This window comes from Parasteatoda tepidariorum, chromosome 9, assembly GCF_982258835.1.
Source record: "Parasteatoda tepidariorum strain Cologne lab strain chromosome 9, Ptep-v5.0, whole genome shotgun sequence".
NCBI lineage: Eukaryota > Metazoa > Arthropoda > Arachnida > Araneae > Theridiidae > Parasteatoda > Parasteatoda tepidariorum.
In genome coordinates, this window is record NC_141763.1 from 42943158 (window position 1) to 43006423 (window position 63266).

Below are 63266 nucleotides of genomic sequence, written 5' to 3' on the forward strand. Positions count from 1 at the left end.
TAATAAATCGTACTTTATTATGAGCACACAAGCCTGCTAATGCATGTGCAACAATAAATAAATGCTTCGAATACTAATGCTTTTTTTTAATTGATTCGCTGTTCGTTCCACATTGGACTGATCGTTAGACACAGTTTCCAATAGATCACTGAAATCAAGCATAACTGTCTGTGATCAGTGAGCTTATGGGTAACTGCAACTGCGATGGGTTTATATTCTATTACTGTTTTATTTAAATATGTATATAGAAGTATATCGTAAAATATCAAAATATTTTGCTTAACTGTCATTATTCGTTTGCTAATTATTTCCTTACGAAAGTGAATGGTTCATAAACAGAAAATATAGGAAACAGTTACTAGTAAACTAAACTCAGCAGCGCGACAGCTCATAGAGGGCCGAGGCCTACTGTGCCCATCTCAGTTTTCTTGACATTGGGGTCTGGGGTGCAGGAGCAGATGTTCCGGTCAAGGTGGTTAACCGAACGCGGAACCCCCAGTGTTTAGTTCCCAAGCATGCTTGGTACTCATTTATCGACCCACTGAAGGGATGAAAGGCTGAGTCAACCTTGCCCGGCCTGAGGATCGAACCAGGGACCTGTGGCACGACAGCGCGAAGCGCTACCGGTCAGCCACCGGGCGTCAAACAGTTACTAGTAGTTGAATCAAAATTTATAAAAAAAAAACATTTCATTTTCAATTTTCTATCAATATTTTTTAAAGTGTTTTTTTTTCAATGTTGTTTATTTGAATAACATAATTTATCAAGCATTTTAACCACAGGTATAGTTTTATCGCATTTTTTTCAACCGCAAAGATATTATTTTATTTGCATAAAAATATTCTTTTGCATCCTTAAGATTATGCATTCAAGTATCATGCAGCCAATCGTTTTTGTCTGTTTCTTTCTCTCCTGATAAGGGAAGGTGCTGATAAAAATACAAAGGAAATAAATACTCCCCATTTAGTCCTGCACATGATAAATAACCTGAATATTCATTATTTGATTAAACTTAGCATTCAAATCAAAATGAGTGATCGTTTTCTAATTTGGTCTTGCAATAGAAGAAAATTTATGAAAGTAATTTCATCTGAAGGCCGATATAAAGAACGTCTTGGTTCTAAACTAAATTCTGTATGGTACATAAGCATTAATGTCTCCCGAGATTCAGTTGAGAGTCCATTAACCATGTATGATGATCGCAGCTATTCCACGAGCTGGGAATTTGAAATCCGGAGAGAACAAGGATTGGACGCTGTATGCTTAAGAGTCAAGTTGGTGTCAAGTACCACAATCATTGTGGATAAAGATATATATTTCGGTGGAGGCACCATGGGATCGGAATCACTTCGTTGCAACACACGGAAGTTGACTGGTTACAACCTAGATTGCATCCTCAGGTTCCCACAAACTGATTCCACAGGAAATGTATTTGAGGAACAGACAATTATATCAAAGCTCAAATATTTGGCGGATGATTTCCAAGCCATGTTTGATAAAGGTCACTTAACAGATGTGACTCTACAATGTGGAAATGATGTCCTGCAGGCACACAAGTTTGTCCTAAGCGCTAGATCACCAGTTTTTGAAGCCATGTTTGCTAGTCCAATGCAAGAGAGTAGGAATGACACTGTTGTTGTGAAGGACATCGACTTTTGCGTGTTCCGAGCAGCCATCAGTTTTCTCTATAGTGGCCAAGTTAAAATCGCCTCTATGACGATGGCTTTTGATTTATTATACGTTAGCGAGAAATACCAAATTAAAGAGCTGAAAGGAGGGTGCGTTGATTACTTGAAATCCAAGTTGTCGCAGGAAAATGCGGTTAAAATTCTTGAGGTGTCCAATTTGTATGATTCTAGCTTAAAGTTAGATGCATTAAATTGTGTTAAAGAAAATTTTGATGTATTAAAAAATACACAAGAATGGGATGATCTTAAATCAAAGAATTCTAAGCTTGCATTGGAAGTTTGTAGTGCTGCTGAGTGATATAAAGGTAAATTTTATTTACCATCTTCATAAGTTGCTGACTATTAGAAAAACATTCTGTGTGAGTTTTCAATCATGTTTGGTTTAAAAACTTAAATACGTTTGTCTTTATTTGAAAAAATTTTGGCACTTCTATGTTACTATGTTGTTTATTTTGTTATAGTTTGTAAAAGTTATAGTTTTCTTTTGATATAAAAAATTAAAGTTTATCTTAGAAGAGAAGCATTTTTTGAAGTTTACTATTTTTGATTCATAAACTAATTTAGATATTTTTATAATTTCTCTTAAAAGTTGATATAAAGTCAACACTTTACGATTTTTATTAAGTTTTTGGTAAGAGAATTAATCACATTTATCTTTAAGATTTGATAGCATTTCTTTGCAATTTTTTTAAAGTTTTAAATTATTTGTATATAAATAAATGTAATTTTTTAATAAATTAATTTGTGTACAAAAATATATTTAATAATTAATTAATTAATTTGTATGCAAAAAATATCTCTTGTTCAATAACATATTTTTTGTCTTTGAAGCAAAACATGATTATAAATTTACTATTTTTTAACACATTAATTTGGATTGTTTTTATTCTAATTTAAACATGCTCATATGAACTCAACTAGAACAAAACTTACTGCATTAATAAATTTTGCAGATCTTGCGTTTATTTACAAGTTACTTAAAATTAATTCTGATACATAAAAGAAAAATAGTTACTTTTTTATTTGAGTTTTTTCACATCATTAACTTATAAATTTTTTATATCATTACATAATATTAAGAAACCAAAACTGATTCACTTTAAAACATTCCATTAAGTGAATAGTGCACTTACAATACACTGTTATAGTGACCCTTTATTTTAAAATAATATTTATATAATTTTGAGTAAGATTTGAATAGGAATTTGAATATTTACTTTATGATTAAAGTTTAAGCTTCTTATACCTTCATTTTCTTATTAAAGATATTGTTGATTTCCGTGAGTGCAGATATCAAGCGCAATTTTTCAATAATTTTTTAACTGCGCAAATGATGTTGAGAGTGTTAAATGCCTTTAATGAGGTCAATTTTTTGCATTATAAATAAATGTAAAAAAATTATCACTGTATAACTTATGGCATAACCTATAACCAAAATGTAAATTTAAAAAGATATTAACTTGAATTATTTCTCTATCTATCTTATAATTGTAATCTTGCCATCTCATACAATGTTATTTAACAGAAAAATTGCCTGATATTATTCTTAGCAAAGTAAGAAACTTCAGGTATCTTACGCGGTCGTCAGCATAAAATAAACAAACGTTTTCAAAGATTACAAACGTCATTAAACTGCATGATTCTATGGTATGCTCTAATGGTATTTACTGGTAATATTTATTTACTATCCCTTCTTGATATTAACCTTTACTATTACGTTTGTGATTTTGATAGTTCTTTTTTTTTCAAATTTAAATCTAGAAATGTTTAAAATTTAAACGGGATACTAAGTGATGCACCTTTATTTAAAAGTAACAGTAGCATATTACCTAATTATATTACATTCTTTAGTTGCAGCTATACAATTATTGAACGCTAAATCTACAATTGCAACTTATTTACTTACTTTTATAAGTTTGTTTTAATAAAACTAACTGCTTTATGTTTTACGTAACAATAGAAGTTAAAGCATTGATTCAAAATAAGCAGAAAATCAGCGTTTTCTAAAAGTTTTTTTTCGGTGGTGATCAGAACTGTTATAGAAATTCAGAGATGCCAACTTGCTCCGGACAGCAAATAAATATTTTAAAGTTGTAGTTTATCAATTGTGATTCTCGGTTTAATAAATTCAATTTAGTATATTTTTATCCACCACTATTTCTAAATAATTCGTAGGCTAACATAATTCACCACTTTATAGTAGTTATGTCATGCTATACCTTTTAAAAAGCAAGCAAAAATCGTAAAATATTTGCAAAATTTAGTTTGTAGTTATTTACCGTTTTTGTAATTATTTTGGCGTGTCCGGAGCAGTTGGAATCTCTGTAGAATGCATGTTATGAAATAGCATGTAAAATTCAATTCTCTAATAAACTGCTATGAAAATATTAGAAATAAGGAAATTCTGAGTTGATATTGGAACCTGTAACGCATTTTTTTTCTCGTTAATTCTTATTTTACTCTTTCAAGTAGAAAGACAAGATTAACACTAGAGAGACGGAAATTTAGGATATACCTATATTGCCTAAAAGCAGTCAAAATGACAGGATTGTGAATGCGTAAATAAATTTGTTTAAAATTAATTTTTTAGCATTTTTTATATTATTTACAGTTACTTAACAAGTTTTTAGTAAATATTAACAATAAAAAAAATTATATGTTGTACAAAAAGTCGCAAAATTCTAAGAAATTGTGTCATTATAGACATCATTGTTTTTCTAATTGAAATTAAAAGCTGTCAAAATGACTTCCTTAAGGCAATCTAGTGTTAAAAAACTTACTCCGATCCCGTTGTTTACTGTAGAAGGCTATGAAGTAAGCGATAAGCTTACTAACTTCCTTACGTACATTCATCTTCTATTAAATGCAAAACCTAGTTGTATTTAAATTCTTTTTGCAGTTAATTAAAAAGTGTGGCAAAATAAACTTTATTTAGCAAATTTAAACTTAAAAACTCTTCATCAAATTAGGTCTTATTTAAGATAGAGTATTTTTTTTGTGTAAAAAATAAAAACTTACTTATTTGTGAAAAACCTGTGGTGAGCTTAACATTGTGGAGCTTATGAGGAATGCGTCTAGTGCACTCCTGTGTGAATAAATTTCACTTCTGTAGCTTTGTATATTGAACCAAACCATTTGAAAAACTTTTGAGAATAGTAACAGTTTTGTTTGACGAGTTTTGCATTAAACTAATATGCATTTACCATTCAGAGGAAATTTTAGCCTAACAACTATTTTCTTCTCTATGAAGGATTTTCGTGGTAGTTATTCCGAATATGTGTTGTTTCTGGTATTTATTTATTTATTTTTTTGTCATAATTGAGAACTGGCTACCTTCACTTCATTGATAAAATCCCCTTTATCTAAAGTTTGGTAAGTTTCATCAGTAGTAGTACTTTATTTACGTTGTACCAAAGCTGCACAATGGGCAATCAGGATTGAAGAATGAATAGATGGGCTAACTCACATGAAGTAATGTACAATTATAGAAAATTTATTTTATGAAAATTCTGCGCCAAAGGGTTAAACAAAAAGAAAACTTGACGAGATAAAAGTTTACGCAATAAAAGAAATATGCTTATTAGGGACAAAAAAGAATGATAATGTCACAAGATCATTGTTTAATAAACATCAAACAAAATAACAATCTTATCAACTAACTTGACATGCAATACTCGCTGATAATAACATTTGATAAGACGAATGTATATTGAAATTGTAGATGGTTGCATAAAAGTAAAATCAAATTCTTCCTAGAAAGATAAAGCCATTTAATTCAGTCTCTCAAAACAAATCAGTTTTTTCTTTCTAAACAAGATGGAAAAGAAAGTATTAACGTGGTACTATAGAAAAAGCAATATGAGGCGTGTAATAGTCTTAGGGGATGTCCTCAATAACACATGGGAATTGAGAATCGTTAGGAATTGCAAATATAACTGCACAGCATGGAACTTCTATTTAAGGAGGTATTCAGAAAACAAAGAAGTTGAGGACGAAGTTAAGTTGTTAGTCAAAGTGGTTTCTTATGGACTTGTGCTGCAAACTAAAAATGTTATCTTTCTCCCTGGTATGAGAAAAAGAAAAGTTGCGACAATGGAAGATTACAAGTTGGATTTCTTTTTCATATTTGAAAGCAAGGCGGCAAAGAATAAGGATGTTGCAGAAGAATTTCAAATTGTGAAATTGAACAATTTATCCGCAAGCTTTCAAGAAATGTTTGAGAAAGAATACATGACAGATACAATTTTAGTATGCGATTCCATAACTCTGAAAGCTCACAAATGTGTTCTCAGTTCCCAGTCTCCAGTTTTTGAAGCCATTTATGCAAATAATAACCTTACTAGTAAACTGGACAGGGTAGTCATCGAAGATATAAATCCATCTATTTTTCGGGCAATGGTCAGTTTCATGTATTCTGGTCGATTGAAAATGGAATCTGAAGCAATGGCTTACGATCTTCTGCACGCGGCAGCGAAATATCAAATCGAAGGGTTGAAAGAGGGATGTATAGAATATTTAAAGTCAATTTTATCTTGTGCAAATGCAATTAAAATTCTTGAAATAGCTCATGTATCTGACAAGCAAATGAAGTTACATTGTTTGAGTTACATTAAAGAACAGTATGAACAAATAAAATTAACAGAAAACTGGAGAGATCTCAAACTGAAAAATCCTACTTTGGCATTAGAAGTTTACTCCTATAATGAAAGTTCCAATGTGAATTAAATATGAAAAAAATAGCCCAAAAGGTAAATAAAAGAAATTTTTTGAATATTTTTTATATAAGTAATAAGCTTAATCATTTTCTTTTATACATTTAAATGTGACTGCTGCTAATCGCTTAGGAATATTTTGATAAAAAAAATTTCTGAAAAGAAAAACTTGCAGGATTTAATCTATACATTTTATTCGGTATTCGAACTGATACAATGAATTAAAATCTTACGAATGAATAAGATTTAGTTAATATATATTTATTAGTTTTTACTGTTACAAGCATTTCATCAAAGTTTTACTCACTTTCACATAGAAATATGTTTCGCTATTACTAGTTTTTGAATTGTTTTTAACAAAGTTGAAAATGTGTAAAAAGGCAAAAGAGTAGACAGACAGTAAAGATATAAGAGCATGTTTTTGAGAACCCACACTTAAACTTTATATAGATAGCACTAGAATTATTAAGTAGAATGCAAACCTGCTCAGTTTGCTTGAAGAGAAGGTTTTTTTACCTGACCACTCATCTACAGTATCAAAACTTGTCAGACAGACATGTATCAACAACTTTTACACATTTTTTATTTGATCCTTATTAATTTCTATGCATCTCAAATTGTCTCAATCCAAAAAAGCATTAAAAACATCCGTATTGTATCACTCGACAAGAGCTCGAAAAATGTCAAAAAAGAAATCTCTTTTAATATTATTTAATTTTTAACCAATTTTTAAACCAATTAACTCGCGTCTGCCGAGTTGTTAATTACGAAACTTACGGTCAGTCTCTTTGGATTTAAAGCATTTTAATTAGTCAAGAAACTAATGATGGCCAAATCAAAATTTGTGCAAAAAATTGGTGAAACTCAATTTTAATTCAGTTTAATAACCATAAATATGCCAAGAGTTTATTATTTATTTATTTTACAATAGATGAAAAAATATGCATTTTTTAGGAGATCCAAAACCCAAAAATGTTGGAAATCATGATCAAATCAATTTCTTTATTTCTTGAAAAAATTGCAGTTGATGGTCGATCAAAAAGAAAGAAAAAAATTTTCTTTAAAATTGGTTTTGTGTTTTTCCGTATTGAATGATTGTACTTAATTAGTAAAGCTTAAAATTTGATAGCACTTTTCTCCTGGATTAAAATTTAAAATTTTTTTCCTTTGAAATTTAAAAATATTTCTCTAAATTTAAAAAAAAAAAAAATACTGCTTTAAACTTCGAAAATACATATTTCAGTTATTTTACTTTAATTTATTTTCAGAAAATTTTTTAAAAAATATAATTTATTTCATAATTTAGAAAAAGGAAAATTTTAATTTCAGAAAATTTTTTAAATTCTTATAAAGGCTAAGAGCTCTGAATACTGAAAATAAATTAAAGTTTGGTCATTTTTATTCAAAACAACCTTAAAAATATTAAGATCAATGAGTTTCGCTATTTTGCTATAAATTTTGGTAAATTGGTAAGGCTTTTTTGTTATAATTTTTACATAAAGCTGCATGATAACTCACTTAATTTGTTAAATAATCTTTTATTGTGAAAAAGCAAATTTTAATTTGTTTTTCATCTAATTTATTTTTTAAGTGTATTTTTATTTATCCTTTTTAATAATGGAATTTATATATATAATTTCAAATTTATGTTATTCTGTTGACAAAACAAATTTTCTATGCAAATATCTTTTGTTTCACTTAAAAAAAAACTATCAGGATATACTCAAAAAAGGAAACTAATATTAAGTTATCCAAACTCACGAAAGCTCTCGTTATCTAACTATGAAGATCATATTTTCCAGATTCCAATTACCCCCATATTTTAGGGGTCAGAAATTCGAATCCGTCAAAGGAACGGTATGTTAATTCAGAGAAAGAACGCTTAGATCTCTGATTAAATAATCGTCTGCAGTAATTATTAAGCATATTTTTTGTCTGCTCCCTCAAACTGTTAGCATTTAGTTGACGGGCAGTTTTAACCAAGAAACTTTGTCTCATCAGCGGCTATTATTTTGTAATTAAACGTGAAAGTAAAGTAAAATATTCTAAATAAACTGTAATAACTTTTATTTATGCTGAATGAAATATTAAACTTTTGAATCTATGTTGCCCTGGGTTTCAACAGTTGAAATAAGATAATGAGTATAACCTAAATTGCATAACCTAAACTCTTCTCTCAGAACAAAAATATAGGATTACACAAGTATATCTTTAATGAAACCTAAACTGCTATTCTTGATATCATACAAACAATTTATCTGAGAATTCTAGATAAATCTTGGTTATCAATTCAAATGAATTAATATCTATTGGTGATAAAAACAGACCTTTAAATGTTCTTTAAACGGTAGAATAAAAAGGTGTTATGAGCTCAAATTCAATATACTGTATGTAAAATCTTATGTATATCGATCCTCTTATAATTCTGCATTTTTGATACTAACTCATGTAATGAAACATACGATAGAATGAATAAGCTTTGTGAATTTATACTAAACTTAATGAATGAATTGTACTTAAGCCTAAATTTTTATTTACTTCAACTTCGTTTTCAAATATTGATTTTTCAATTAAATTTGGAAAAAATATTCAGAGAAATGAAAAATTATCTAGTTAATGCTGCGATAATTTCATTGTGCCTCCTTATGGCTTTTTCTGCGGTATTGCTTGCAACAATAAACGCCAAAAATTACATGTCTCATAATTCCTTGAAGGGGAAGCAACCAGAAGCTAAAATAACTTCAGTAGAACAATCTGTTGGACAGAAAGTATGGGCTGATAGTGAAACATCATCTGGTTCTGAAGCATCTACTAATCAGAAAATATTGGCTGGTAGTGAAGTATCGTCTGGTTCTGAAGCATCCACCAATCAGAATGTAAGGACTGATGGTAAAGCATCTTCTGCTCTTGACGGATCTACTAATCAGCAAGTACCTACATATCAGAAAACATCTGCTGATAGCGAGAATGAACTGTCTCAATTAGAGTATGATAGTATGAGGCGTTCAGTAACTAAATACAAACAGAATTTGCAAGAAATAGAAGGTGGCACAAAAATTCGTGATCTTGGCATATTATCTGATTCTTCAAACATTTTATCCAATGATTTGATGTCTGCTATGAAAACGGGGGCTTTCTCTGATGTCACTTTGAAATGTGGCAATGTCACTGTACCGGCACATAAGTTTATTCTCTCTGCCAGATCTTCAGTTTTCGAAGCTATGTTTTCTACAATAGAATCCAAAATTGTTCTTATAGAGGATTTAGATGCTGTGATATTAGGTGATCTCCTTTCCTTCATCTATGCTGCTCAGGTAGAAAATCTAACTCTGTCTAAAGCTTGTGATTTAATGTATGCAGCAAGAGCTTATCAAATCAAGGGACTAAGGGATATTTGCACAAACTATTTAAGGTTGAATCTTTCATTTGAAACTGCACTACAGATCTTAAAGTGTGCTGATTTATACGATAAGGACTTGAAAGCAGATACCATGAACTACATTTGTTCGAACTTTTTAGTTCTGAAGGAAACGGATGAATGGAAAATACTGCAATTGGAAAAGCCAGCTTTAGCTATCGAAATTTATTCGATGGTTGTTAGTGCTTGGAAGGAAATTTAATTTCTGGGCGATTGCGAAAGTAAAACTGGTATAATATGCAATGCTTATCATTGAATAAAAATGCATGACGATTTATCATTTTTTTGTCGATGCAGTCAATTTGTAATTATTAAATGTGTAGATTTATCATTAAGAAATTAGGAAAAAATTACGTTTTTAGTTTAGTTTTACGTTAAATTATAAATTTACGTGTTTTACATTTATTATTAAAATCAGCTTAAGCCTGTTTCAGAATTATGGCATATTTTTTGAACATTGCGAATGTTTTTCTCCTTTTTTTTAAAATTTTGTAAGTTATTTCCTCTTTCTACGTTAAATATTTAATGTGCAATTTTAAAACTTTTATATTACCTTACCTTTTTATATTTATATAGCATGTTATTATAGAAGCAGCATCATTTTAAAATGTTTCTATTTTTAATTTCAAAGGAAACAGAAGCAGATAAAATACGAAAAAGAAAGAAAATGAAACTGAAGTATCTGCTTAAAACTTAGAAACTGAAAAATAAATGTTTCTTTGCAGTTTTAAGAGTTGTTTTGTACTTTTTTCTTTACATTTGCATTACCATATTCAAATTAAACCATCTCATATTGGTTATTCCTTGATAGTTTAAACGTATTTATTTGTTTTTCAGTTTTGCTTAAATCAGTTCTCAGATATGTATTGAATTCAGAAAACTACGTGAAACGTACATAAGTTATATCGTAAGGTTTTGATTCTTAAAAGAGATAGATTAGCTATTCATTGAAAAATTTAATATTGAGAAAACTTCTTTCTTCTAGGCTTAAAAAAACTTCATCTAGAAGTTTTTTACTAACAGACATTCTATTTAATTGCCTATGAAACGTGTCTCAAGTACTTAAATTGTTTTTAATTTTGAAATAAAGGCTATTTTGATTTTGCTATAATTTTTTTGAAAATATAAAAATAAGCAGTTAAAAATCTGCATAATACCCAAGACCCAAAATCTTATGTACCCAAAATCTTATGTATGGACTTATTCCTAAAATCCTTTTGAGGCATAATCAGGTTGCAAATCTTAAAATTATTACTTATAAAGACTTACTACATGGTCAAATATCTCTTTTTTACATGATCTTTTTATATGGTGCTATTTTATTTATTTATTTACACATTTATTTATTTTTTTTATTATTTTTTATTTTTTTGGTGTCGGGGTGTCCAATTTGTTCTAAAGAGAACTCTACGGATTTTAATCATATCTTGCTGCGTCTCCGTCTTCAGGACAAACACTTCTCTGATGCTGTCTACTTTATTGCTGCCGATCTGCACTGAAATGCTCATAAAGAGTAATTCTTGAACTCTTCCCAACAGACGTAGGAAATAAAAGAATGCAAAAATGAAATTTCGAATATTTTTCAATTCTTCATCCGGAAAATTATTTTCAAATCCTTAATTCTTATCGGCTCGCAATGGACTGATCGTAGAGATACGGTTCCTAGTGGAACACTGATCGGCCTGTGTAGAGACCGAGGGTGTACGGTATCGGTCCCCACAAACTATTTTACCTTAAAGTGCACGACTTTGCGCAAAGGTCACTGAGTTACCAAAGTAGGGGATCCATTCCCTTAACAGAAGATCAAAATTGTAATGGCGTTTCTTCGGATCATCCTCAAGGATGTTTCCCAGATCATTGCCAATGTTCCATTGTACAACTCCATTGCGAAGTAAATAAAGTGCCTACCGACTTACCTAAATTCTTATGTTCGGAAAACATTTTTTATAGGTTGCAATAATTGGTATTTTAACATACAAGTTAAATTATCTTGTTTTAGATATGAACTGATTATAAGCAAAGAAGTTTATCGCCTTTTTTTAATCTTATTCCATTTAGAATGACGTAACTTGTTTTTACGATTAAAAAAAAATAGATAAGTTTTAGTTATCAGCTGAAACGAAATGAATAATGATAAAACTCGGGCTGTTGAAATTCGGGGAAGTTAATTCTACTTGGAATATCACAGCTATTGGGTGTACAGTTAAGTTTTGAAATACGTCAATATTTTATACGAGAAATCAGATCAGTTTATTACCCCTGTAATGAGTGACTCGAGAAATCACAGGCGAAGGAGGAAAAAAAAAAGGAACCCAAATATAAATAATTGTAATAATAAGGATTATGATAATTGGAACTCTCCTTCTTTAACTTCTGAGGAACTCACTCATGGAAAAGGCTCATTGAAATCCCGTCCCTCACCAGATAATTGTAAAAATACTGAAGGACACTCAGGGATATCTCGTCCTGATAATTCGATAAATTCTGGAGGATGGAGGAATCGTCCAAGAGATTGGAGAGAATCTGCGATATCAAGGAGATCCACTCCTGATGATAATAAAAATACGGAGGGACACTCTGGGAGATTCGCTGAGTGTCCCTCAGATTGGAGAGAATCTGCGAAATACTCAAAGAGATCCCCTCCTGATGATAGTAAAAATACTGAGAGACGCTCAGAGATATCCCGTCCTGATAATTCGATAAATTCTGGAGGATGGAGGAATCATCCAACAAATTGGAGAGAATATGCGATATCAAGGAGATCCCCTCCTGATGATAATAAAAATACTGAGGGACACTCAGGGAAATCTAATCCTGATAATCTGAAAAATTCTGAAGGATGGCGATCTCCTCCAGAAGATGTGGGAAATTCTGCGAAAACCTCATGGAGATCCCCTCCTGGTGATAGTAAAAATGCTGAGGCACGCTCGGAGAGATCCCGTCCTGATAATTTGAAAAGTTCTGGAGGATGGCGATCTGCTCCAGAAGATTGGGTAAATTTTGCGAAATGCTCATGGAGATCCCCTCATGTTGATAGTAAAAATACTGAGGGAAGCTCAGAAACATCCCGTCCAGATAATCTGAAAAATTCTGAAGGATGGCGATCTCCTCCAGAAGATGTGGGAAATTCTGAGAAAACCTCATGGAGATCCCCTCCTGGTGATAGTAAAAATGCTGAGGCACGCTCAGAGATATCCCGTCCTGATAATTCGATAAATTCTGGAGGATGGAGGAATCATCCAACAAATTGGAGAGAATATGCGATATCAAGGAGATCCCCTCCTGATGATAATAAAAATACTGAGGGACACTCAGGGAAATCTAATCCTGATAATCTGAAAAATTCTGAAGGATGGCGATCTCCTCCAGAAGATGTGGGAAATTCTGCGAAAACCTCATGGAGATCCCCTCCTGGTGATAGTAAAAATGCTGAGGCACGCTCGGAGAGATCCCGTCCTGATAATTTGAAAAGTTCTGGAGGATGGCGATCTGCTCCAGAAGATTGGGTAAATTTTGCGAAATGCTCATGGAGATCCCCTCATGTTGATAGTAAAAATACTGAGGGAAGCTCAGAAACATCCCGTCCAGATAATCTGAAAAATTCTGAAGGATGGCGATCTTCTCCAGAAGAAGGGGCAAAAATGTACTCATGGAGAGCCCCAGCTGATGATCGGGAAAATTCGGAAAAATGCTCATCGAAGTCCACTACTGAGAATAATTCTGCATTTTCTGATGATTTCCGACCTATTGAGAAATTAAAAAATATAAATGAATCTGGCGATTTTGAAAATACATTCGATCAATCTCAATCTGAAGTAAGTCAGGAAGCTGATTCTGAAAATGAAAAGGATATCATGAATAAAGTTAGCAATATTAATTTCAGCAAAGAAATTGATACAATATACGATACCTCGAGCAACTTGTCTTCCGATTTCCTTTCCGCTTTACAAAAAAACTCGTTCACTGATGTTTCAATTAAATGTGGCGACTACGTCCAGCAAGTTCACAAGTTCGTTCTTGCAGCCAGATCTCCAGTTTTTGAAGCCATGTTTACCACTCCGATGGAAGAAAGTGAAAAAGGTGTTGTGACCATAAGCGATATTGATGCCTCTGTTCTGGATGATTTGTTAGCTTTCATCTACGGTGCTCAAGTCAAAAATATAACTCTGACAAAAGCGTGTGATTTATTGTACGTTGCAGAAAAATATCAAGTCAAAGGGTTAAAAGACATTTGCACCAACTACCTTAGATCTTGTCTGTCAATTCCTAATGCGATTCAAATATTGCAGTTTGCTGACTTATATGATGAAGAATTTAAAAAGGATGTCCTAAACTATGTCTGTGAGAATTTCTCTGCTCTAAAAACTACTGAAGAGTGGAAGACATTGCAGACTCAAAAGCCAAGCTTATCCATAGAAGTGTATTCAGTAGTTGTAGAGAAACACGAGGAACTCTTAGGTTCGTATCAAATCTAATAAAATTTAAGAAAAATAAATTTTAATGTCTTCCTTATCTTTATTTGGAAAAATAATTTTATTAATCCTTTTATGTGCAAAGTATGAGTGGTTTAAAAAATATTTTAACATATAATTTGAAAAAATTTTAGTTGAGAAGCGAAGAAAGAAGGGTATCACCCAATAAAAATTTTTTTTAATATTTATCATAATATTTTTAAGGTAAATAAATATCATATAGAACATAATAAATTGATACATAAATGAAATATTTTTAATGAAATATCTTTAATGAATATTTTTAATGAAAATTTTTCTTTTTCTGGAATATCAAACTATTTTTAAAGTTCAATTAAGATTTTTTATATGCTTAAAGAAATATAAAGTTGGACTTATTTTATAATATTATTGATTATTTTTTTTTCAATATATATATATATATATATATATATATATATATATATATATATATATATATATATATATATATATATATATATATATATATATATATATATATTTCATTATTTGCTAAATAAATTTTGTAATTAGTTTAAGAGATTTTAATAACTGATTTAAATTCTTAAGACAACTCAAGAACACATTTCAAATGGGTTTAACGTGTAGGGCGTGAAGCGAGCATTATTTGCAAAGCAAACAGTGCAAAATTGCTGCAAACAGGGGTCGGAGATCAATATTCCAATTTTAAGACGAAAACAATTTATTCCCAACTTCCTTTGAGCTATAACTACAGTTGTACAAATTTCTTTTATTATTATTTTATTTGTAATTGGTTTAATACGCAATGCTTATCATAGAAAACAAAACATGATGATTTATCATTTTTTGGTCAATGCATTCAATTTATAATTATCAAATTTGTAGGTTTATCATTAGAAAATTAGGGAAAAAAACCCTTTTCAGTAAGCAGACCTGAAAAATTATTATCCTATAAAAAGTATAAATTTACATGTCTTATATTCATTATTAAAATCAACTTAAACCTGTTTCAGAATTATGGCATATTTTTTTAATATTGCGAATGTTTTTCTCTTTTTTAAAAAAAAAATTTGCAAGTTATTTCCTCTTTCCACGTTGAACATTTAATGTGCAATTTAATATTAAGTCTTACCTTTTTATATTTATGTAACATGTTATTATGGAAGCAGCATCATTTTAAAATGTTTCTATGTTTAATTTCAAAGGAAACAAAAGCAGATAAAAATTAAAAAAGAAAAAAAAAGGAAACTGAAGTATCAGCTTAAAACTCTGAAACTAAAAAAAAAATGTTTCCTTATAGTTTTAAGAGTAGCTTTGTACTTTTTTCTTTACATTTGCATTACCATATTCAAATTAAACCATCTCATATTGGTTATTCCTTGATAGTTTAAACGTATTTATTTGTTTTTCAGTTTTGCTTAAATCAGTTCTCAGATATGTATTGAATTCAGAAAACTACGTGAAACGTACATAAGTTATATCGTAAGGTTTTGATTCTTAAAAGAGATAGATTAGCTATTCATTGAAAAATTTAATATTGAGAAAACTTCTTTCTTCTAGGCTTAAAAAAACTTCATCTAGAAGTTTTTTACTAACAGACATTCTATTTAATTGCCTATGAAACGTGTCTCAAGTACTTAAATTGTTTTTAATTTTGAAATAAAGGCTATTTTGATTTTGCTATAATTTTTTTGAAAATATAAAAATAAGCAGTTAAAAATCTGCATAATACCCAAGACCCAAAATCTTATGTACCCAAAATCTTATGTATGGACTTATTCCTAAAATCCTTTTGAGGCATAATCAGGTTGCAAATCTTAAAATTATTACTTATAAAGACTTACTACATGGTCAAATATCTCTTTTTTACATGATCTTTTTATATGGTGCTATTTTATTTATTTATTTACACATTTATTTATTTTTTTTATTATTTTTTATTTTTTTGGTGTCGGGGTGTCCAATTTGTTCTAAAGAGAACTCTACGGATTTTAATCATATCTTGCTGCGTCTCCGTCTTCAGGACAAACACTTCTCTGATGCTGTCTACTTTATTGCTGCCGATCTGCACTGAAATGCTCATAAAGAGTAATTCTTGAACTCTTCCCAACAGACGTAGGAAATAAAAGAATGCAAAAATGAAATTTCGAATATTTTTCAATTCTTCATCCGGAAAATTATTTTCAAATCCTTAATTCTTATCGGCTCGCAATGGACTGATCGTAGAGATACGGTTCCTAGTGGAACACTGATCGGCCTGTGTAGAGACCGAGGGTGTACGGTATCGGTCCCCACAAACTATTTTACCTTAAAGTGCACGACTTTGCGCAAAGGTCACTGAGTTACCAAAGTAGGGGATCCATTCCCTTAACAGAAGATCAAAATTGTAATGGCGTTTCTTCGGATCATCCTCAAGGATGTTTCCCAGATCATTGCCAATGTTCCATTGTACAACTCCATTGCGAAGTAAATAAAGTGCCTACCGACTTACCTAAATTCTTATGTTCGGAAAACATTTTTTATAGGTTGCAATAATTGGTATTTTAACATACAAGTTAAATTATCTTGTTTTAGATATGAACTGATTATAAGCAAAGAAGTTTATCGCCTTTTTTTAATCTTATTCCATTTAGAATGACGTAACTTGTTTTTACGATTAAAAAAAAATAGATAAGTTTTAGTTATCAGCTGAAACGAAATGAATAATGATAAAACTCGGGCTGTTGAAATTCGGGGAAGTTAATTCTACTTGGAATATCACAGCTATTGGGTGTACAGTTAAGTTTTGAAATACGTCAATATTTTATACGAGAAATCAGATCAGTTTATTACCCCTGTAATGAGTGACTCGAGAAATCACAGGCGAAGGAGGAAAAAAAAAAGGAACCCAAATATAAATAATTGTAATAATAAGGATTATGATAATTGGAACTCTCCTTCTTTAACTTCTGAGGAACTCACTCATGGAAAAGGCTCATTGAAATCCCGTCCCTCACCAGATAATTGTAAAAATACTGAAGGACACTCAGGGATATCTCGTCCTGATAATTCGATAAATTCTGGAGGATGGAGGAATCGTCCAAGAGATTGGAGAGAATCTGCGATATCAAGGAGATCCACTCCTGATGATAATAAAAATACGGAGGGACACTCTGGGAGATTCGCTGAGTGTCCCTCAGATTGGAGAGAATCTGCGAAATACTCAAAGAGATCCCCTCCTGATGATAGTAAAAATACTGAGAGACGCTCAGAGATATCCCGTCCTGATAATTCGATAAATTCTGGAGGATGGAGGAATCATCCAACAAATTGGAGAGAATATGCGATATCAAGGAGATCCCCTCCTGATGATAATAAAAATACTGAGGGACACTCAGGGAAATCTAATCCTGATAATCTGAAAAATTCTGAAGGATGGCGATCTCCTCCAGAAGATGTGGGAAATTCTGCGAAAACCTCATGGAGATCCCCTCCTGGTGATAGTAAAAATGCTGAGGCACGCTCGGAGAGATCCCGTCCTGATAATTTGAAAAGTTCTGGAGGATGGCGATCTGCTCCAGAAGATTGGGTAAATTTTGCGAAATGCTCATGGAGATCCCCTCATGTTGATAGTAAAAATACTGAGGGAAGCTCAGAAACATCCCGTCCAGATAATCTGAAAAATTCTGAAGGATGGCGATCTCCTCCAGAAGATGTGGGAAATTCTGAGAAAACCTCATGGAGATCCCCTCCTGGTGATAGTAAAAATGCTGAGGCACGCTCAGAGATATCCCGTCCTGATAATTCGATAAATTCTGGAGGATGGAGGAATCATCCAACAAATTGGAGAGAATATGCGATATCAAGGAGATCCCCTCCTGATGATAATAAAAATACTGAGGGACACTCAGGGAAATCTAATCCTGATAATCTGAAAAATTCTGAAGGATGGCGATCTCCTCCAGAAGATGTGGGAAATTCTGCGAAAACCTCATGGAGATCCCCTCCTGGTGATAGTAAAAATGCTGAGGCACGCTCGGAGAGATCCCGTCCTGATAATTTGAAAAGTTCTGGAGGATGGCGATCTGCTCCAGAAGATTGGGTAAATTTTGCGAAATGCTCATGGAGATCCCCTCATGTTGATAGTAAAAATACTGAGGGAAGCTCAGAAACATCCCGTCCAGATAATCTGAAAAATTCTGAAGGATGGCGATCTTCTCCAGAAGAAGGGGCAAAAATGTACTCATGGAGAGCCCCAGCTGATGATCGGGAAAATTCGGAAAAATGCTCATCGAAGTCCACTACTGAGAATAATTCTGCATTTTCTGATGATTTCCGACCTATTGAGAAATTAAAAAATATAAATGAATCTGGCGATTTTGAAAATACATTCGATCAATCTCAATCTGAAGTAAGTCAGGAAGCTGATTCTGAAAATGAAAAGGATATCATGAATAAAGTTAGCAATATTAATTTCAGCAAAGAAATTGATACAATATACGATACCTCGAGCAACTTGTCTTCCGATTTCCTTTCCGCTTTACAAAAAAACTCGTTCACTGATGTTTCAATTAAATGTGGCGACTACGTCCAGCAAGTTCACAAGTTCGTTCTTGCAGCCAGATCTCCAGTTTTTGAAGCCATGTTTACCACTCCGATGGAAGAAAGTGAAAAAGGTGTTGTGACCATAAGCGATATTGATGCCTCTGTTCTGGATGATTTGTTAGCTTTCATCTACGGTGCTCAAGTCAAAAATATAACTCTGACAAAAGCGTGTGATTTATTGTACGTTGCAGAAAAATATCAAGTCAAAGGGTTAAAAGACATTTGCACCAACTACCTTAGATCTTGTCTGTCAATTCCTAATGCGATTCAAATATTGCAGTTTGCTGACTTATATGATGAAGAATTTAAAAAGGATGTCCTAAACTATGTCTGTGAGAATTTCTCTGCTCTAAAAACTACTGAAGAGTGGAAGACATTGCAGACTCAAAAGCCAAGCTTATCCATAGAAGTGTATTCAGTAGTTGTAGAGAAACACGAGGAACTCTTAGGTTCGTATCAAATCTAATAAAATTTAAGAAAAATAAATTTTAATGTCTTCCTTATCTTTATTTGGAAAAATAATTTTATTAATCCTTTTATGTGCAAAGTATGAGTGGTTTAAAAAATATTTTAACATATAATTTGAAAAAATTTTAGTTGAGAAGCGAAGAAAGAAGGGTATCACCCAATAAAAATTTTTTTTAATATTTATCATAATATTTTTAAGGTAAATAAATATCATATAGAACATAATAAATTGATACATAAATGAAATATTTTTAATGAAATATCTTTAATGAATATTTTTAATGAAAATTTTTCTTTTTCTGGAATATCAAACTATTTTTAAAGTTCAATTAAGATTTTTTATATGCTTAAAGAAATATAAAGTTGGACTTATTTTATAATATTATTGATTATTTTTTTTTCAATATATATATATATATATATATATATATATATATATATATATATATATATATATATATATATATATATATATATATATATATATATATATATATATATATATATATTTCATTATTTGCTAAATAAATTTTGTAATTAGTTTAAGAGATTTTAATAACTGATTTAAATTCTTAAGACAACTCAAGAACACATTTCAAATGGGTTTAACGTGTAGGGCGTGAAGCGAGCATTATTTGCAAAGCAAACAGTGCAAAATTGCTGCAAACAGGGGTCGGAGATCAATATTCCAATTTTAAGACGAAAACAATTTATTCCCAACTTCCTTTGAGCTATAACTACAGTTGTACAAATTTCTTTTATTATTATTTTATTTGTAATTGGTTTAATACGCAATGCTTATCATAGAAAACAAAACATGATGATTTATCATTTTTTGGTCAATGCATTCAATTTATAATTATCAAATTTGTAGGTTTATCATTAGAAAATTAGGGAAAAAAACCCTTTTCAGTAAGCAGACCTGAAAAATTATTATCCTATAAAAAGTATAAATTTACATGTCTTATATTCATTATTAAAATCAACTTAAACCTGTTTCAGAATTATGGCATATTTTTTTAATATTGCGAATGTTTTTCTCTTTTTTAAAAAAAAAATTTGCAAGTTATTTCCTCTTTCCACGTTGAACATTTAATGTGCAATTTAATATTAAGTCTTACCTTTTTATATTTATGTAACATGTTATTATGGAAGCAGCATCATTTTAAAATGTTTCTATGTTTAATTTCAAAGGAAACAAAAGCAGATAAAAATTAAAAAAGAAAAAAAAAGGAAACTGAAGTATCAGCTTAAAACTCTGAAACTAAAAAAAAAATGTTTCCTTATAGTTTTAAGAGTAGCTTTGTACTTTTTTCTTTACATTTGCATTACCATATTCAAATTAAACCATTTCATATTGGTTATTCCTTGATAGTTTAAATGTAATTATTTATTTAGTTTTGCTTAAATCAGTTCTCACATATGTATTGAATTGAGAAAACTACGTGAAACGTACGTAAGTTATATCGTAAAGTTTTGATTCTTAAAAGAGATAGATTAGCTATTCTTCGAAACATTTAATATTGAGAAAACTTTTTTTTTCTAGGCTTAAAAAAATCTTATCTAAAAGTATTTTACTAGCAGACATTCTTTTTAATTGCCTATGAAACGTGTCTCATATATACATAAATTGCCTTTAATTTCGAAATAAAAGCTATTTTGATTTCGCTATAATTTTTTTGAAAATATACAAATAAGCTGTTGAAAATCTGCATAATACCCAAGCCATGGGAAAAATCTTATGTATGAACCTATTCTTAGAGTCCTTTCGAGTCATAGTCCGGTTGCAAATTTTAAAAATATTACTTATACAGACTTATTACATGGTCTAATATCTGTCGTTTACATGATCTTTTTATATGGTATTATTTTATTTATTTATTTATTTATTTGGTGTCGAGGTGTTCCCTCTGTTCTAACGAGAACTCTACGTATTTTAATCATATCTTGTTGTGTTCCCGTTTTCAGGACAAACGCTTCTCTGATGCTGACTACTTTATTGTTACTGAACTGCAAAGAAATGCTCGCGACGAGTTATTATTTGACTCTTCTCAATAGACGTAGGAAATAAAAGAATGCAAAAATGAAATTCCGAATTAATTTTTACTGCCATGCTATTTTTCATCAAGAAAATTATATTCAAATCCTTGATTCTGATAGTAAGACTGATCGTAGAGACACGGTTCCCAGTAGGGCCCCGAAGTCACGTATCACTGGCTGCTGTCAAAATGAGGGTGATTGAACAATGATCAGTCTTTGTAGGGACCGAGGGTGTGAGGTATCGGTTCCCTGTAAACTATTCTACAGTAAAGTGCTCGACTTCGTGCGCAAGTCACTCGGCTACCAAATCAGGGAAGCCATTCCCTCAACAGAGAATCAAAATTGTGATGACATGTCTTTGGATCATCCTCAAGGATGTTTCCCAGATCATCGCCAAAGTTCCATTGTACAACTCTAGTGCGAAGTAAATAAAGTACCTACCGACTTACCTTAATTCTTTTGTTCGGAAAACAATATTTTTTAATATTTGGCCTTTTAACATACAAGTTAATTATCCTATTTTTTTCCCTCTTCGATATGAACTGATTATAAGAAAGGAAGTTTACCACTTACTCTTTTTTTTTATCTTGCTCCATTTAGAATGACGTAACTTATTTTTACGATTAAAATAAGATAAGTTTTAGTTATCAGCTGAAACGAAATGAATAAGGCTCAGGCTGTTGAAATACGGGGAAGCTAATTCTACATGGAATATCACAGCTATTGGGTGTACTGTTAAGTTTTAAAATACTTCAATGTTTTATACGAGAAATCAGATCAGTTTAATACCACTGTAATGAGTTTCGCGCAATATTACAGGCGAGGGAAGAAAAAAGGAAGGAGCCCTAATATAAATAATCGTGATTATGAGGATCATGATTATTGGAACTCTCCTACTTCTTTAACTTCTGAGGAACCCACTTGTGGAAAGGGTTCATTGAAATATCATCCCTCACTAGATGATTGGGAAAATACTGAGGAGAGCTCATGGAGATCACGTTCTGATAATTTGAAAAATTCTGAAGGATGGAGATCTTCAGAAGATTGGGGAGATTTGGAGGAAAGAAGATCTCCAGAAAATTGGGGAGATTTGAAGGAATGGGGATCCCCTGGTGATGATCTGGAAAATTCGGAAGAATGCTCATCGAAGTCCACTACTGAGAATAATTCTGCATTTTCTGATGATTTCCGATCTATTGAGGAATTAACAAATATAAATAAATCTGGCGATTTTAAAAATACATTCAATCAATCTCAATCTGAAGTAAGTCAGGAGGCTGATTCTGAAAATGAAAAGGATATCACGAATAAAGTTAGCAATATTAATTTCAGCAAAGAAATTGAAACAATATACGATACCTCAATCAACTTGTCTTCCGATTTCCTTTCCGCTTTACAAAAGAACTCGTTCACTGATGTTTCAATTAAATGTGGCGACTACGTCCAGCAAGTTCACAAATTCGTTCTTGCAGCCAGATCTCCAGTTTTTGAAGCCATGTTTACCACTCCGATGGAGGAAAGTGAGAAAGGTGTTGTGACCATAAGCGATATTGATGCCTCTGTTCTGGATGATTTGTTAGCTTTCATCTACGGTGCTCAAGTCAAAAATATAACTCTGACAAAAGCGTGTGATTTATTGTACGTTGCAGAAAAATATCAAGTCAAAGGGTTAAAAGACATTTGCACCGACTACCTTAGATCTTGTCTGTCAATTCCTAATGCGATTCAAATATTGCAGTTTGCTGACTTATATGATGAAGAATTGAAAAAGGATGTCCTAAACTATGTCTGTGAGAATTTCTCTGCTCTAAAAACTACTGAAGAGTGGAAGACATTGCAGACTCAAAAGCCAAACTTATCCATAGAAGTGTATTCAGTAGTTGTGGAGAAACACGAGGCACTGTTAGGTTCGTATCAAATCTAATAGGATTTAAGAAAAATAAATTTTATTGTCTTCCTCATCTTTAATTGGAAAAATTATTTTATTAATCCCTTTATGCGCAAAGTAGGAGTGGTTTAAAAAATATTTTAACAAATAATTAAAAAAAATTTATTGAGAAACGAAAAAAGAAGGGTTTCATTCAATAAACTTTCACAAGTTATAGTAATATTTTTAAGTAAATATCAAGCAGAACATAATAAATTGATACATAAAATAGCTAATATTTTTAATGAAATTTTTTTATTTTTTCTGGAATATTAAACTATTTTTAAAGTTCAATTAAGATATTCTGTATGCTAAAATAAATATAAAGTTGGACTTACTTTATAATATTATTGATTATTTTTTTCCAAAACACCCTTGAAGCATAAAACTTTAAACTTCAAATAAAATTAAAATAAGGGAAAATTTGAATAAAGCTGTTAAAATAATTCAATAATACGTGACAGTATATTTTCTACCTACAAAAAATACAAGAAATTATATCAAAATACTTTCAACTGACTAAAATAATTCAGCTTTTAATGAAATAAAATTTTATTATTAAAATGAGATTGAAATAATAAAATTTAAATGCTAAAATTTTTCCAAATTAAACACTTTTGAGTTAATTCTTAAGTTAGGCTACTTTGTAAAACAAAAATTAAAGTTGACATATACTTACTTCATTTCAAACTTGGAACAATAATGGCTGTACTGCCCCTAGTCCTAGAAATACTCAAACTTTCGAGTAGGTAACTTAATAACATATTTATAATGTTATAATAATAATAATGCACGTTAAATGTCAAACAATTTCAAAACGTTTATCAGCGAAAAAATATCGTGCTACCAATAAAGAAAGTTAGACAGAAAATATCAATCAAAATTAAATTGATTGTGTCGGCGAAATTGTTGTTCAACGAAATAGTCGAATCGGCGAAATGAGTCGTTGGCGAAGTGATTGTATCGAAAAAATGATAGTGAATAGTCGGTGAAGTGATTGTCAATGATATGAACCAGAACCATTTTTACCCCTGTCTCATCCTTCTCACAGTTAATTATGGTTTTAAATAGTAACTTACTTTTAACTTACATTTATATGGTCGTCAATACTTTACTTTTGCCTCTCCTTTGCATTTTTTACTAGTTAATCATTGTGATAAATCAATTAACTTTGAATGAACTAAGTTCTTAACTTACATTAATACGATTGTTAAAAAAAATTTTGTCTCCTGTTTTTCTTTACGCTGAATCATGATGATAAATCAAGTAACAGTAAACTACTTTTAACTTATGTTGATATGATCATTAAAAAAATTTTTATTAACCTATTCTTATTTTTCACAGTTAATTACAATGATGTGAACATATATAACTGTAAACTATTTTCATCCATTTTTATTTTGGTCGTTAAGAATTTATTTTATATATTATGAACTCAAAAAGTGAGCATTTAATTTAGAGTAAGAACATTACATGTCAAGTTATTTTCAAACAAAATAAACATTTTAGTTTCATTTCTAACTTTCGATCGGCCTTTTCATTCCTTAAACATTACAAGCAGGAAGTGCTTGTGATTATCGCTGATAATGCAATGTTTTCCCAGAAAGAGAAGATAAAAAAAAAACGTGATAAGAACATACAAACTCAAAGTTCGAGAGCTTTCAAATCATACTGCTTCTTTGAATGATGTAGACGTTGCCATTTTTCTGATATGCTCAAAAAAATCAACATAATGGAAAAAAGAATTCGTAAAAACATTCAAAAAGAATTTCGTAAAATTGTAAAAAATATTACAGGCGAAAGTTCGCAAGATCATCAAGATATTAACAAACCTCCTGAACCGGAAATTAATGCGGTGGAGGCAATATCTGTAGGGATTCTATCGGAAATCTCACAATGCATACCTCAAAATAACACGGAAAGTATAATAACTGACCTCAGAAGTGGGGACAGTGTCACTTCCCTAGATGAGGTAGGGAAATCAGGATCTAGTAGTGTCCAACAGCAAGCAAATGATGATTCCATTACTTACGATCCAATGGAAGATTTATCGAAAAATTTTCATTCCATTCTTGAAAAGGAATACTTCACTGATGTCACTATTAAATCCGGTGCTGATGTACTGAAAGCTCATAAGATTGTTCTATGCGCAAGATCTCCCGTTTTTGAAGCGATGTTTACCAATCCCATGCAAGAAAGCGAAGATGGTGTTGTGGTCATTGAAGACATAGAACCACAGGTGCTCCGTGATTTGCTAGATTTTGTTTACAGTGGTCACTTGAATCTGAATGACTTAACTGTGTCCAAGGCTTGTGAGTTGCTATATGCTGCAGAAAAATATCAGATTCGAACATTGAAACAGCTGTGTGTTAACCATTTGCGTTCAAATTTATCGGTGGAAAATGCATTTCAGATATTAGAATGTTCTAATCTTTATGATGGACAACTGAGATCACATACATTGAAGTATATAAGTGAACAGTTCCCGGTAATTGAAAAAACGGAGGAGTGGAAAACTGTGCAGCTTAAAAATCCTAATTTGGCTTTAGAAGTCTACTCTACGGTTGTAAAGGCACTACAAGGAAAAAGCTAGAATTTTAAGTGTTTTAACACTATTTAAACTGAAGTAAAAAATAACATTTGAAATTGTTACGTCATAAAGAAACAAATAATATCGCTCGTGCTAACTTTAGAATTTTTAACGTTTATAATTTTGTGTATTTAAAACAGTAAATGACAAAACAAACCGTGGACGAATCAATTATTGGTAAGTACGTAATGCATATTTTAAAAGTAATTGCTGCATTTATAAGTTTTTTCTGCTAATATTCATAGTATTTAATATTTTCATTTAAGTAATATTTTCTTTTAGTTATTATTTCAGTTATTTTATTTTATTAATTTTTATTTTAGTTATTTTATACTAACAGTATTTTAAGTTTTTTCGGTTAATGTTCATAGTATTTTAAATCATATTTTAAATAGGCAATAAAGTATTTTTTTTCCAGCTTAAAAACATTCTTTTTAGAACTACTTTATAATATTTATTGATTAAATGCATTTAATATTGCAACTTAGCATAATTATTATTAATACTCTTAATGTTTTTGCTGTTTTTGTTCACATATAGAGGGGGTAGGATTAACTTGCATGCTTACAGCACTATAGTTTTAATTATTAAAATATTACAACCAGACTTTCAAATAAACATGAATACATTACTATCTGTGAGCCTTTTAGAAACTTTGAAAGTGACCATCTTAATTCAGAGCTATAAATGTGTCCTAAAATGTTCTACTGTAGGTCGTAATTTGCCAATTGTTATTTTATTCTATTCCTTGCTCAAGAATTTTTGTTGTGATGCCAAAATTATTTGAAGTTTAATTCAAACCCTTCTCTCCAAGATAAACGGAATGATAATATCTATTGGATTCAAATCTAGTGAGTAAGGTGGATAATCTAGTGATATAAGAAAGTCAGGAAAATACAAAATGCGCCTTGCATCATTCTCGAATGCTATGCACCTGTACGATAAAGTAGAATCTTGTTGGAATGTTCATTTTCAGCTTTCAAGGAACTAGGTCGCCAAAGAAGAATAAAAACTTTTGAAATGTATTTGTGATACAAAAATATTTAGTCTTAAACTTTGTCTAAGCTATCTCTTGTTACTCTGTAATTAATGTTAATAATGAGAAGATATATAAAAAGCAATCGCAAACTTTACACCTGATTTTTCATCCTTACTGATTATCCTTATCTACAATCAAAATGTATCAGCATTTTTAAATGAAAATAAAATGATATCATTCATCATTATTAAATCCTTTAACAATTGTCACCCTGTGATTAGTGTTGATAATGAGACAATGTGTTTAGAAAAATCCCAAACATCACATCCTCTTTTTCATTAATACTAATTAGTCTTTCACATATATGATTTAAATTAATCAAAATTTTCAGATGAAAATGCAGTTATATCCTTAAACGATTATTTCTTGATGCTATATCATTAATATTAATGATAAAACGATATGTAAAAAGCAATTGTAAACTTTACACCTTACGTTGCATTATTAATTATTAGCCTTGTGCATCTGCAATTAAAATTTATAACGATTTTAAATGAAAGTAAAACGATACATTTTAACGATTTTTGAATATTTTATTAAATATCCTTTAATGATTATTTCTACCCTGCCTGTAATTAATGTTAATGAAACAATACTGATCCTCATTGCTGACTAGCTTAATGTACCTGTAATTAAAATTTACCTGCATTTTTAAATTAAAGTAGTTACAGCTCTTTTATAGATACGACTGAAATTATGTAATTATTTATTAAATTCCTCGAAAAAATTATTTTCTGTCTTTTGAAATTGTTATTTTTTGGTATATAATGTCAATTTTGATGTTATTTAAGCACCTTACTTTAAGAGCGTTCACCCATTAACATAATAGAAGGTAATAACCAGTCAATTTCGAGAAAAACCAATTTGAAAATTCAAGCATGTATCAAATACTAGTTAAAATCTCCATTTCTGTAATTGCGCAGAGGTCTTGCGGCGATAAGTATGCCTAAGCACATGCTAGATGCTCAAATCGTAAGCAGTGAAAGTTTTTTTTTTGTTTACCAACAGTTTAAATACAATTTAATTTTATTTATTACACTTTTCACGATATTAGATATTTCTTGTTATTTAGTTTGTAGAAATAATTTAATATTTGAATAAAATAGTAATGATAAAAATAATGATATTAATAAATAGTGCTTATGTATTGCTAGATTCTTACAATTAATTTTATAGTCTATATTTTTGTGAGTAATAATCAAAATTATAATCATCATGGAAAAATTGAAAGCACACAATTATTTGAAATCTATCACAATTAATAAACCAACAGTTTAAATACAATTTAATTTTATTTATTGCACTTTTCACGATATTAGATATTTCTTGTTATTTAGTTTGTAGAAATAATTTAATATTTAAATAAAATAGTAATGATAAAAATAATGATATTAATAAATAGTGCTTATGTATTGCTAGATTCTTACAATTAATTTTATAGTCTATATTTTTGTGAATAATAATCAAAATTATAATCATCATGGAAAAATTGAAAACACAAAATTATTTGAAATCTATCACAATTAATAAAGGATTGTTTGCATAAAATACGTTTTTGAAGCTGATTTCCTGAAAAACATGCTTCATTAATATTCAAAAAGATCTCGAAAGATTTTGAAAGTTTTATGTCGAAAAGTGGAATAGGCAGACCTAGAGTGGTATTTAGTCTAATTCTGAATTTGTTTCTGGTGCATAAATTAGCTGAAAATGAATAAAATAAGCTGAATTATAGTTGTCGTAAAAGAACTGTTATGAAATTTGAAAACAGTAATCGGAGAAACATGATTCGTTATTCTTGAATTTGGTCATTTTATATTAAATTGAAAACCTCGCCTAGAAATGTTGATGCAATAAACAAGTTTTGCTATGTCTTTTTTCACTGCATATTTACTTCAATAATTTTATAAAAATAACACAAATAGTAAATAAATTACGGGACCCTAGGGTTCCTCGGAAAACCATTTGGGAACTACTGCACTGAAACCACTGCAACATTATGGAAGTGAAGATTTAACTAGAAGGTAAATTAGGCATACATTTTAAAATGCATTTTTCTCAGAATTGTCAGGCAATTACGTTTTATTATTTTAAGGAGTTACGTTTTATTATTAAAGAGTTACGTTAATTACGTTTTATTATTTTACCCTTAAGATATTCTAATAATATACCAATTTTCTTTCCAAAGTTAATCAGAAACTACATCCATAATATCAAATCCGTGTCAATATAATAAAATAAAAATTTTAGAAAAAATTACCAATTTTCTTTCCTAAGTTAATCAGAAACTACATCCATAATATCAAATCTGTGACAGTATAATAAAATAATAATTTCAGAAAAAATTAGTAATTTTCTTTCCTAAGTTAATCAGAAACTACATCCGTAATATCAAATCTGTGACAATATAATAAAATAAAAATTTTAGAAAAATTAGTAATTTTCTTTCCTAAGTTAATCAGAAACTATGTCCATAATATCAAATCTGTGACAATATAATAAAATAAAAATTTTAGAAAAAATTAGTAATTTTATTTCCTAAGTTAATCAGTAACTACATCCATAATATCAGATCTGTGACAATATAATAAAAAAAAAGTTTGGAAAAATAATTATGTTTGATGAATTTATTTAATGTTCGAAAAATATTTTTCAATTCATAAACAATGCAGAAACTAAAATAAAAAATGATTTATTTAAAATTCCTGGAAAAACATTCTCTGAATTGTACTGCCACCTTGAAAATATATTTTCCATTTACTCATTGTTTAATTCTCGCCAATATACTTAATAAAAAAAAATTCCTAGAAAAACACGAGTTGATTAAAGAAAGTACACATTTTACAGCTTTTAGTTCCTCTTTTACAATGTTTTAATATAGCTTTATTTACTTTTAATTATCGCATCATAATTACATTTAAATATATTTTCAAAGCACCCGACGCCAAAAAAGTGAAACAAAATATCGTGACTCTTTTTGGCGGCTTTGTGTTCGTTTCTCACCTAGAGATGACGCTTATAAATAACACATCTGTCTCCTTCTTGGTTTGCTGACCGATGATTAATGGAAACTGGTTGTGGCAAATGAAAATAATCATCTTTCATTTAACCTCAAGTTCATTCAATTCTGTACTTTCAATATTTTCTTTTACTCTATGAATAGCTAAAGGTGGAGTATTGTGCTGTCTCTAAACTTTTATTTATTTATTTGGATAATAGTTTATGCTTAAAAAGGAAACCAAAAATTATTATTTTAAGGGATTTGTACGAAGGTTTTTTTTCGCCTATGGAAATCTTGAAAAAAAAGCCAAAGTTTAAGCGTTTATAACTCAGCTGTAATTTTTAAATGCTATCATGCTATTTTGCTATTATGCCATAAAGAATTTTGTGGGCATCGGGGCAAACAAGTTGTTTATTCAAATAACTTTCAACATATATTCATTATTTTTTATTATTTTATTTAATTACAGTCGCAAAATTGTGAATTGTAAGGTAAACAAATTTTTACATTACTTAAAAGAATGTAATTATAATGAATGCAATGAAAGAAATTTTTACATTACTTAAAAGAATAATAATAAAGAATGTAATGAAAAAGAAATTTTTACATTAATTAAAAGAATGTAATATCGAATAGCTTCTGACACATCAAACTTTAAAATTAGATTTCTTGACTTGTTTGTTAGGAATAAATTTTAAAACGATAAATAATTGTGCTTATTAATATCAAATAACTTGTTTTACCTACTTAAGTTACTTTCTAAACCTGAAATTGAATTACCACCCAAAGTAAACTTTTTAAGCAGTTTTAATCTTAAAATTCCCATATAGAACTCGTATAGGATATCATTCTTTCTTAGCTAACAGAAGTAAGCCTTATTTATATATATATATATATATATATATATATATATATATATATATATATATATATATATATATATATATATATATATATATATATATATATATATATATATATATATATATATATATATATATATATATATATATATATATATATATATATATATATATAGTAGTTTTCCTGATTCAAAGATTCAAAAGATTCAAACGGAGGTTCATCTAACTCGGAGAAATTTATCTAGCTGCTGTATAATTTATTTTGGTGATATACTATTCATTGGAAATCAGGTAAACAAAAATGTGTAGTACTTAGTTCATTGGAGTCGTATTTTATCGTATCGGAGTAGAATTTATATCGTATATAGTCATACGTATTTTATCGTATCGGAGTAGAATTTATATCGTATATAGTCATTATAGAGTGTATATATTAATGTATAGAGTGTATATATTAAAGAAGTTATTTGGTTCTTAAGAGTGTTAAATTAATTGGTTGCAATAGAAAATATGTGACTAACTGTGTGATAGTAAAGCTGCAATTTATTTGTCCAAGAATTCTATTGATAACATAATGACAAATCACATGGTCGTAAAATATCAGTTCATTAGAAACATGTTAGAAGCAAATTTGTTTAAGTACATAGTAACGACAACTTTCCTACAAAACCTTTGAGTAACGAAAAATTCCAGTATTTTATTGACAATGGTTATAATGGGACCGAGAGTGAGGATTTAAATTTTCAAGTTGTAAACATTAACTTTAGTCTTTTTCAGATAAGAAATTCTGCTCTCATCAGAAAGATACATCTGATGTGAAGAAATAAGCAGATAAGAGTTTCAACATCAGACCAACACCCGTGACGTCAAAGTGTCAAGAATAATAAAAAGACTAAATTATTTTTTTCTTCTTCAAATAAAGTGTACTGGATAGTAACTCTGTATTTCTGTTCGTTATTTGAGAAAATTGCTGACATCTCAGATGCATCAAGCAATTCACGCGATTGAAACTTGGTTTTTATAACTGTGATTATAGCCTTTAATTCAAATTTAAAAGTTAAATAAGTGTTACTTCAAGATCAGTTTGCCTTTATTTCCACGTTTAACTCTGCGATGCAGAATAAATCTCACAATTGTTTTTCTGTTACATCTTCGAAATTATTTTTTCACTAGAGTTTTAATTAAGAATATGTTAATATTAGTTTTTTTTTATTTTCAGGTTCGAAAAACTCCTCCAGTCCTATGGAAACTCCATCGTCGATCGTCAAAACAGACAGCTGGCCATGAATTTGACGTTTCTGTACTTTTGTCAACCAATCTCAATCCAACATTTGCGTATTATGTAATCTTCCGCAATGATATTATATTATACCTATTACATTCCGTTATTTGTATAAATTTTACACTCAATTTGCAGAAATAATAATTATAGAGACATGATCACGTCTTTAACTAGCATTCCGGGAGGGTTTATTATTTACTTGTTTTGTATTAACACTTCCACCAACTTTTCTTTTTTCCGTACTGTGTTATAAGATTACCTTGTTACTTTAAAAGAAGAAAAATATAGTGACAAAATTATTTTGCTTGAAGAAGCATTGTTGATTGTACTGTTTAATCAAAGCAAGCCAGAATTGAAATTTTTATATTTAAATTCAATCCATGAAAAGAATTTCACTGCTTAATTTTAAAATGAAATTTTTATTTCCTTTTTTAGTACGGTAAAAAATAAAACTTTTTTAATCCTGCGTTCATCGTTCCTTTTTGCAATTCAACCTGTTAACAAAAAGCTATGATAGGGCGATTCTGTTTTGCTCACTGTGGAATAATACACTATACTGTTGAAGTCTTCTTGTATCGTGCTATATTATTGCTATTTCTTATACAACTAGGGCTCCTCCTAAAAGATGCCCAGCATTCAAATGAAAATTTACCAATTCAAATTTCACCATACATTTCTCCGTTGCTATTTCATCCTTAACGAATATAATTATCCTCTTGCCATTAGAAAAACCTGTTTTTGAATCACTAATCATATGGATCTCCTACATCTAAATGGAAACAAACTAATTTCAACAGAAATTAAGAGATAAGACGTCAATTAGCTCATCTTCAAAAACCCATTCTTTCATGAAAAAAGAAAACTCAAAACGTGTAACAGTTTATAAGTAAGCACAATTTGGTTAGTAATATAGGTGAATGTTGCGGGAAGTTGAAAAAAATTATCTATTTAATTACATACTGCAGAAACTTATCTAAATTTCACTGTGAAAAATTATATTTTTTTTATTAACTTTATTGAAAAAAAAGTTGCTACCTTTTTTAATCATTCAGAAAATTTTCTTTGAGCAAGCCTCTCATTGTCATAACTAGCAAACTATTCAATGAAAAAATAATAGATTTTTCAAATTTCTGGAAAAATGAATCTGATATTAAAACATAAATATTTTGATATTAAAACGTTTTTGATGCCTGTAGTTTTACGTCTAAGTCAAAGATTATTTTTATTTTTCTTGCTCCTCGTAATTCAGTGGAAAAGAGAATTATGATTTCATTTTTGCAATCACGCACTCTTATGTCTGTAAATGGGTAACTCACTACACTTTTTCATATTTCGATTTAGTTTTTAGGTTATTAGAACAGTCTGACATGCAGCAATGAACATAATTACTTTTCTCAGTTAACAACGCCATCTATTGACAAAATTTGAAGCTAGTTTTTAAATTTTGTGAGAGAATAGAACTAGGTTCCCAAGCAAAATGCAGCAAATCTCCCATTTAACTTAGTTTTGAAAATCATTATTTATTTTTGGGACACTCACTGATAACTTGAAAAGTAGCTAATAACTGAAAAACTCAAGAAAAATTTAATGGTTTCTTGTTAACTCTATGACTATTTTAAGTCTAACGTTCAAAGATAAAACGTCCAAGCTACAGAAAATTACATAGTGATAGATTGCGTCAGAGTGATATAACACTACTTTCTATGACTATACACGATTTTCTTACAAAAGTTTATCCATGCGTGGCATTCTAACAAAACTTATCACTAAACTTAAGCATAATTTGGTTTAAAAGTAAGCTTTATAATCATAGTGACATAAATATTCTTAATAAATTTAACAATTATAACTAACCGATCTCCGTCAATTCGTAATTGACTTAAATGTAAAACACTAACTAATCTTTAATTGGTTTACTTTAAATTTTGTGGGACGAAAAAAAATATTTTTAATTTTTTGAGATGAAATTTTTCTCAAATTAAAGAACTTTTTTTTTAAATATATTGAACACGTTGAATTAAAGGGTTGATTTACACAAAGAAAATCGAAATTATCTTTTCAATTTAATCCTTATCGATCCTGATTCTTTGTAAAGAGAATCCTTATTAATTCACACACTTTCACGTTATGAGTTAATGATCCTTGATAATTTACGCAAAATATATTTCGCATTAAGAATCCTTATCAATTCTTTCAAATAATTTTTTATGTAAAGAATCTTTAACATCCTCAGAATGATTCTTCGAGTAGGGGAATCTCATTAACCCTTAACTTATAAGCCCTAGATAACTCGGTTTTTATCTACCTTTTACATAAAAATTTTTAAGTTAAGGGTTTAATTCATTCAAATGATGCTTTACGTAAAGAAGATAAAAATTTTCTTATCAATTTAATCCATATCGGTTCAATTTAATCCGTATCGTTTATTTTCAAAGATAATCCTTCCTAATCCACACAAATAATGCTTTGCGTAAAGGATCCTTGATAATACAGGCAAAATATGTTTTGCATAAGGAATTGTTATCAATTCACGCAAATGATCCAATGCGTAAAAAAAGGTTATCTATTCCTATAAATGATCGCTTAAGAAAATCAGCAAGGATAAAATAATATAAAAAGCTAAAGCTGAACAATTTTATTTTTCATGGTGACTTTAATAAGATTATAATATATTAGGGGGACCGGAAAGTAATGTCGTTTCCGTTCATTTGATATTTGTTAACAAGATTTTATTTTTAATTGATAATGTATACGCCTTCGTTAGCAACAATCTTTCAATGCGGGATCTAAAATGAACAGGAACTTAGGACTAACGAATATTTAATACACCGAAACGACATTACTTTCCGGTACCCCTAATATATTTTGGATGTTCTGACAAGATCCTGAGTTTAAACACAATTTTCATTGCTTTTTTTGGTTCAGAAAGTTTTTATACTACCCCAAATCATACTTAAAAATCTTTTAAAGTTATTTAAATTACCATGCTTTAGTATATAAGAAAATAATTATTGGCACAAATATTGTATAATATGATTTTTTTAACTTATCAATTGTTTGTAGCAATGTTAACCTAAGAGATAAAAATAAATAATATTACCAACATCTAATATATATAATTCACCCAAATTTTGGCTGTATTTCTTTTCCGCCAGTGGCAACATTTGCTTTAATTTGTTTACGTTACTATTTCTCTTACACTGCGAATCGACCAATGATTGCCGCTAAAAATGTCACATGCTAAATCTAGCTGAGGTGGCTCAACATATAGCGCTTTTAAAAATGGAAACTGAAATAACCAGACAGCATCAGCTGCGGTAATCTCATACTATTAAGCTAGGCAGAAGTGAGTAGTCTTTGTCGATAGATCTCTATTTTAGTATTTTGTCGAAAGCGCTTTTTTTCACGAATTTATGTATTACGAATTTATTTGACGATTTTTGATTTATATCACGAATTATACTATAGCACATTTCTAATAGGTTTAACGGATTATATGTCATTTATTTGAATTAAAATTTATTTTAATGATTTTGTATTTACTAAAAGATTTTTAAAAAAAAAATTATATGGCTTTGAATGATTGTTTTGAATTCTTAGAATTTTGTACCTAAGTTAGTAGCGAGCGAAGCGAGCTAGGTTAGCGAAGCAAACCATATAAGATTGCGTAGCAATTTTCCTGGGTTGGCGAGCGTTAGCGAGCAGGGGGCGCAGCCCTCTAGTTACCTGAATTACTCATAGTATAAACAAAAATCAAGTTAATGATTTTCAAATTGAGTGAGTTGTATCATTGATATTTCTTTCACGCTTTTCCAACATTTTTCTTAAAAGGATAGTTTACTGATTGTCAAACGCATTAATTATCCAACCATTGTTACACCAAAACGAAACCTTATTATCAGCTGCATTCCAAAGCAGACATTTATTTTGAAGTCTTTATTGAAGTACGTGGCAATGTTATCCCACCCATTTTAATTTCACGCTTTTCGGTTTAAAAAGTTTATTTTATTTGAAATGGCACTCTGGGGTTAAAGGAGCAAAAGTTAATGACGCATTCAAAAGAATTAATAAATAATATTATCTACTTGTTTCATTTCAGTTTTAAAGGTTAGGAGAAAGTATTGACCTTTAATATTCTAACGACATTACTCTTTAAGCTGACAGTATTATCTAAAATATATATTGAAAAATAACTAATATTTATTGCCATAGGTGTCTTTTTTTTTCCTTCTTTCATTGTTTTCTTTCAAACTTTGTTAGAAAGTTCAGAGGTGTGCAGATTAGAGAAGATAGTAACTATACAGTCGGACCTCTATTTAACGAAGTCGCTAAATCCCAATAATAAATTCGTTATATGGAAATTTCGTTAAATAGAAAAATCACCTTTTGAAATACTTAAACGACACAAAACAGGTTTTAAATTCATAAACACCAGACATAATTAAAATAGCAATTGATACACCTTTATCTTTCAAAGTAGTATTTGCTATTTATTCTATAAATCTTAACAATAAAAGAAATCTGCATGGAAAGCAAGTATGGAGAAAAACATTATCCAGTATTACACTATCATGTTGCATACAATTTCAACTAAAGAAAGCTAAATTTATGCACAAAATTATATCTGCATTTATTATAATAGCAATTTTAAACATGCATTGCAATATGCGTTCTTAAGTTTAATTGCTACTGATAAAATCCGTTAATATTGTCTGAGTTTTTCGTTTGAAATGCAAACGAAAAGGGAAAGGGATTTTACTGCTTTCTCTGTAAAATTGACGTGGCTTCGAAAATCAATTCAAGGGCATTTCCGCTATAAAATGCGTTAACAAGTTTGAAATGTTCTGAAATATTTTGGGAAATAGAGAAATTGGATCTCAAAGAAAAGTTCGTTAAATAAGAAACTCATTTCGCTATTTGGAAGTTATTTTACGAAGAAATTTCCAAAATCTTCTTCATTCCTCGAAAAAATTCGTAAAATAGAGAAATTCGTAAAAAGGGAAGTTCGTAAAATAGAAGTCCGACTGTATTTCTATTGAAAATTTCTGTTTAATATTTCTTTTTCTGTTGAATATAGTGTGGGGGGGGGAATGACTTGAATTAAACTAATATGAGCCATCGAATAATGAAATAAAACTAAATTGCCAAAATAAAGTATTTATTAAAAACTTTAAAATAGAAGCAGACCTATCACATGCTGGAACTTTCAAAATAGCTGGGAAAAGGAGCTATGTGCCCTGAAGCTCGCATAAAAGCTAAAGTAAACACGCTATACGAAATCGCTAATCCAGCTGACAAGCAGACAAAATATTCCAGTTAGCAAGAGTTTCAGAGCGCATGCGTTACAAATCAACAAATAACAAATAAGAAAAGATTTCTTCGAATAAATTATTGTCAAATTATTCATCTACGGCTGAACATATAGAAATATATAAAATTATTTTTAGATATATTTGTTTATTATAGAATCTAATATATATTTTTTAAATAAATAATTCCAAGAAGTAGTTAGATATACTTGATTGAAAAATTCGTTGGCTTCAAAAAAATTGAAGATGACGATCAAAGTTTACATATTTTAAACTCTGAAAAATCGAAACCCATTCCCAAGACTTGCTGGACGAGAATGAGAAGAACAAAGAAAAACCCTATGAAAATGGAGAATAAAGATGAAAAACAAAACTAGAAAAACTGCTGTGGCCGAGAGAGGCAAATCGGTGCAGAATATATATTGTCCTTATTTGCAGGTTTTTTTCTAATGCCGTCTCTTAAAAACATATTAATTAGGGAGAATGAATGGATTATGGGAAAAAGAACAGGGGGAAATTTATTAACTTTTAGCGAAAGCTATGTAAGTAATACACGAGTCAAAAATGAATATTTTTTTTCTTTCTCTATCTCCTTCTATTGAAGGAGATACCGTTTTTGGCAAGAATTAAAATACTAGAGTTGTTTTATAAGTAAGGACCGTTTTGCTGTGTTCACAAAAAGGTGACGTGTTCACAACGAGTGCTTGTGTCGTGTCTCAGTATTCTTTAGGAACAACTGTGATCAGTTGCAGCTGTAAAGGTAAACTGTATTGTCAGTTCTGTGTCTTTAAAATGTTCAAATTTAACAAACCGCCCTTCTAGTACGAGATACGGTGAGTAATGCGTTTTTTGTCGGCAAAAAAAGTGTCTGCTGCATACATTCACTGGAAGATTTGTGAAGTAGCACAATTCCCTACCATGCTGACAGGGAATTTTACTACTCCATAACAATGACTCTCTCCGCAGCTCAGATACCAGCTTTATTGGACTTTTTTGGTTGGGAAGTTTTGGACCACCCCTCTTACAGGCCAGACCTTGCGCTGAGTAATTTTCATCTTTTCCGATATTTCAAACATCATTCTGGCTACAATTCTATTAACGGAGAAGGTGGCAAGTTTGTATGAAGAGAATATTCTAAATCTAGTTGTAAGGTATGATAAGTGCTTAAACTTGGCAACTATACTGGGGAAAAAATGGAAGCGTAAGCAAAATCTGAAAATAAATTTGCTTCTTGAATATTTTCTTTTATTTGGCTTTTATTTTCAAACGGCGCTTACTTAAAAAACAGCCTTCGTATTTATTTACGATTATTTTAACCTAGCAGAGGCAGCAAAGTTAAAAGGAAGTAATTTAATTCTACAGTGAGTACTTTGAGTTGAGAAGTGTTTAATTATAGCGAATTTCAGTTTTTGTATATTAGTAAATGTTATTGGCAAATGCACTAGTCAAACAAAATATATCCCCCTCCTAAAGAAAATTAATATATTTTATCATAGTTCCCATAAGCGGAACTTCAAATAAATATTTACTTCGAAGAACAATCTATATAGCAGTCACGTCTAATTAAGCAAAGAAAAAAAAACGTAGAAACATTAATTTATGATAGTGGTAATATTTAATTTATTTCTCAACAATGTTTAAAATTACAGGAGAGTACTTCTGTGGACATGCTAGTAAAGGTGATGAAATGGATATTTTGTGCAATATTTGTTTCTAAACTGAAAATAATTGTGACTTGAATGTGAATATTTAATGCGAAAATTTTGTTTCCCTTAATAAGAAAGGCATAAATTATGTTTTGTACAGCTTTAATTTTTCTTTACGCATTTTGAATAAATTTTTTTAATGGCACTCTCATTATTTTTTCAGAATAACATTTTTATATTTGAGAAAAGCACATCATTTACATAATAACCTCATCAGGACGTTTTTTTTTTCATACTTTGCCTAAATAGCATTTGTCATTCTACAGAATGCCTAGGTATTATATACAATACCTAGGGACAGTAACTAATACTTCTCACATTTCATACATTGCCTAAAAACATCCGGCATTATATACAATGCCTAGGCATTTTATAGAATGCCGGCGCTTCATACTTTGCCTGTAACATATATATATTGATTTCTTGTAAAACATTGTCATGTTTGATCTAAAATCTTTCATTCATTTTTTAACAGACAGATGGCGTTAAAATTGTAAATGGAAAATTGAATCACGTAATGAATGAATAAATAAATTATCAAGTCGAAAACATCCAGTATAAAAAATTAATTGAGTAACCAATCACCACTTTTTAATTACTTTTAAACAGTTCATCCAATAATATAAAACTGCAGCTGGTATACAGCTTTCTTTTAATAAATAAGACGTGAATTTTTTTTTTTTTTTTTATGATGCGTATTTCCTGAAATATCTTTATTTTTGATCGCTTATATATCCATTTTCGTTCTTCCTATACTAGCTCCCTCTCAAAAGTTAAAAATAAAAAAAATCGTTGGTCAAAATTTATAATTTTTTAGGCGAATTTGAATTAGAATTTGAATGAAAATATAAAGGTTCCTATTAAAAATTTCAGTTTGACCCCCTTCTTTGTACCATTGGCTGGATTTTTGCTAAATATTAAACATATTTCCTTTCTTTTTTTTATTTATTTAATCCAATTTGCATTTCACGAAATATTTGAACGTTCTTGAACTTTTGAGGTATCTTGCAAGGATTGAACTTCGAAATGATCATTCTTAAATTCAACAAAATATTTTTTGTAAAAAGCTTTTTTCATCTTTTCAAATTAACAGCTCAGAGATGACTGTTAAATTTATCTTAAATTTCTTAAACGTAAATGTTGGGGAGTAATTCGGTTTTTCTAAGTTTAATTTTTTATTTTTAATGTGTAATTAGCATATATGGCAACGTTACTTTTAAAAAGTAACGAGTAAAAGTACAAGTATTTTTAAAAAAAGCAACGAGTAAAAAGTAAAAAGTTCTTATTTTAAAATGTAACGAGTAAAAAGTACAAGTAAAAGTACAAGTACTAAACAAAAAAAGTAACGATTGAAAAGTACATTTCTAGGAAATCGAAAATTCAAAGTAACCTAAAATTTTATTGAATAATATTCTTATGTTCTTTAATGTTTTTGCAAAATTGTTGTTATTAATTTAATTATTTTTAATTTTGAAAGTTATGGGCATTAATTTATTTTTAAATTCGGAAGAATATTATAATATAATCTTATAATATAATCGTATAATATAATTTTAAAATCAAATAAGATTTTAATATCAAACTTTTTATGGACTTGAACGAAAAAGAAATTTTATCTATTGATTTTAATTTTTAGTTTATTATTTTTATTTATTTAAATTATCATTGATTTAAAATTGTTTTACTCTATAGAAACGCGTTTTAAAAGCGCAAACATAAACAAAGCAAACACGGGGTTTCAGATAGCTTTGTAATGTTTGAGCTAGTAAAAAGTAATTGAATGTGCAGTATAAGCTGAAACAGAACAGCCTACTGTTTTATTTGTATGCTGAAGTCATGCGAGAAAATCATTTTCCGAACATTTCTGCCTAACGGAATAATAAAAATTTCTAAACGAATTTTAGTATCAGCGGCTAAATTAATACCTTCGAGTTTTCAAGAGTTAAAATAGTAATTATAATAGTTTTCAATAGCACAAATAGTTTTGAAGTTCTTAGAGATTTTACTGGACGTTGTTTGACAAGGTCGGGCATAAACATAATTTTAGTAAAAAATGAACGAGGTAAAAATGTATTTAGTAAAAAATATATTAAGACAAAAATGTGAGTTCCAAAAGAAAATTCAAAAACGTAATAACAAATTCCAACATTTTTTATTTAAAATGTATTAAATAAATGCATAAAACTCGAAAATGAATGAAAATAACTTGCTAATTAATATTTTTATTCATTTTGCAAAATAATTGCATTTCGAAAGTGATGTCACTGAGTCTGCTGCGAGAATTTCTCAGAACGTGCTTAGCCACGCAGAATAAGCGCTCCACGGGAGGTCAAGGTATTTAAACACGAAGTTAGCTGTGAATGCATATACATTGTACATTAATTTTATGAATCAAAAAAACATACAAGCAGCATTTTTTTAAATTTAATTTTTTTCTTCCTTTTTTTCCGAGCTTCAGAAAAAAGTAACGATTTCATTCGACATTTCCGTTACAAATACTTGTACTTTTTCCCTACAAAAGTAACGAAAGTACAAGTAAAAGTACTAAATTTAAAAAGTAACGAAGTACAAGTAAAAGTACGTACTTTTTACTTGTTCCGGCGGTACAAGTAACGAAAGTAAAAGTACTACCATATATGGTAATTAGTGATGCAATCATTTTTCATTCCGAATTAAAAATGTCTTTTCCTCTTGCTCCCGTCTCGCCCTCTATTTGAGCCCGTGATATTTCCGGACTGGATGCTGACTTTTATTTGTATTTTACACGCTAGAGAATTGATAAAATGCCTTTTTTTAAATTCGATTTCTCTGATACTATTTAACCAATTTCGTTAAACTTTTGTGTTTTGGCATATAATATTACATTCTTTAAAACGATGTAAAAATTTGTATACCTTACAATTTGAAATTTTTCAACTGTTATTAAATAAAATAATAGAGAAAAATAATAAATAATTACTAAAAATTGCTTTTTTTTCTTTTTGTATAAATAAATTCTATAACTGTGTGCAAAAATTTTTCAACTCGCTTAAAAAAGTTTCGAGATACTTAGAAAAAAGCTAAAATTAAAATTAACAGTAAGGGATTCAAATTTCGATCTCCACCCTGACCAAACTATTAGGACCATCTTTTCTAGAATACTACCCCATTATATTTTGAAGGTCAGATATCCAAATCCGTTGAAAAAAAGATGTGTTTATTAAGAGAAAATGCGTTTTCATGTATGACTTTGTTACTTAAAATGTACTAATCTGTACTGTAGTGTGTAATCTGCACTGTATAATTATCATATTTTAGGTCATCCACTCGAACCATTAAGATTGAGTTCTAGTACATAAAATTCCTGCTAATATATCTGAAATTATTCAGAATGTGTCATTTATTTTTTGTTCACTGTGACTATACCTGTCTAAAATTACACAAAGAGCAAAATTTTATCACTTTAATATTCTTGTTAAAAGTTCTAAAAGTTATTAAGCGATATTTCTGGAAAAATCCATCCAATGCAATTCTGCAAACAGAACTTTTAGAACGATAGTTTAATATTAAGCCTTCATCTGCTTTATATTTCCGAAAAATTCTATGCTTGTATATAACGGAAGTTAAAAGAATTTTTCAACTTTATCAAAATCGCTGTTCGTAAATTAAAACAGAAATAAAAGAAAATGGTTAAATATCTGAATGCAGGCAAATTTACAACGCAAAGCTGTATCTATCCAAAATTACTAAAAAGATAATTTTATTGCATTAATATTTGTGAAAAAAATCCTTGAAAGTTCTAAAAGTTATTAAGAGCTATTCTTCATAATCTGTACAAGTTAAGGTTCTATTTTCCACGTTTTTTTAAATATATATGTATATAAATTACATTTCTCTATCATCAAAAAATGTTTAGAACAAAAATTTATAAAATTTAATCTGAAGTAATGGTGAGAGATGAAGGATATTAACTATGACTGTCTTAAAAGAGATCAGTAATTTATTAGATCATTTTACAGAGTTTATTGGTACAATAGCAAGATGTAATGACCAGTAATAAAACTACTCCTCTTTTTATTGCCCAAACCATATTGTATTCGGCAAAGAATTGTGCAAACAATTATACTAAATTAAAAAAGAATAAAGTAAATTTACTTCACTGGTTTCGAAAATCATTTAACCAATGCAAACATCTTATCTCTAATTCCCAAATTACATTTTTTTTAACGACCAAAAAACCATGGGAGGAAAAAGCTGACCCCTAAAGAAGCCAGGGTCACGTGAATGGTAATATCATTTTATTACATTTCTACTTCCGACCATACGTAGTGGTAAATTTTTTTCCCCCTATCTTCCATTCGTCATAATTTTTTTTTTACGTTTGTAGGTCGTAAATTTTGGTCATAATCTTCTAGTAAGTTTTTTTTACAGACGGCGATTACTTCTTACCTGTTTGTATGAAGAACTTCTTTGAGAAATAATCCAACTGCCGAAAAAAAGAGGCCAGTAAAGGATAAAGAAACATTTACGATGACCATCGCTTAGATGGTTAGTGTGTTATTTTCTTCCTTTCGCCATTTTCTTTTTATATTCCGGTAGTTGTAGAATAAATACTATGAAAAGATAAATCGATGGTAGGCAGCTTGCAAAAAAGGATTACTATAGAACTACCTGAAATGACATCTTTACGTGTAGGCTTAGTTGGCAATAAAAGATATCAATTTGGTTTTTTAAATTTTTTGTTTGAAACTATTAACTTAGCGATTTAAAATGTGTGTAGTTTAGAAAATTTTCAAATAAAGCCATCTTCTTAAACTAATTTACTTTTGTAACATAACAGCAAAATAAATAAATAAATTCAGTAGTAGAACATAGTAGAAGAATAAATACTATGAAAAGATAAATCGATGGTAGGCAGCTTGAAAAAAAGGATTACTATAGAACTAGATGGAATGACATTACGTGTAGGCTTAGTTGGTAATAAAAGATATCAATTTGGTTTTTTTAATTTTTTGTTTGAAACTATTAACTTAACGATTTAAAATGTGTGTAGTTTAGAATATTTTCAAATAAAGCCATCTTCTTAAACTGATTTACTTTTGTAACATAACAGTAAAATAAATCAATAAATTCAGTAGTAGAACATAGTAGTAGAATAAATACAATGAAAAGATAAATCGATGGTAGGCAGCTTGAAAAAAAGGATTACTGTGGTACTAAGTGGAATGGCATCTTAACGAGTAGGCTTAGTTGGCAGTAACAGATATCAATTTGGTTTCTGAAATTTTTTGTTTGAAACTATTAACTTAGCGATTTAAAATGTGTGTAGTTTAGAAAATTTTCAAATAAAGCCATCTTCTTAAACTAATTTACTTTTGTAACATAATAGCAAAATAAATAAATAAATTCAGTAGTAGAACATAGTAGTAGAATAAATACTATGAAAAGATAAATCGATGGTAGGCAGCTTGAAAAAAAGGATTACTATAGAACTACCTGGAATGACATTACGTGTAGGCTTAGTTGGTAATAAAAGATATCAATTTGGTTTTTTAAATTTTTTGTTTGAAACTATTAACTTAACTATTTAAAATGTGTGTAGTTTAGATACAAAATAGTGTTGTAGTGTGTAGTTTAGATACAATACAAAATTTACACTAAATCGTACAAACAGTTCCAGAGAAATTCAATTTTAAAAAAAGGCAGATTTTGATAATTATTAACCAAAAGCAGATTTTGATAATAATAACCACGTTTCCCTGTAAACGTGATGAATGCTATGCTTTTATCCTAATAATCGGTGGAATAATGGCCAGTAATAATTATTCCAAGTATATAACATTAAATATAACATTCTAGAAAAAATATAACATTCTAGAATGAATTTTACTTGCCAATGTGTCCAGATGTTGCATGACTTTTTGTGTATCCTAGAGAAGATAAGACCATACCAACAAAATATGTTTCACATCATGATACTTCCCATCAGATCTTTCTACAATGCGAAGAAGGCAAGAGAAAATCTCCAAAGTTTCTAATTCATTGACCAGAGAGTTTATATGCTCAACAGTAGCCTTTATTAAATTTAATTCTAAAAATATGCAATAAATAATGGTCAGTTTAACATTATTTATTCAACTTAACATATAATTTAAAAAAAAAAAATAAATAAATAATTTCCTCTCCTTTAGGGCGTTGCTTCATTAAACATTCCTGTAGAATATCTTTGCGTGTCTTCGAAAGTCACTTAAGAAAGTGTTAATGAGGTGACAAGCGGTCGCACAATGCTGTTTTGCAAATGATCAAACAAAGTAATCCGAATTTCCACTCCTGACCCTACCTGAAGAAAATAACTGCAGTTTCTTCTCTCCTTTCCATTCTTAATAGGTATTTCAGTGCTCCAGAAACTGACCGTCTTCCTCAAACGATAACATCAACAAGCACTTAAGAGAAGTTTAAAGGAACAGTATAAGACATTGAACTGTTTGTGAAATAAAGATCTGAAGTATTTTTTTTTTTTTTTCATTAATCTTTCTTAGTTTCTAGAATTTTCATTTTCTTCTTTTCTTACGTTTTATTATTCTAATGCGACTTCAAAATTTTGCTTGGCAAAAAGCAAATAAAAGTGCTTTTTTTCAATAGAAATAAGATTTTCAAACAGTAGGGGAATGGTTCCAAACGCTGTTAGATACTCCGCTTTTTAAAATTAAGATTAGAACATTTATTTTATTTTTTACGTTGAACAGTGTTTTGAAGTTAGCGATGTTGAACCCGATTTTGAGTTTACGATTACCAATGTTTAACGATGTAGTCTTTTAATTTTGAACCTAACCCAGTACACAAAGGAGCTCCTGGATCAGGTATTGGGACAAATTATTCGTATAAAACTTTTTGAGGGAACTAATCCACATTTGCGTTACATGGAAAGGAAAACCACGAAAACATCCCACGGTTAGACCGACGACAAGGGGATTTTGACCCATGATCCGCCTACCACTTAGGATATTTTACATAGGTACTATGGTCGGTGCGAGCTGAAAGCAGCCCAGATAGCACCGTTACCAGATTGTAAAAGAAAAATGCGACAGTCACAGAAACTCATTTGGGAAGTCACATGTGACCTCTGCGACGTTGATTCGTGGGTTTTTGTAGGTTACTATGTCCGACTTTGGGGACGTCACCCAGACGTTAACATGACACCATAATGAGACTTATGACTGTCGCAGTGACGTGACAAGAATATGACATATTCACGTCTCAGCTTAGTCACGTAAATGTTACAATTTTGCCACATCGTGATGTTACTGAGACTTGAATAAATCACGTGAATCACCCAGTTGAGACGTGATATGCCGCATCTTCGTCACACGATGGCTCAGTTGAGACGTGAATATGTTACATCTTTGTCACACTATGATCTTGAAAAGACTTAAATATGTCACGACTTCGACATACCGTAGGCATTCATATTTCCCATCTTAATCACAAGATGACGTCACTGCGATGAATAAATGTCTGATCACGGTCTTATGTTGACGTCCTTGTGACGTCAAAATGTGACGTCCCCAAACACGCATATAGAAATATTTTTAGCCACACGCATCGACGCCACAGATGTCACATGTGACTACACCTGTCGCATTTTTGTTGCTATCTGGTAACGGTGTTATTTGGGAAACACTATTTCAGTCAATTACTGAATATTCAGCCATCCACTGATTCAATTTCAACCTTGATTTAGTAGATGTATTCATTCAGTTCTTATGAAGAAAAAAAACATAGCCAAATAATATAGTGATATTTTATTAGTTTTTAATTTTTTTTAAACTTAATAAAAAATAACCAGCTTTTAAATAGTAAAATATTTTATCAGAAGAAGCTTTTATTCAGTTTCTTATATTTCATTATCACTGACTTATAAGTTTTAGTTAGTGAATTGTTATTTGTTGTAATCAGGTTTGGCATTTTTTTCCGGAATATACCTATTTTTTCCCGGAAGAAAGTGGAAAAAACCGGACGAAAAAGCTTGAAGAAATAAAAAAGCTAAAAATGACCAAATATATTGGTTTCACAATGATAATAAATGGATAGTTAAAAAAAAATGCTATTTCGAAAATTATTTTGTTAATTTTTTGACTGTTTTTTAGAATTTATAAATAGTAATTTTGTTTTCATTAATTTTCTTTTTGGTAAAACAGACTGATAATTTAATTATTAAATATAAAGTACTAATTTTTGAAAAAAAATCAATAAAATATTTATGTTGGCTGAAGTGCTTTTTTATAAAAATGAAGAGAAAACTTAAAACATGTGATGAAATGACATTGACTTAACTATCTAAAATAAACACCCAATAAATATTTGAAAACGGAAGAACCTTTAAACAAAGAAATTAAATAGACTTTAAAAGAAATATTTAGTAAACAATGAAAGTGAAATCAAAACACATACATTTTTATTGTTATAGAATTCTTATTATTATAGAATTCTTATTATTATAGAATTCTTATTATTATAGAATTCTTATTATTATAGAATTCTTATAATTATAGAATTCTTAGTATTATAGAATTCTTATTATTATAGAATTCTTATTATTATAGAATTCGTATTATTATAGAATTCCTATTTTCTATTATAGAATTATTTTTCCAATTATTGAATAACTAGTATAAAGTTTGTTTTTAGTTTCTCATTCAAAATTATTATCTTGGAATAAAATAAAACATGTAAACAAACTTTTGATATATAATATTATTTAACTGCTGAATATTTTTCAATTTTTGTGAGTACATGATGTTAATTCTAATATATTTTAGAAATAAACTTTTTATTTTATTTTTCAGAATTATAAACGTCCTTGATAGAGTTTGTACAATTGAAACCAATAATCCAAAACAATAAACATCTATAAATAAATTAAGAATTTGTTCTATGAAATAAAAAAAATGCTTCATGAAAACTGATATATTTTTTGGAGAAGGTGATCAGAAAAAGTATCCATGCTATTCCATCTTTCAGAGAAAGGAAGTATCACGAAATATTCCATTCGATCAGATCTCTCCCCATCAGGGAAATGTTCTATCCCCGATCCTTCCGTCATTTCTGCCATCCTCCATCAAGCGTGAAGGATTTCCGAATGGTCCCCGCGACTGACAGTTGACATGGATTAGATCCATAGATCCATTAAATAAAGGCTTATTGCGTAGGTCCCCCTTTCATTCAATACAACCAATATGTCTATAGTATGCTAAAATATGCATACTACAACATACTAAAAAACCATACTACAGCTTATATAGAATGTAACTACATAACTTACAATATATATTTATATATATATTTTACAATATATTTTTTACAATATATATATATATATTGTAAAAAATTTCAGGAAGTGATAGTACACACCCAGACAAACAATTTTTATCAAAGAATGCATGGTCGAAAACAAAACCCAAAACTGCTAGAGGGCATCAAAGTTTATGTTCTTATATGAGGCAAAAGCACACAAAGAACGATGAAGTTAAGTTATAAAGGCAAATTTAATGGCATGTGATTACAATAAGTGCTCAAAACAGTGGCCGGCAGCGGCTATGCTGGTACAACGGCGAAGAAAAGCTAGGAGAACTTTCCCTGCAGCGGCCGAAAGCTTGGCGACAAATAACGTAGCGCAGTAACTCGCAATAGGAATGGAGCTTTCTCGTTTGCATGAAAAAACTTTCCAAATGCGCCAGCACCTTTGCGTTTTGTTTTCCACCATGCATTCTTTGATAAAAATTGTTTGCTTGGGTGTGTACTATCACTTCCTAAACTTTTGCCCATCTTTTTTTAATCACCCTGTGTGTATATATATATATATATATATATATATATATATATATATATATATATATATATATATATATATATATATATATATATATATATTGTAAGTTATGTGTTATATATTGTATGATGTATAAAGAGCAGGGCTGACTTTGGCTGCAATAGTTTTTAGCAAAATTTTACATGTAATGCTATCAGTATTTCGCTAGATATTTGAAAATTTGGCACTTTAGGGATACCTTATACATTCTGTTACTCAGAGGAAAAAATAAAAATTATTCGATTTTAACTCTGTTAACTTGAATGTATACACTGGATATAAAACGAATATTTTATAGTGATATCTTTCCCATGAGGGTAAAATACAAAGAGAACAAGGGGAAAAAATATTTTTAATGAGAAGAAAAAATTCATAAATAAAATATTTTTAAAAATTTTCAAAAATTAAAATTAAAAGAAATTAAAAAAACCGGAAAATAAAATAACGAACAGATAAAATCTCGCCGCATGCAAAATCTTTTTATTTATTTAATATATTTGCTTGTTTTTATTTTATTGCACTTTAATTTATTGTGTGTTTGTGTTCAGATATTTATAGTGCTGTTTTAATAAGAAATAAACTAGTCAATTAAATATTTCATAACACAATCAATTGCAAGTTTCTATTTAATTTTTAACGTTCCAATTCGAAATAACACGTTACTTTCGTAACAGATACTGCATAATAACAGGTACGAAATATCTATGACACAAAACACTACCCATTTCTAAAAAGAGTATTTTCATTTTGCACTCTTCATCTCCACTGATTCCAACCAGAATAAAAGCAAAGAGAGTGAACCCCATTAACGCAATCACTAAGTTGCGGATGACTTTTTAATAAATATTATTACCAACCTCAGAAGAGCAGGTGAAAATGGTACTACTTTAGAAAATGATGGTAAAAAAAAGAGCATCTTCCTTTGAGAAAGTTTCTCATAACCCGCACTTTTCTAATAAATGTCTTTGTATCTTCCTTGCAACCCTTTATTACCAGGGGTCGGGGAAAAGCTCTTTTAAATGTTGACACTGTAATTAGGGGATGACCAGTAAAGGGGGTGGCGTCTACCAAAGAAGAAAGGTAAAAACTTTGTACGACAAGAGCTACTTACATGCTAAGACATAGGCTTGTTTTGCCATTTAATCGTTTTTGAATGCCTTTTTTTGGTCATCGGGCGGTTGAAATTTTTTGGAGAAAAGATGAAGGACCCCTCCTACTAATCAGAACTAGATGTAGCTTTTGTTATACTTTTTTCTTTTAAATTGTTCTTCAATTGTGTATGATCCATTGATGACAGAATTGGAGGTACGATTTTGATGGTAACATCCGTGTAATTGATCAGTTATATGAGAGAACATTAAATTGAAATGTTTTCAAGCAAGTATTTTTTTCATCGGCTTCAATAGTTAGGGCAATTTCTTTAGGGCACTCAACAATAAAAACTTTCCTTGCACTTAAACTTAAATGGTTTTTTATCTGTATAGTGCCTTCTTAAAACATTTCCTAGTACTTAGACTTAAATGATTTTTTTATATTTCGGATTACGGTAAGTCGTAACAATCGATAAAATATAGACGTTTGGAGAGAAATTTTTATCCATTTTTGGATGTCTATTTTTCATTCATTCATTTATTCATTCATTCATTTATTCATTCATTCATTTATTCATTCATTCACTTATTCATTCATTCATTCATTCATTCATTCATTCATTCATTCATTCATTCATTCATTCATTCATTCATTCATTCATTCATTCATTCATTCATTTGTAATGGGACAGTTAAAAATTTTTAGAATAAAGGTGAAGGACCCCTCTTATTAATCAGAACTAGATGTAGCTTAGCCGCCACTATTGTTGTCATTTAGCAACACTACAACTTTTTAATTACAGTAAGATATGATACACATAAGAGTCATTAAAGTTGTTTTTCTCGATACAATGTAAAGAAAGAATCATTAATTTAGCATGCACGTATTCAATAGCTCATAAAATAAAATTAGTCCGTTCATCAAACATATTCGCTGCACAAAAAGAATATTAATATGAATTCGAATAATGCTTAACAAAGCCGAAGTGCATAGAAATTAAAGTATTATGAAATTATTTAACGCAAACAATTAACAGATTCAAGTACATCTTCTAAAATTAACATAATTATCTTTATTATACAATTTAAAACATTGTTGTTGCTGTTACTTATGCTACTTGCCAATACCATCAAGCCAGCTTGAAATCAAGCAGAGGGTGTATTTCTTACTTAAAACGTACTCTGTAAAAAGTTTTCGTATATATTAAATGGATGGCACCAAATTTACACCAAAGTGATGTTTCACTTCACCAAGAATGTTTTATCACTGTATTTGATATAAAGTAGGGACTTTTTGCAGTCAAAAACACTAAAATTTATAATTATAATAAAATAAGATTATAATAATTAAAAGAGTCAGTACTTGTATTATTATGATACAATATAAAATAAGAATTGTTCATTTAGAATGATAATACACTAATTTTCATAATAAAATTAATTTGTAAATCAGAGATACAAGTAGCTCAGGGATAAGATAAAGATGGTTTTGAACAAAGCTTAACAGAATGGAAAATGATAGATATTATACATAGATATTACCTATATATACATATATATACTTAGATATATGAAGATATGGATCGATATTGTTATAGATATGCTAGATATTAGTTTAAAATCACTTAATCACAGGGGTATAAATAAAAAATAGTTATCCTTATTACGCAATTAAAAACACAATGCCTCTTTTAATGACTAACAACAACAAAGTCTCATCTACTAATTCTCGATTACAAACACCAACTTCTGGTAATGATTTTTTAAAAAAATATGTCAACATATTTGTATTTTTGGAAGTGGAAATAATTCTCATTTTGTGGGAATGATTGAAAATCGCAACAATTCTGTTACAATTGCTAAACTAATTCTGTTACAAGTGTTAAGCTAATTCGATTACAAGTGTTATAATTTAAATTAAGCAAATTTAAATCGTATATGAAGCTCAATTTTGTGCAGATCCAAAATGAAGTACTTCTTTGTATATTTTGGGTTGCTCAACATCATATTCAGAGAAATATTACACCACAGTTTTTAAAATGTTAGATACCTTTTTATAGCAATTTACTTCTGAAGAATTTTGAGCATCATGCGAAACAATTCTTTCCCCTTCTCAATTATAAACAAAAATATCGATTGTTTTACTTCTTAAAAAAATTAATGACAAGATTGACGTTAATAATTCGTGAATGGATTAAAAGCATCTGAAGCAGGTGTAAGCTTTATCATTTATTGGACTACTCTCTTTAAAGTGTGTGTAAATGCTCGATTCGATATTAACTTAATGCAACACACAATTTTTAAAAATTTTCTACAACACATTTGGATAGCTTTAACACCATAATTTTTATACAGTAAGTCCCCTTCGAAATTAATTTCTTTTCTTTCCCATTCTGTCCTTTTTATTTTAAGTAGGAAATACCAACTGCTTCGAATTGGACAAAATGATTTAAAACGTGGTAGAAAACTACAAACTAAAATTTGCATATTTTCAGTTAATTTTATCAATTTTTTAAAAGTCTAATAGTGGCCCCTAATAGGTTAAGTTAAATCATATGGAAAAAAAATATTTAAAAAAATTTTCTCATGCATTTCTATTTTAATAAACGGGCGTCTTTAAAATACAAAGGTTTCTAACTACACACAATTAAGTCCATCTATAAAAATAAGACAATAAAAAGTTGATTGAGTGGCTGAAATCACTCAAATTGAATTAGAAATTAATTCTAACCCAAGTTAACTGATTGGAAATGATTTGATGTATGTTAGTTTATTAAAAATGCATTCATCAAAATATGTTTACCAATGATTTACATAAGCAGAAAGAAAAAGATTAGCAATTTGTTTATATTCGCTCAAAAGGGAAAAGGGTCAAAAACCTCATAAATATGCTTACGTAAATTTTGAAATGAACTCCTTTTAATGAGCTTTCTTTGGTAATTATTGCTTATATTTTTCATGCTTTGTTATGTAATTTTCATATTGCTCTCAACGTTTTACCATTGACTGATTTTTTTTCAATATTTCCACGCCTTTTTATTAAATCCTTTTTTTCATTACCTATTTTTACAATAATAAAATTTCTTGCACTATTGTAACAATCAATGCTTGTCACATTTGTTTGAAACGTTCATTGTGTCATAAAGATCAACTAATTCTTATTCAACCTGCATTTTAACAAAGAGACAAAAACAACGAAACAATATTAATAACTAATTGATTCGATATTATTTAATTTATTTATCTTCACAAATTATTTAAACAGTATTTAATAATCCATATAAATTTAAAATTAATAATCCATTTTTTAATAATCTATTTAAATTATAGGATCCATTTAAGGTTTTCATAGTTAGATAAAATAAACGAAATCATATTAATATATAATTATTATCTTTTAGATTATATACTATTTTAAATGATTCTTTATTTTGTTAACTAAAATTTAGTAGTATTATTAACGAAAAATAATAATATTTTTGTTAAAATAACTGAATTTTAAAAATCTATAAAAGTCAAAGTTTAAAACACATTATTCTGTTTGAATTATTTTGAGAACAAAAATACAGCAAAATAAACGAAAAATATACAGCAAAAGATTAATTCCAAAACTCTGTAAATTTACTCGAAGAAATTCTCATAACTAGCATTAATTATAAAAGCGTTTATTTTTCCCGAAATGTTCAAGTTTTGGACGGGAAAATTTTGAAAAATATATCCTAAGCGAGAATTCGACATATTACTTCAAATTTTTATTCAAACTCGCACAAAGTTTTGCGTTAAAATAGGTAAATGTTAAGGGGCACATTTTTCGAATTCGAAACTACTCATTTAAAAGCATCAAGTTTCGAAACTTTTCTCTGTAATTGATGATTAAAAGCAGTGTGAGGGTTATTGTTTCAAGAACACCCCCAAACTTCTTCTAAAGGGTTTCGATCACGTTCCATTTAAATTTTAATAAAATCCTTAACAACCATAATCTGGCAATATGTTTCAGCAAAACCCTGGCTCAGTCACGGAAGAGGCCATTTTTATGTTCCCAAACCATCTACTAAATAAAATCTTCTCTCTCCTTTTAAGTTCAGTTAATTAGATGATTTTTCCCCAGAAAACTTCTTAACAGAATGATGGTTCACCCAGCGTTGCCAACGAATTTATTAGAAAAGTAAGTTTTATGGGGTGAATTTTTATACCGCCATTAAATGCAGAACACGTCGATAAAGGGCTTATGTGGCACAGGGTTTTGGATCAACCCTCAATCAGCAATTAAAAGTTCTCAGAGAGAATAGTTTGAGTTTTAGCAAAGCTGTACAAAGTTGCAACCATTACTCCTTGCCATTATTTTTTTTTTAACTTCCACTGGACGAAATTCTATTTTGAGGTGTTTATAAAGAGTATAGTAGCATTGTTTATTAAACTTGCCTCTTGGATGGTATATTATTTCTTTGAAATTTTACTTTTCTATGAATAAAATCGCAGGCGTGTTGTAATTGATGAGAAATAATGATCAAGGTGCAAAACTTGCTCCAGTTTTACTACTGAGCGTTGTATTAATGGAAAAGTAAGTAAAATTCTTGGCTAGATTATAATTTACATAAGGAGTTCTAGCTCTAAATTTTTGCTCTTAAGGATATGTAATTATAAAATTGCAAATTAATATTATAATATATTTCCAAAAAGATAAATACTTATATGTATATTATTTCTGAAAAGTTTAAATAAGATTGACTATTAAGAAAACAAATCTTAAAAAATATTTCCGCTAATAAAAATTTTTTTTGCCTATTTCGCACTGGGTTTTGGATCTGCCTTCAATCAGCAATTGCCTTCAATTAGCAGTTCTCGGAGAGGATGGCTTGAGTTTTGGCAAATCTTTACAAAGTTGCAATTACTACTCCTTGACCTCATTTTTTTTCTTTTTTTTTTTAACTTATAGGACGAAATTCTGCTTTGAAATGTTCATAAAAATTGATGTATTACCAAAGCATGGATTATCCAACTTTTAGCTTACATGGTATATTATTTTTCTGAAATTTTACTTTTCTTATATATTGTTGTTGTTGTTCATTTGCGTCGCACTGGAGCTGCACAATGGGCTATTGGCGACGGTCTGGGAAACATCCCTTAGGATGATCCGAAGACATGCCATTACAATTTTGATCCTCTGCGGAGGGGATGGCACCCCCGCTTCGGTAGCCCGACGACCTGCACGCGAAGTCGAGCACTTTACGGTAGAACAGTTTAACGAGGACCAATACCGCACACCCTCGGTCCCAACGCAGGCTGATCCAAGTGGTCACCCACCCGCACACTGACAGCAGCCAGTGATGCTTGACTTCGGTGATCTGCTGGGAACCGTGTCTTAACGATCAGTCCACTACGGGACTTTTTCTTATATACAAAATCGTTGTAATTGATGATAAATAGTGATCAAGGCGTAAAATTTATTCCAGTTAAACTATTGAACGTTGTATTAATAGAAAAGAGAGTAATATTGTTAGGCAACTTATATTTTAAATAAAAAGCGCTGGCTTTGAATTTTGCACTTAAGGATTTAAAATTTTAAAATTGAAAGTCAATATGTAGTAGTAGATTTCCAAGAAGGAAAATACTTGCAAATTTGTTATTATTTTCTAGGAAGTTCAAGCGAGACTAACTATAAATTTAAAAATTTTACTAAACATTTTTGCGAATAAAAAGCTTTTCTTGGCATTGGATTTTTGATTTACCCTCAACCAGCATCTAAAAATTCTTAGATTGGAAAGTTTGAGATTTAACAAAGATGTGTAAAGTTGAATTTAAAAAGAGTAGCGTACTTCAGGAAAGAGATTTAAAAAAAAAGGAAAAATCCTATTTAATTTTCTAAAAAAAAGTTCAAAAATTATTCATTTGTGAAAACATAAATCAATATACGGTAATTCTTCTACGGTAAAAATTTTATTATTTCCAACACAGTTTTCTTCAGCTTTTCGAATTCGTAAACAATATTTAAATTTTAATGACCTAAGATTTGGTTTTCTAAGTTTGCTTAATTAAATATTTTTGAAGCAAAAATTTGATTTCATATAAAAATAATTGTAATAGATTTAAGTTCAGGGTGTCTTTAATGATCTCTGAAAAAACAATGTGGTAAAATTACCGTACTATATGGTAAAGACATAACTGGTGAAGTAAACAAAAACATGATTTTGTCAAATTAAACCATAATGTATGCGATATTTAAACGATTCATTCGGTAATTTTTCCCTCCATATAGCCCTTATTTACCGAAAATTCAGATTTTCGAAATTATAGTTCGTATTATCACACATTTAAAAAAAATGCGAAACTGAAAATTAAATTTAATCGAATAAATAGTTTTTATGTCGTGCTCAAAGAAATCAAAGCAAAATACCAAGTTTTTATCACACATTATAAAAAACTATTTTATTTTTAATTTTTCCGAAACCGTTACGAAAGTGATTTGAAAAAATTGCAAACCTTTCTGTTGATCCCTTAGACCCAGAAAGGCGGTAAATTAACAATATTCGGGTACCTTTGGCCATTCAGTGCAAATTGAAAACCCCTTTGATGCCCGGTGCAGCTGCCCTTTACTCTGCACTTCACTGCAATACACTTTTTGTTTATTTTATTATTATTTTTTAAGACGTAGAGCTGATGAGAAATATCATGCAGAAAAGATAACATGGTATTTTATCACTCACTCACTGGAGTTTGATTGATTACTGTACGGAAGGAAATAAAAAGAATCCCTATCAATATCAATCAATCTCTGAATTGTCACCGTATATCACGACACGATACCTTCACATTCTTCCCAAAGCTTCCCCCAAGAAAAACAACAATACGTTCTAGATTCTTTTTTGCTAGAAGAAAAAGAAAATAGTTTCCATAATTTCTTTTCATTCAATCAACCTATATTTCTTTCGACTTCATCACTATTGACATTTCTTGTGCTTGTATTTCTGTCAAATTCTTGTTATCAATCATACGACATTTAGACAGTCTCTAAGATTTCATTCGAAGATTTAAATTTAAATATATGCGTTTAGGGATTTCTTGTGCTTGTACTTCTGTCATATTCTTGTTATCAATCATACGACATTTAGACAGTCTCTAAGATTTCATTCGAAGATTTAAATTTAAATATATGCGTTTAGGGATTTCTTGTGCTTGTACTTCTGTCATATTCTTGTTATCAATCATACGACATTTAGACAGTCTCTAAGATTTCATTCGAAGATTTAAATTTAAATATATGCGTTTAGGGATTTCTTGTGCTTGTATTTCTGTCATATTCTTGTTATCAATCATACGACATTTAGACAGTCTCTAAGATTTCATTCGAAGATTTAAATTTAAATATATGCGTTTAGGGATTTCTTGTGCTTGTACTTCTGTCATATTCTTGTTATCAATCATACGACATTTAGACAGTCTCTAAGATTTCATTCGAAGATTTAAATTTAAATATATGCGTTTAGGGATTTCTTGTGCTTGTACTTCTGTCATATTCTTGTTATCAATCATACGACATTTAGACAGTCTCTAAGATTTCATTCGAAGATTTAAATTTAAATATATGCGTTTAGGGATTTCTTGTGCTTGTATTTCTGTCATATTCTTGTTATCAATCATACGACATTTAGACAGTCTCTAAGATTTCATTCGAAGATTTAAATTTAAATATATGCGTTTAGGGATTTCTTGTGCTTGTACTTCTGTCATATTCTTGTTATCAATCATACGACATTTAGACAGTCTCTAAGATTTCATTCGAAGATTTAAATTTAAATATATGCGTTTAGGGATTTCTTGTGCTTGTATTTCTGTCATATTCTTGTTATCAATCATACGACATTTAGACAGTCTCTAAGATTTCATTCGAAGATTTAAATTTAAATATATGCGTTTAGGGATTTCTTGTGCTTGTACTTCTGTCATATTCTTGTTATCAATCATACGACATTTAGACAGTCTCTAAGATTTCATTCGAAGATTTAAATTTAAATATATGCGTTTAGGGATTTCTTGTGCTTGTACTTCTGTCATATTCTTGTTATCAATCATACGACATTTAGACAGTCTCTAAGATTTCATTCGAAGATTTAAATTTAAATATATGCGTTTAGGGATTTCTTGTGCTTGTATTTCTGTCATATTCTTGTTATCAATCATACGACATTTAGACAGTCTCTAAGATTTCATTCGAAGATTTAAATTTAAATATATGCGTTTAGGGATTTCTTGTGCTTGTACTTCTGTCATATTCTTGTTATCAATCATACGACATTTAGACAGTCTCTAAGATTTCATTCGAAGATTTAAATTTAAATATATGCGTTTAGGGATTTCTTGTGCTTGTATTTCTGTCATATTCTTGTTATCAATCATACGACATTTAGACAGTCTCTAAGATTTCATTCGAAGATTTAAATTTAAATATATGCGTTTAGGGATTTCTTGTGCTTGTACTTCTGTCATATTCTTGTTATCAATCATACGACATTTAGACAGTCTCTAAGATTTCATTCGAAGATTTAAATTTAAATATATGCGTTTAGGGATTTCTTGTGCTTGTATTTCTGTCATATTCTTGTTATCAATCATACGACATTTAGACAGTCTCTAAGATTTCATTCGAAGATTTAAATTTAAATATATGCGTTTAGGGATTTCTTGTGCTTGTACTTCTGTCATATTCTTGTTATCAATCATACGACATTTAGACAGTCTCTAAGATTTCATTCGAAGATTTAAATTTAAATATATGCGTTTAGGGATTTCTTGTGCTTGTACTTCTGTCATATTCTTGTTATCAATCATACGACATTTAGACAGTCTCTAAGATTTCATTCGAAGATTTAAATTTAAATATATGCGTTTAGGGATTTCTTGTGCTTGTACTTCTGTCATATTCTTGTTATCAATCATACGACATTTAGACAGTCTCTAAGATTTCATTCGAAGATTTAAATTTAAATATATGCGTTTAGGGATTTCTTGTGCTTGTACTTCTGTCATATTCTTGTTATCAATCATACGACATTTAGACAGTCTCTAAGATTTCATTCGAAGATTTAAATTTAAATATATGCGTTTAGGGATTTCTTGTGCTTGTATTTCTGTCATATTCTTGTTATCAATCATACGACATTTAGACAGTCTCTAAGATTTCATTCGAAGATTTAAATTTAAATATATGCGTTTAGGGATTTCTTGTGCTTGTACTTCTGTCATATTCTTGTTATCAATCATACGACATTTAGACAGTCTCTAAGATTTCATTCGAAGATTTAAATTTAAATATATGCGTTTAGGGATTTCTTGTGCTTGTACTTCTGTCATATTCTTGTTATCAATCATACGACATTTAGACAGTCTCTAAGATTTCATTCGAAGATTTAAATTTAAATATATGCGTTTAGGGATTTCTTGTGCTTGTATTTCTGTCATATTCTTGTTATCAATCATACGACATTTAGACAGTCTCTAAGATTTCATTCGAAGATTTAAATTTAAATATATGCGTTTAGGGATTTCTTGTGCTTGTACTTCTGTCATATTCTTGTTATCAATCATACGACATTTAGACAGTCTCTAAGATTTCATTCGAAGATTTAAATTTAAATATATGCGTTTAGGGATTTCTTGTGCTTGTACTTCTGTCATATTCTTGTTATCAATCATACGACATTTAGACAGTCTCTAAGATTTCAATCGAAGATTTAAATTTAAATATATGCGTTTAGGGATTTCTTGTGCTTGTACTTCTGTCATATTCTTGTTATCAATCATACGACATTTAGACAGTCTCTAAGATTTCATTCGAAGATTTAAATTTAAATATATGCGTTTAGGGATTTCTTGTGCTTGTATTTCTGTCATATTCTTGTTATCAATCATACGACATTTAGACAGTCTCTAAGATTTCATTCGAAGATTTAAATTTAAATATATGCGTTTAGGGATTTCTTGTGCTTGTACTTCTGTCATATTCTTGTTATCAATCATACGACATTTAGACAGTCTCTAAGATTTCATTCGAAGATTTAAATTTAAATATATGCGTTTAGGGATTTCTTGTGCTTGTATTTCTGTCATATTCTTGTTATCAATCATACGACATTTAGACAGTCTCTAAGATTTCATTCGAAGATTTAAATTTAAATATATGCGTTTAGGGATTTCTTGTGCTTGTACTTCTGTCATATTCTTGTTATCAATCATACGACATTTAGACAGTCTCTAAGATTTCATTCGAAGATTTAAATTTAAATATATGCGTTTAGGGATTTCTTGTGCTTGTATTTCTGTCATATTCTTGTTATCAATCATACGACATTTAGACAGTCTCTAAGATTTCATTCGAAGATTTAAATTTAAATATATGCGTTTAGGGATTTCTTGTGCTTGTACTTCTGTCATATTCTTGTTATCAATCATACGACATTTAGACAGTCTCTAAGATTTCATTCGAAGATTTAAATTTAAATATATGCGTTTAGGGATTTCTTGTGCTTGTACTTCTGTCATATTCTTGTTATCAATCATACGACATTTAGACAGTCTCTAAGATTTCATTCGAAGATTTAAATTTAAATATATGCGTTTAGGGATTTCTTGTGCTTGTACTTCTGTCATATTCTTGTTATCAATCATACGACATTTAGACAGTCTCTAAGATTTCATTCGAAGATTTAAATTTAAATATATGCGTTTAGGGATTTCTTGTGCTTGTACTTCTGTCATATTCTTGTTATCAATCATACGACATTTAGACAGTCTCTAAGATTTCATTCGAAGATTTAAATTTAAATATATGCGTTTAGGGATTTCTTGTGCTTGTATTTCTGTCATATTCTTGTTATCAATCATACGACATTTAGACAGTCTCTAAGATTTCATTCGAAGATTTAAATTTAAATATATGCGTTTAGGGATTTCTTGTGCTTGTACTTCTGTCATATTCTTGTTATCAATCATACGACATTTAGACAGTCTCTAAGATTTCATTCGAAGATTTAAATTTAAATATATGCGTTTAGGGATTTCTTGTGCTTGTACTTCTGTCATATTCTTGTTATCAATCATACGACATTTAGACAGTCTCTAAGATTTCATTCGAAGATTTAAATTTAAATATATGCGTTTAGGGATTTCTTGTGCTTGTACTTTCTGTCATATTCTTGTTATCAATCATACGACATTTAGACAGTCTCTAAGATTTCATTCGAAGATTTAAATTTAAATATATGCGTTTAGGGATTTCTTGTGCTTGTACTTCTGTCATATTCTTGTTATCAATCATACGACATTTAGACAGTCTCTAAGATTTCATTCGAAGATTTAAATTTAAATATATGCGTTTAGGGATTTCTTGTGCTTGTACTTCTGTCATATTCTTGTTATCAATCATACGACATTTAGACAGTCTCTAAGATTTCATTCGAAGATTTAAATTTAAATATATGCGTTTAGGGATTTCTTGTGCTTGTATTTCTGTCATATTCTTGTTATCAATCATACGACATTTAGACAGTCTCTAAGATTTCATTCGAAGATTTAAATTTAAATATATGCGTTTAGGGATTTCTTGTGCTTGTACTTCTGTCATATTCTTGTTATCAATCATACGACATTTAGACAGTCTCTAAGATTTCATTCGAAGATTTAAATTTAAATATATGCGTTTAGGGATTTCTTGTGCTTGTACTTCTGTCATATTCTTGTTATCAATCATACGACATTTAGACAGTCTCTAAGATTTCAATCGAAGATTTAAATTTAAATATATGCGTTTAGGGATTTCTTGTGCTTGTACTTCTGTCATATTCTTGTTATCAATCATACGACATTTAGACAGTCTCTAAGATTTCATTCGAAGATTTAAATTTAAATATATGCGTTTAGGGATTTCTTGTGCTTGTATTTCTGTCATATTCTTGTTATCAATCATACGACATTTAGACAGTCTCTAAGATTTCATTCGAAGATTTAAATTTAAATATATGCGTTTAGGGATTTCTTGTGCTTGTACTTCTGTCATATTCTTGTTATCAATCATACGACATTTAGACAGTCTCTAAGATTTCATTCGAAGATTTAAATTTAAATATATGCGTTTAGGGATTTCTTGTGCTTGTATTTCTGTCATATTCTTGTTATCAATCATACGACATTTAGACAGTCTCTAAGATTTCATTCGAAGATTTAAATTTAAATATATGCGTTTAGGATTTCTTGTGCTTGTACTTCTGTCATATTCTTGTTATCAATCATACGACATTTAGACAGTCTCTAAGATTTCATTCGAAGATTTAAATTTAAATATATGCGTTTAGGGATTTCTTGTGCTTGTACTTCTGTCATATTCTTGTTATCAATCATACGACATTTAGACAGTCTCTAAGATTTCATTCGAAGATTTAAATTTAAATATATGCGTTTAGGGATTTCTTGTGCTTGTACTTCTGTCATATTCTTGTTATCAATCATACGACATTTAGACAGTCTCTAAGATTTCATTCGAAGATTTAAATTTAAATATATGCGTTTAGGGATTTCTTGTGCTTGTACTTCTGTCATATTCTTGTTATCAATCATACGACATTTAGACAGTCTCTAAGATTTCATTCGAAGATTTAAATTTAAATATATGCGTTTAGGATTTCTTGTGCTTGTACTTCTGTCATATTCTTGTTATCAATCATACGACATTTAGACAGTCTCTAAGATTTCATTCGAAGATTTAAATTTAAATATATGCGTTTAGGGATTTCTTGTGCTTGTACTTCTGTCATATTCTTGTTATCAATCATACGACATTTAGACAGTCTCTAAGATTTCATTCGAAGATTTAAATTTAAATATATGCGTTTAGGGATTTCTTGTGCTTGTATTTCTGTCATATTCTTGTTATCAATCATACGACATTTAGACAGTCTCTAAGATTTCATTCGAAGATTTAAATTTAAATATATGCGTTTAGGGATTTCTTGTGCTTGTACTTCTGTCATATTCTTGTTATCAATCATACGACATTTAGACAGTCTCTAAGATTTCATTCGAAGATTTAAATTTAAATATATGCGTTTAGGGATTTCTTGTGCTTGTACTTCTGTCATATTCTTGTTATCAATCATACGACATTTAGACAGTCTCTAAGATTTCATTCGAAGATTTAAATTTAAATATATGCGTTTAGGGATTTCTTGTGCTTGTATTTCTGTCATATTCTTGTTATCAAT

General features: G+C 29.6%; 2 protein-coding genes across 2 annotated transcripts; both read left to right on the top strand.

Annotated features, from left to right (window-relative positions):
- Nucleotides 1–16933: 16933 nt before the first annotated feature.
- LOC107439475 (uncharacterized) lies at nt 16934–32529 on the top strand. The gene is made up of 2 exons (XM_087151676.1): nt 16934–19305; nt 32001–32529. Exons 1-2 carry the CDS (start codon nt 17112–17114, stop codon nt 32066–32068), a joined length of 2262 nt encoding a protein of 753 aa, XP_087007802.1. The 5' UTR covers nt 16934–17111; the 3' UTR covers nt 32069–32529.
- Nucleotides 21906–23288, top strand: LOC147804019 (uncharacterized). The gene has a single exon (XM_087150456.1). The coding sequence runs from the start codon at nt 22161–22163 to the stop codon at nt 23286–23288; it is 1128 nt and encodes a 375-aa protein (XP_087006582.1). The 5' UTR covers nt 21906–22160.
- Nucleotides 32530–63266: the final 30737 nt, after the last annotated feature.

Bases quoted from the DNA above. Each gene is read 5' to 3' on its own strand.
- LOC107439475 (XM_087151676.1), top strand. From the start codon at position 17,112: ATGAGTGACTCGAGAAATCACAGGCGAAGGAGGAAAAAAAAAAGGAAC. The intron at 19,306-32,000 runs GTTCGTATCAAA...TTTTATTTTCAG, and splicing joins GAAACACGAGGAACTCTTAG to GTTCGAAAAACTCCTCCAGT.
- LOC147804019 (XM_087150456.1), top strand. From the start codon at position 22,161: ATGAGTTTCGCGCAATATTACAGGCGAGGGAAGAAAAAAGGAAGGAGC.